We start from the raw sequence: 67,056 nt of genomic DNA on the forward strand, positions 1-67,056 counted from the left end.
ACAGGTGTCTACAGATCCGTGTATCCACAGATCATCTCTGAATTACAAGAGGTTTTTAGTATAGATGCGAGATGTTCAGTGATCGCAAAGTTCTCTGAGACCCCCACGATGTCAGCAATGCATCTCCGTACCCTCAGCGCAGGATGGAGCACATTACCTGGTACACCTGCTAAGTGCCTGGTGCTTAACAATCCTCCTGAAATAATTTGTGGCTGTTAAAGAGAAGCAGAACTGCAAAAAGGAGAAGAAGAATGAGAATAAGAAAGCAATCCAGAGAAACCAGAAGGCCATCACCAAAAATCCTTTGAGTGGAAGAAGCTGGAGAATAAGACAGGGCAACCTCACTTAGGATGGTTTGTCTATGATTTTTGGCTTTACAATGGTGACAACTTGGAAACTTTTAAAAGAAACTATGTTTGGAACATTAAAGTTTGATTTTTCCCTAGCCCGGGGTAGGTGACACAATCCTGTCCAGAGGGATCAGGCAGGGAGCCACAGCCCCCAGTCAGCCCTGTGAGCACAAGGGAGCTGTGTGGACTGCTGTGATGTTCAGTAGATTAGGTGTCTGAAATGTGTTTTGACCTGCAGAATTTTCAAATTAAAAAAGGTTCATCAGGATGTAACCCTACCTTAAGAAGAGGAGCATTTGCACATGTCAAGGCCATTGTGGTGCAAGTTGTAAGGACAGAGCCAGACCTGCTTACCTTAGAGGAGCCCCCTCCCTTTCTCCATACTGAACCAGGCCCTTCCACTGAGGTACATCCCCATCCCTTTTATTTTTTATTTTGAGATAGGGTCTTGCTAAGTTGCCAAATTTCAGGGTTTTAGCTCAGTGGCACCACACCTGCCTTGCAAGAGCAAGGTTCTGAGTTCAAGTTCCAGAACCTAAATAAATAAATAAATAAATAAATAAATAAAAATAAATAAATTTGCAATCCTTCCCCAGCTTCTCAGAGTGCTGGGATTATAGGCATGCACCACCATGGCTAGCTAAAGTTTTATGACAAGGATTTAAGGAAGACACGGAGTAATCTTGGTATGGTTAATCCCTGATGATCTGATTTCCTGTTCATTTATTCAACAAAAGTTAACCAGTGTTTATTCTAAATGAAACCAAGGAGAGGTATGCTTGAATTGAAGGAAGCATCTTCAAAGGGATGAAGCTATGGACAAAGCCAGTACAAGTGTTTGGGAATTGCTAGAGCAAAGAAATATTATAAACTGGTGCCTACTGAAGGGTGGTATTTGGCTGGAACAGTGTTTGGCTTTATGTTTACATTTATATTAATTGTTAATGATACAATTGAATTTTACACAAAAATACCTGTTCTACTTATCAACTACTGTGGAAAATCACCCCAGAAATTAGTGCTTCAAGATTTAAGCCTTATTCCATAATCTCTGGGAATTGTCTTGGAGCAGCCAAAATCAATTCATTCAGAGTCTGCCACGAGTTACCTTCAGAGAAGTCATCTTGAACATTTCTCACCCATGTTATCTGGGGCTGGAGGAGAATGAAGCAGGGTCATCAGCCAGAGCTACACATGACCTTTCCATGTGGCCAGGTGGCCCCACAGCAAGACTTCAATGTCTGAAAGCAAGTGTTGCAGAGACAGAAAGTGGGATTTCTTTACTTCTTAAAGCTTGGGCCTGGAAATTAACACTTCTTTTGGTCAAAAAGTATAATGGGCTGAACTGTCCCCCCCTCAAAATTCATGTGTTGAAGCCCTAAAGCCCAAAAGGCCATTATATACCTCAGAATGTGAGTACAGTGGTACTTCGGTTCAAGAAATTAATTTGTTCTATGATTTTGGAAAAGATGGGCACATTTGTGTTTGTGCGGGAAAGATGACCAGTCATATTTGTCACCTGACGCAGAGTTTGCAAACAGAAATAAAAACTTGCCAAATGTTTCTGTTTGCCAATCAAATTGTTTGCAAACAAAAGTGTTCGTGAGGGCTGGGGATTTAGCTCAGTGGTTCCACTGCCTGCCTCAGAAGTGCAAGGTCTCGAGTTCAATCCCCGGTGCCCAAAAAAAGTTTGTGAACCAAGGCACCACTGTATATATGGAGGTTAGGTCTTGTAAGAGGTAAAAGTTAAAATGACCTCATTAGGGTGGGCCCCAAATCAATATGACTGGTATCTTTATAAGAAGGGGAGATTAGGACACAGAAAATGCTAGTGATGCCTACACAGGTGGTGGCCATCTGCCCGCCTAGGAGATGGATTTCAGAAGAAACCAAGGCTACAAATCCCTTGACCTTGGATTTGTAACCTCCAGAACTGTGGGAATATACATTTCTGCTGCTTAAACCTCACAGTCTGTGTTTTTTTTATGTCAGCCCTAGCAATCTCATACAAACAGTCATGGAACCCACAGATTTAAGAGAGAAGGGAACATGGACCTTACCTCTTCATATTTTGGGGTCATGTTTTTATTGTTTTTCTGTTTGTTTGTTTTGGTACTGGGGATAGAACTCAGGACCTTACTCTTGTGAGGCAGGTGTCAGCACTATTGAGCTAAATCTCCAGCCCTGGGGTCATGTTTTTAAACTACTACAATATCACTTTAAAAAAAAATCAGAAGATGTAGCAATGTGGGAAAAGCAAGATGGTGTGTACACATGCATGGAGGCTTTGGAATCTGATGGGGCTGTAAGGTTGAGGTGAAGCAGGTTGAAGCCATGCAAGCATGCTTGGATATATCTCAAGAGTTGTGGGTATTCATTGGTTGTGGACTGAATGCTTGTGTCTCCTTTGTGTCTACGTTCATATATTGAAGGCTTAATTCCCAGTGTGGCTATGTTTAGGGTGGGCCTCTAAGAAAATAATTTGTATTAAACGAGGTCATCAGGGTCAGGCCCTGGGATGTGCTCACACAGAGCAAAGGTCATGTGGGAACATAGGTGTATTCTACAAGCCAGGAAAAGAGCCCTCGACAGAAACCTAAGTGACCAGAAGGTTTATTTATTTCTTTTTTTTTTTAGCTCTATTATGTTATCTCTCTTGAAAAAACATTAATATTATTTTTAATAATAAACCATAATTAGATATATTTATGGGGTATAATGTGATATGATATATCTATATGTGTACACATACATACAGTGTGGAATGATAAAATCTAGCTAATTAAAATATTCATAACCTCACTTACTCAAAATTTTTTGTTTTTTGGGGCTGGGTATTGAACCCAGGGCCTGTGCATTTTACTACTGAGCCACACTCCAGCATAGCTGTCATTACTTTTGGTTGTGAAACACTTGAAATACACTTTTAGCAGTTTTGTTACATGCAATACATTATTTGTTCCTCCTAACTGCAACTTTATGTCCTTTGGCCAACATCTTCCCATTTTCTCCCCTGAAGGCTGGAATCTTGATTTTGCACTTGGGAAGAGGGTCAAGAATTGGAGGGGAGCGTAAGGAAGGGAATGAAGAAACAATTAAGACATGTTATATGTATGTACCACAAGGAATGTAAACATTATGTGCTGTAAACATGTTCTAATGAAAGTTAACATGATATAATACATTCATATATTATACAATAAATTACACACTTCTGTTGCTTAGCCACCCATTTGGTGGTCTGTCCCCACCCTCTAGGTGTCCTGGCTGACCTTGTTCTCAGGAGATCCTGTTAATAAGGCATGACAAAGCAGGTATGATAGTTAAACCACATGTGCGAAAAAAATATTTGACCAAGGAAAATGGATTAGGTTGGAATTTGTGATCATTCCCAACAGGAGCTAAGTTGATGTTTATTTTAGAAATACCGGCGGGGGGGGGGGATGGGGGAAAATAACCAAATGAGTACAATAGATAAGATTTCAAGGTTTACCTCTTTAAGGAAAGGAGGTGTTTTCAAGGGTTTAGTCATTAGCATATAAATAAAGCCTTTGGGGACCGAGGCCAGCAAGACTCTAAGCAGACATCTGAGTTAATTATAAGTCATTTTTCTTCTGTAGAAGAAGGCAGAGTGTCTTACTACATTACTCCTGTCTTGATACTGCCTGAACTTGAAATTAAGAAAATCATATTTCCCCATTCATAGACACCATTTTGGACTTTCTTAATTTAATCAAGTCTTCTTCAATTACTGGAATACAAGTTAGGAAGGAGAAAAAATGGATTAAAAGAATTGATGAAACTTTAAGTGCAAGTGAATTTTTTTTTTTTCTCTCTGAATTATATAATTTTTCTTTTCTTTATTCTTTTGTTTTCAGTAGTGCCGATTGAACCCAGTCCCCTCAAAGTAAGCTGCATTCCCAGTAAGGCCCCCTTTTGGAAATTTTTTTTTCTTCCCCCATTAACTTTATTGGTACATTTTAGGTATAAAATACAGTTACATTCATCATTGAGATCTTGTACCATTACATGAGTCTCTTGGTTCTTATTTTTTTTCCCCATCCCTTGCCCTCCCTTCACCCCCTCCACCCTTCCCTATTTGCAAAGACCTTGTTTCAATTTTTTTCCTCTTCTCATATTTTTTCCTTTCCCTTTTTTCCCTTCCCCTACCCCTCCCAATTCCCCTGCTGTTTTAGACCTTTTCTTCCTGTTACACAATATCAGTTATACATTTTTAAAATTTCAATATTAAGATCTAGGAGACATTACCACAGATTTTACAGAATTTAAAAGGCTATAGAAAGCATATTACGACAATCTTTTTTGAAATAAATTTGACAACTTCTAAGAAGTAACTTAGAAGACAAATTAATGAAACTAACTCTGGAGGAAATATAAAATTTGAATAGCACCTATTAAAGAAAGTATATTCCTAGCTTGAAAACCTACCTATATGAAAACAGCAGGCTCATAAACATTTTAACTGATAAATTATATCAAACATTTAAAGCAGAAAAAAGAAGGAACACTTCTCCCCTCATTTTAGGAAATGAACATTGTGCTAATCCTAAAACTGGATAAAGATAATAGAAGAAAAAAGTATAAACATAGATAGAAATTTGTTTAACAAAACAAACTCTTAGAAGTCAGATCTGGCAGTGTGTAGAAAGTGGTTTTATTATAGGGATGGCAGTGTTGGTTCAGCATTGGAAGATCCACCCCCAAAAGTAATCATTTTAACAGAGGAAAGAAGAAAGCCATATGATCCAGTCATTAGTTGGAGAAAGAGTATCGGACTAAATTCTACAGCTGTTCATGGTAAAAGCTATCAGGAGACTAGAAATAGAACAGAAACTTCTCAACAGATGAAAGACATGTACTCCATACTTCCAACAAAAACTCCTTCTATGAATGGAGACGATACAATGCTTTCTCCCTAAAGTGGGGAACAGGGGCATATATGCCTACTCTTCATCTGTCCATTAGACTTTGAAACATAGGTCTAGACCAAAATAGTCTGGCAATAAAATGACACAACTAGGATAGGATTGGCACGGCAGAAGCCAAATCTTTCTATGTAGATGAAATGATCATCTACAGAGAAAATACTAAGAAATCTCTAGGAGCCCCTAGAACTTGTACTTGAATTTAGCAGGATTAGAAAACACAAGGTATATATAAAAATTCAGGTCTGTGTATACTTACTATAAATGAAGAACTGGATATTGAAATTTAGAAGTTATGTAGGGGTACAAAGGACCCAGAAAAGCCCAAAACAAAAACAAAAACAAAAACAGTATTGGAAGATGTTTAGCACCCAATTTTAAGATTTCTTCTAAAGCTACAGTAATCAAAGCAGTGTTGGTGTAAGGAAAGACATTTGAATAAAACAGAGAATCTAGAAATAGAACCACACATATATGGTCCACTGAGCTTTGAAAGATTATTTAACATTACCATTTTATAGAATATAAACTCGGTTCAAGAGGCGAGGAAGAGATAGTGTCTTCAGCAAACGGCACTAGAACACCTGGTATCCGTATATAAAAAATTAACCTCAACCCTTTTTTTCCATACATGAAAATAACTTGAAGGGATCTATGAACCTAAATAAGAAAGCCTAAAAGTATAAAACTTTAAGAAGAAATTATAAGGGAAAATATTTATGAATTCAAGGTAGGCAAGAACTACCTAGGATACAAAAAACTTCATGTATAAAAGAAAAAAAATTGATAAATGAGATTCCATCAAAATTTAGAACTTTAAATGACATCATTAAAATGAAAAGTAGTCCTTAAACAGACCATATTTACAATGTATATAACCTATAAGCAGAAAATATAAAGAATTCTTAGAGCTCATTAGTAGACAACCCAATTAAAATGTAGACATAAGATGATAAATAGCCAGTATAGCACAAGGAATGGTGTGCAATTCTAGAATCAGAAAAATACTAATCAGTACAATAACAAGATTGAATTATACACTCATTAGGGAGATGAAGTCAAAAGTTTTAAAAGCCTTGTCATGACTTTTTGTTGGATTCTCCCCCTTTGCATTTAATTTGTCACGCCCAATGGATTCATTCTTCTGGGTTTCCTGGGGTTGTGATCCTCATTGTCTTTTCCTAGGGTATTGTCTAAAATTTTTTGGAGTGCTGGTTTGGTATTCATGAAGTTCCTGAGGTGCTCTTTATCATGAAAGTATCTTATTTCTCCATCAATTTTGAAAGATAGTTTTGCAGGGCACATCAGTCTGGGTTGGAGGCTGTTTTCCTTTAGGGCTTGAAATACATCACTCCAAGCTCTTCTTGCCTTGAGGGTTTGCACTGAGAAGTCTGCTGTGATTCTGATGGGCTTTGCTTTGTATGTGATTTGTTTCTTTTCTCTCACTGCTTGTAGAATTGTATTCTTCTGTTGGATTTCTGAAATCCTAACTATTATATGCCTATGTGTAGATTTTTTTTTGATGAAGGCTAGCTGGAGTCCTGTATGCCTCATACTTATCTATATGTCAAGTTCTTTTCCCCTCCTTGGGAAGTTTTCTGCCATCACTTCTGTGAAGAGTTTTTTTTATGTCATCTGCACTCTTTCCTCTTTCTTCATTGACTCCAATCAGTCTTATGTTATTCTTCTTTGCATCATCTAGCAGCTGCTGGATTGATTTCTCATGTTCCCTTACAATTTTAAAGCAATTTTTCTTTTCCTCCTCAATAATTGCAATCTTATCTTCTATATGTGAAATTCTATCCTCACATTGGTTCATTCTGCTTTGCAGACTTTCGATGGAGTTTTTAATCTCTTGGAAATCTGTATCTGTTTTATGGATTCCATTTGTTTCCTATGTTGGGATTCCATCATGTTCCTCAGAGCCTCTATTTTTTTAATCTGTGTCCTCTCTAGATTTATTAATCATGTCTTGCACCATGAGCAAAATCTTTGCTGTTATCTGAGTAATTTTTTCTGATTTCATTTTTCCCAGACCCTCTTTTGTTGCCAGTTCAGAGAGTCCAGGTGGTTGAGTATCAGTGTTCCATCTCGTTTCCCTTTGGGGTTGCTGTAGGTGATCTGGAAGTCTGTTTTTGAGGCTTGTTTATGTGTCTTCTCATTTCCACTGTTGGAGGGGGGGTGCTTCTGGTACCCATGTGACTCACCTTCTCTGCCCTAGGAGCTTGGGATGGCAGTAGGGGAGCTTCCTTCCGGGTGCTGGGGCTGGCTGAGCTTCACTGCCCTAGGAGCCTGGGATGGAGGCGGGGGAGCTCGCAAGTGAATATTTTTAACCTGTTTGCACCACTGTCTTCTCCTCCCTTTATTTCTACTTGCTGCTTAACAGCCTGCCCTGGGGTCTGTGTCATGGGCTTCTAGGACCACATTCCCAGCCAGCCAGGGAACAGTCTTCTTCCCACACTGGATTGCTGGCAATCTGCAAATCCAGTCTTACGAAGCAACTGTGTAGGGAAAGTTTCTCCTTGTAAGATGCCATGGGTTTAATCTCCAGTACAAAAAATAAGAGATAGGTGAGATATATGTTTTATTTTGATTAAAAGGCAAGGAAAGGCCTAAATACTTTCACTTAGGGTTTAAACGTCTCCCACTCGTGCTAGGCACATCTACAATTCCCCTGCTGTTTCTTCCCTTGACATTTAGATTCCTGGCCTGGCACCTCCAGTCTAGGTTTGGAATGTGAACATAGGACTTTTTGAATCACTATTCTTGGCACAAGCAGCCCTCAAGCTTTCTCCAAGTGTTTGCTCCTTCTTCCTGTATCTGTTTAAACATTTCATCTCAGCGTGCAATGTCTCTGAAGATGACTGTGATGTAATTACTTACAGTGACACCTCTCAGGAAGTCTGTAATTCCCTCTTGATTAAGATGGCAATATTGATTTGGCTGGGATTGCATGGAAATAAACCATGGCATCAGAAAACGTAGTTTTTCAGTGTGCTAGTGTGTCTGTGACTTCAGCTTAGTAGTCAAGCTTCCTCTACCCATCTAGTTTTAATACAGCACTTATATAGATGAATAACTGTCTAATAAGCTCTGATGGAAACTAGGCCTATCAGAGTTCTCATCTGCAGCCTCTGTTTGGTAGTCTCTATCAGCCCCAGACATCTCCCTCTCACAGTTATCAAAGTAATTGAAAAGCAATGAGCTCATTAAGCTGTACCAGCTGCCAAAGGTCATAGTCCTTCAGAAGGAGACAGGTAGAGGAAGGGTTGAGAAAATGTTTGAAGCCAATGGAGTGATTTGGTAATTGACCATCATGGAAGAGTGTGTATTGCATTCTTCACTCATGCATTGAACAATATAGATTCTTAAAATAATTGGTACCAGTTCAGACTCATTTGGAACAAAATTTACAGCTATAGATCCTTTTAAGAATAAGGAAAAAAGGTGCTTTGGGGGGACATAACTATATCCACTACCATAACTGACTTTGCCACCTGGAGTTCCAATGTGAGAGGGATCAGGCAGCATGAGTACCACTGAGGGCAAATCTGGGGGCAGTCAGTCGGCAGGGATTCCTCATAGCATTCATTTGGAAAGTGTGTAATTCAAATGAAACTGTTTTCTGAATTAAAAAGAATGCTTTTTTTTTTTTTTTGGTGGGAATGTTATAAATTAAAGGAGAACAAAGACGACAGTGAAATGCAATACCTGATCCTAGGGTGGGTCATATTTGTGGAGGAAAATACCAAAATATTATTAGGTCAACTGACAAAGTTTGAATATGAACAATAGTTAGATAAATTGTTACATCATTTTAAAAATTGCTGAAGTTGAAAACTTTAGTGTGGTTATGCAAGAGAGCATTTACAAATACACAGGATGAATACCAGTTTATTCTTAAGTGATTTAAAAATTATATATATATCAATGAATGAAAATGACAGAAAACAAATGATAGAGTAAACAATAGAATGCTAATAGTAGGAGAGTCTAGGTAAAATGTATATGGGAATAGTGTTTTCTAAGCTTAGTCTTGCAATTTTTATGTTGAAATTATTTCCAAATAAAATGTCAAAAGGCAAGGTGAGGATGCCTTTAAAGGTCTGACACAAAGCTTGTCTGACACAAAGCTCTTTTATCATGTGGCAAGTAAAAATTCTATTTTTTGGTATAGTTGAAACAATTATTCATGTGCTACTTTCTTCCCGTTTTTGTCTTTCCTGTAGACAGTTAATGGGGAGAAGATGTCAAACTTCATTTGTTGATGAAATAGATGTTGAATTACTTTGGAGGCAAGAGCAGATATATTTTCCTAAACTCAGACTCCTGATGGAGTGAAAGAAGCATAAATCATGTATGTGTATCATGAACATGTTGATTTAGGGAAAACTGTAGAAACCATATGGCTGTTTTCTCTTTCTCCATGTCTGTTACTTTCTTGTTGTTGGAACAAAATATCTGACAAGCACAAGTTAAAGGAATAAAAGTTTATTTGGGTTACAGTTTATAAAGGTTTCACCCCATAATTAGCTGGTTTCAAGGCAGGACAGCATGGCAGGTGGGGATGGCAGAGGAGAAACAGCTCAAGGCATACCAGCAGGAAGCAGAGAGAGAGAGAGAGAGAGAGAGATCAAGGAAAGAGAGAGGGAAATAGACCCTTGTAGGCCATGCCACCGGTGACCTACCTCCTCCAACCAGGCTTCACCTCCTAAATCACATTTAGGTATAAACTCATCATTGGACTAATCCATTGATAAGTGTCACACCCCATAATCTAATCACCTCCCCAAATACCCAAGTATGAGTGCAAGAGACTATAAGAGGACATCTAGATATAAACTATAATGTTCACCCCTGGCCCCCCAAAGGCACATGACCATCCCTTTTTGTAAAATGCAGTTAGTCCATCTCTAAGAGTTGCCAAAGTCCTAACAGTTTCAGCATTGCTGAAAAGTCCATGTCCAGAGTCTCCTCTGAGATTGAAAGGAAACTCTTAGCTGTGAGCCCCTGAATGAAAAGAAAGTTAAACACTTCCAACAAAGGTGCAGGGTAAACATTTCTATTCCAAAAGGGAGAAATAGGGAGATAGAAAAGAATGGGAGCAAAGCTAGACCAAAATCCAGCAGAATAAACAATAATTCCCATAGTTCCACGTCCAGCATCCAGGGCAACTTGTGGCAAGATATTGAGGTGGAAAGAGCTGCCAAACCTAACTTGAAATGGATAATTATTGTGGAATATTTGTTCATGAACTCTGTACCAGCTTTAGTAATGCACTGCTTATATCCTTTGTGTGGGCTTATGTACTACTTTGTGTGTGCTATCCCAAAACCCTGTTTGAAACTTGTCCCTGTTTGAAAACTCTGGGTGGGCCTTTCCCCTCTTGTGGGGCAGCCTGTTCCCAGAGAGATTAGAAACCAGCCTTGAAGTGTGTTTGTCTAAGCTTCCCTTGCCACCTAATGCTGTTTTATCACATCTCTGCCACATTCTGCTATGTAACCACAACTTAAGCTGCCCTGTAAGAGATATAAAAAGGGGAAACTGTCTTAACTGGTGGTCAGCCTAGAAGCACTCATTTCCTGAGGCTGTCCTTGCCTAGCAATAAACTTTTTAAAAATTTTACTCTCTCTCCTGTCTCTGAAAGGTCATTTCGACTCCCTTGCCACAACAATATGAATTCCAAAGAGCTTGGACAGCCCTGTCCCTCCAGCATTGCTGGTGGTTGTTTTAGTCCTCATAGCTTCTCTCTTAGGCTGGCTTTACTCACTCCTTGTGGCTTTCCTCAGACATTCCACATTCTTGGCTTTTCCAACACCCAGGGTTCTCCACTGTACTGGCTTCACTCTCACAGGTTCATGCGCTGCCCTCTCAGAGCACACCGCCTGGCCTCCCACCCTTCTCTAATCTGACCCCACAACCCTTACATTGTGCATGCATAAAACCAGCACCATGTGAGTGGTGCCAAGTTCTGCTACCAGTCTGAGCAATAGCTGAGCCCTTTTGGATCTTGCTGGTATGATAGTTCAGAGGCCTCTGAGTGCCTAGATGGCTGAGCACGGTGAACTGTGTCCTGGGCAATCAATCCCCTAATCTTAGGCTGCTGCTATTCTGGACTCAGTGCCCCAGCTCTCCTCTCAAAGCAAAGTCTTTCACCTTCGCAATTTTGAGCCTGAAAAGGGCACAGCCTTGCGGATTCCTCAAATTCCCTCAAGTTGTTTTTATTATTGTCCCATTCCAATAATAATGGGATTTTTATTATTGTTTTATTATTTATATTTATTATTGTCCAATTCCAAAGTGCTTTCCTCTTTTTTAATGCTAATCTTTTCAGCAACCGAGCACTCCTCTATACCATCTTTGCAGGCCCCACCTTTCCTAGGTTTTCCTTTCTGGCCAAACTCAAAACTTTTAAAATCATTCTGCTGGACTGTTTGCTCTTAATTTTCAGTGTAGAACTGGCTAAAAGCTTCCGACAGTATCCAAGCCACAGCCTGAATATTTGGCTGCCTTGAAATTTCCTCTGTCAGATTAATTAGTCTACCACCCTAATCTCAGTCACCCACAAAGTCTCTGGACATAAGCAAAATGCAGACAGATTTTCTGCCAGAGCATAACACACATGGCCTGGGGTCCAGCTGCCAATGGAGTCCTTCTCAAGGGAAACCTCTTGAGCTTGGTCTTTTTTTTTTTTTAATTTTATTGGTACACTTTAGGTATAAAATATAATGACATTCATCATTGGAAATTTGCACATTTACATAATCTCTCCTGGTTCTTACTTTTCCCCCATTCCTCTGCCCTCCCTTCAACCCCTCCATCCCTCCCCATTTACAAAGACTTTGTTTCCATTTTTCATTTTCTCATATTAATTTCATTCCCTTCTTTCCTTTCTTCTACCCCTCCCACTTCCCCTTCCCCTTTGCCCTTTTCTTCCTATTTCACGTTATCTGTTTTACCTTTTAGTCCTTATTTACACTTTCAATTTCTCACACTAGAGAAACTATTCCATATTTACACGTGTGTCCTGTTTATTTCACTTAAGAGTATTGCCTTGGGCCGGAGATTTAGCTCAGTGGTTTCGCAGCCTGCTGCGCAAGCACAAAGACCCAAATTCGATCCCCAGTACCAAAAAAAAAAAAGTATCACTTTAATGTGCATCCATTTAGCTATAAATGTCTTGGATTTCTCATTTTTTATGGCTGAATAGTACTCCCTTATATAAAAAAACACATGTTCTTTATCAAGTCTCCAGCTGATGGGCATTTGGGCTGCTTCCAAATTTTAGCTATTACAAATTGTGCAGCTATGAACATGGGTGCTCATGTATCACTGTGGTATGATTCTTTTAATTCTTTGAGGAAGATCCCCAGCAGGGGAATAGCTGGGTCAAATGGGACTGCCAGTCCTAGTTCTTTTTCTTTTTTTTCATTGAAAATTCAATTGTTTATTTTCTTCTAGATTTTTACTTTGTAGAGTAGTGAATACAGCATGATTACAAATGGGTATTCTGAATATAATATAGCCTACACACTTGAAATATTCACAGAGACTCTTTCACTGTTCTCCTGTAAGGATTGCTATTGTCTTTCCAGTGCTGTTCCCTGTAAGGTTGGGAAAGTACTTTAACCCATAGATAACTGACTTTTAAAAGAGAAACTATATCTGTCATTAATACAGGCCTTTGACAGTGGTTGCTTATTGTTAAGCAAGATTTTCTTCATATGCTGTCCCATAATTTTGGTTGGCGTGGTCTCTGTACCACATTGCCCTGTGGCACTGTTAATCTTTCATTCCTATGAATTTTCTTAGTGCAGCTGTAGTTTTTTCCAGTTGTTGAATGTTCCATTGCCATTGTCTTCTATTTGACTGAAGCTTATTTACCTGACAATGCAAACGCTTCAGAATTGCATCATATCTCTTATGCTATACCTCTATTTCTTTTCTTAATTTTTCATGTGTCTTTTTTTCTTCTTCCTCAAGAAAACAAGTTGCTTCACTGATAGATTCTTTTACAGTTACAATTTTATTCTTTAGCTTTGAAATGTCTTCCTGTATTTGTGTTATTCTGTTTCCGCCTGGATTTTGGAGGCCTTGCCTAAGTTCCTCTTTCATTGTGTTTAGTGTTTTAATGAGATCTCTTTTTTCATAAAGTTCAGTCATAAATGACCATTTTCTTTCTATTTCCCCCAGACTGTCTTTATGAGCCTTTATTTTTACATAATATGCATTGTATGTTTTCATCTGTTCACCAGAATCTTTTTAAGCTGTTGTTATATCAAATTTAAGCTTTATATTTTCTGTATATAAGGTCTTGATTTGAATTTCCAGGCTTCCATGCTGAAGTTTGGAATTCTCAATGGCAGCATCTTGCTGATAAATTTGCCTCTCTGTTTCTTTAGTTTCAGCACAGACTGCTGCTATTTGCTTTTCAAGTTCATGAAGTTCATTCTGTAAATGGAACACACCCTTTTTGTTTTTTTCTATTTCTGATGTTTGTGATTGTTGTTGCTTTGCAACTTGCTCTAGAGCATCAGTCAATGAAGATATGTCTTTCTTCATTAAGAACTTCATCACCATCACTCTTCCTTTCTTTGTTGCCTGATATTTTCTGTCTATAATCTCCTGTTTTTCCCTTTTTGGTTCACCTTCTTCATTCCTTTAGTTCCCACCTCCCCTCCCCTCTACTCCTGCCCACATTCCCACCGCTGGCTTTCCGGCGACTGCCTGCTTCCTTCTCATGGACCTACCTGGCTCAAGCCAGAGAGCCCTCCACAGCTTCTGCTGCTGTTACCCTTCCTCTGCGGGCCCCAGTCCTAGTTCTTTGAGGTATCTCCATACCGATTTCCACAGTGGTTGCACCAGTCTACACTCCCATCAGCAGTGAAGTGTTCCTCTTTCCCCACAGCCCCGCCAGCATTTGTTATTGGTTGATTTCTTAATAGCAGCCATTCTTTCTCGGGTGAGGTGGAATCTCAGTGTTTTCATCCGCATCTCTTGAATGACCAGTGAGGTTGAACATTTTTTCATGTATTTATTTGCTATTTCTACTTCTTTGCCTGAGAAATGTCTGTTCATTTCAGATGCCCATTTTTGGACTGGGTCTTTAAATTTGGGAGGAATGATCTTTTTAAATTCTTTATAGATTCAAGATAGTAGACTTTTGTCTGAGGAAAAGGAGGTGAAGATTTTTTCCCATATTGTGGGTTGTCTCTTCACACTTTTGGTGGTTTCTCTTGATGTGCAGAAGCTTTTTAATAAGAAAAGATCCCACTTGTTGATTGTTTGTGCTAGTTCATGGGCAACTGAGATTCTGTTCATAAAATCTTTTCCTACACCCATGTCTTCTAGGGTTCTACCTAACCTCTGTTCCAGCCTATTCAGCATTTCTATTTTAATATTTAGATTTTTAATCCATTTTGATTTTAGTTTAGTGCATGGCGAGAGATATAGGTCTGGTTTTAATCTTTGGCAAGTTGAAACTCAGTTTTTCCAGCACCATTTATTAAAGAGGCTATCTTTCCTCCAGTGAGGATGTTTGGCTCCTTTATCAAAGATGAGGTGGCTGAGTGTGTCTGGAGTTGTTTCTGCATCTTTTAATCTGTTAAACTGGTCCTCAGGTCTGTTTCTTTGCCAGTACCATGCTGTTTTTATCATGGTGGCTTTGTAGTATAATTTCACGTTGGGTGTTGTGATACCCCCTACCTTGTCTCTTTTACCTAGAATTGCTTTTGTTATTCTGGACCTCTTCTTGTTCCAAATGAATTTTTGTATTGTTTTCTCAAAGTCCATGAAGTATGCTGGTGGGATTTCAATTGGGATTGCATTGAATCTATATAGCAGTTTTGGAAGTATGGCTATTTTCACTATGTTGCTCCTTCCTACACAGGAGCAGGGAATGTCTTTCCATTTTCTGATATCCTCTTCAGTCTCTCTTTTCAGAGTGCTATAGTTTTCAGGGAAATGTCTCTGATTTCTTTTGTTAGATTGATTCCTAGGTACTTCAGTTATTTGGATGCTATTGTGAAAGGAATTGCATGCCCTATTCCTCTTTTCAGTGAGTCTGTTGTTAATGTAGAGGAAAGCTATTGATTTTTGTGTGTTCACCTTGTATCCAGCTACTCTACTGTACTTGGTTGTTAAATCTATAAAACTTTTGATGGAGTTCTTGGGGTCTTCTGTATACAGTATCATGTCATCTGCAAATAATGACAATTTGACTTCTTCATTTCCTATCTTTATTCCTTTTCTTTCTCTTGTCTAATTGGTGTGGCTAATGTTTCCAAAACTATGTTGAACAAAAATGATGATAGTGGACATCCTTGTCTTGTTCCTGATTTTAGTGTGAAGGATTTCAGTTTTGGACCATTTAGTATGATATTGGCTGTTGGTTTTTCATAGATGGCTTTTATCAGCTTGAGGTAGAGACTGTCTATTCCAATTTTTGTAGGGGTTGTGTCATAAATGCATGTTGGATTTTATCAAATGCTTTTTCTGCATCTATGGAGATAATCATATGATTTTTGTCCTTGGCTCTATTGATGTAGTGTATTACATTGATTGATTTGTGTATCTAAAACCCTCCCTGTATCCCTGGGATGAATCCACTTGGTCAGGGTGTATGTTCTTCTTGATGATCTTCTGCATTCTATTTACCAGTATCTTATTAAGGATTTTTGCACCTATGTTCATTAGTGAGATTGGCCTATAGTTCTCATTTTTGGTTTGTCTTTCTTGGCTTTGGGGTCAAGGTGATCCTTCCTTCCAGGAATGAATTTGGGAGTATTGCTTCCCTTTCAATTTCATTGAAGAGTTTAAACAGAAGTGGCAGCAGTTCCTCTCTAAATGTCTTGTAGAATTCAGCAGTGAAGCCATCAGGACCTGGGCTTTTCTTAGTTGGTAAGTTTTTAAATATGTTTTGAATTTCATTGGTTGATATTGGGTCGTTTAGAATTTTTAGGTCTTCTTTGTTCAACTTTGGTAATTCATACGTAATCTAGGAATCTGTCCATTTCTTCTGTGTTTTCCATCTTATTGGTGTATAGGTTCTGGAAGTAGGTATTGATGTTCCTCTTGATTTCTGCTGGGTCTGTTGTAATTTCACCTTTTTCATTAATAATTGTATGGATTTGGGCCTTTTCTTTCCTTTTCCCGATAAGGGTGGCTAAGGGTTTGTCAGTTTTATTCTTTGGAAGAACCAACCCTTGTCCTCATTGATTTTTTTGTATTGTTCTCTTTGTCTCCATTGCATTGATTTTTCTTTGATCTTTATAATTTCCCTCCCTTGTATGAGCTTTGAGTTTGTCCTGCTCTCCTTTTTCTAGAAGCTTGAGGTTCAGCATCAGGTTGTTTAATTGGGCTGGCTCTCTTTTCCTAATATGAGTATTTACTGCCATCAGTTTCCCTCATGAGACTTTCATTGTGTCCCATAGATTCCAATATGTTGTATTGTCATTGTCATTTAATTCTAGGAACTGTCTAATTTTTTCTTTAATTTCTTCTGTGACTCATTGGTTATTTAGAAGCATGTTGTTTAATTTCCACGTGTTTATGAAATTCTTGGAGTTTCTCTTCTTATTGATCTCCAATTTCATTGCACTATGGTCTGATAATATACAGAGGATAACTTCAATTCCTTTGTACTTACTTTAACATGTTCTATGAGTGAGTATGTTGTCTATTTTAGAGAACAACCCATGTGCAGTTGAAAAGAATGTGTATTCTGATTTTGTGGAGTGGAACACTCTGTAAACATCTGTTAAGTTCATTTGTTCAAGAGTTTGATTGAGTTCTAGTATTTTGTTGCTTATATTTTGTCTAGTTGATCTATCTATTTTTGTGGGCAGGGTATTGAGTTCCCCTAGTATTGTTGTATTAGTGCTTATTTGATTTTTCATGACCGTAGTATTTGTTTTATATAGTTGGGCACACCAGTGTTTGGTACATATATATTTACAATTGTTGTCTCTTCTTCTTTGATTGTTCCCTTTACAAGGATGCTGTGTCCTTCTGTGTCTCTCCTAATCAATGTTGGTTTGAAATCCACTTGATCTTCAAAGAGGATAGCTACTCCTGCTTTTTTTCAAGTTCCTGTCCCATGGAGTATTATTTTCTACCCTTTAACTTTCAGTCTATGAGTTTCAATTTGAATTAAGTGTGTTTCCTTGTTGACCCAGTCTTCCAGTCTATTTTTTTTTTTTGATTGGTGAATTGAGACCATTACATTGATGGTTATAACAGATACATATTGACTTATCTTTGTCATGTCTTTTTCTTTTTGTTTCATTTTTCCCCCTTTGTGTTGAATTTCTTGCTGTACCCATTGGATTCATTCTGCTGGGATTCCTTGGGTTGTGATCCTCAATGTCTTTTCCTAGGATATTGTCTAAACATTTTTGGAGTGCTGGTTTGGTATTCATGAAGTTCCTAAGGTTCCCTTTGTCATGAAAGTATCTTATTTCTCCATCAATTTTGAAAGATAGTTTTGCAGGGCACATCAATCTGGGTTGGAGGCTGTTTTCCTTTAGGGCTTGGAATACGTCACTCCAAACTCTTCTTGCCTTGAGGGTTTGCACTGAGAAATCTGCTGTGATTCTGATGGACTTTCCTTTGTACGTGATTTGTTTCTTTTCTCTAACTGCTTGTAGCACTTTGTTCTTCTGTTGGGTTTCTGGAATCTTAACAATTATATGCCTATGTGTAGATGTTTTTTGATCATAGCTAGTTGGAGTCCCATATGCCTTCCTTATCTGTATGTCAAGTTCTTTTCCCCTGCTTGGGAAGTTTTCTGCCCTCACTTCTGTGAAGAGTTTTTTTATGTCATCTGCACTCTCTCCTGTTTCTTCTTTGACTCCAGTCAGTCATATGTTATTCTTCTGTGCATCATCTAGCAGCTGTTGGATTTATTTCTCTAGATTTCTTACTATTTTAAAGAGATTTTTCTTTTCCTGGTCACTAATGACAATCTTATCTTCTATATCTGAAGTCCTATACTCACTTTGACTCATTCTGATGCATAAACTTTTGATGGAGTTTTTAATCTCCTGGAAATCTGTTTGCATCTGTGTTATGGATTCCATTTGTTTCCTATTTTGGGATTACATCATGTTCTTCAGCTCCTTTATTTTTTTATCTGTGTCCTTTGTAGATATTTTAATCATGTCTGCATGCCAGGTTCTTCGGGTAGAGAAGCTGAGCCACTCCCAGCACATGGAAGGAAGCTCCCCTGCCGCCATTCCACACTCCTAAGGCAGAGAAGGTGAGGCACACAGGCACCAGAAGCACTCCCCTCCCCCACAGAAATGAGAAGACATGTAAACAAGCCTCAAAAAACAGACTTCTGGATCACTTACAGCAACCCCAAAGGGAAACGAGATGGAACAATCTGATACTCAACCATCTGAACTCTCTGAACTGGAAACAAAAGAAGATCTGGGAAAAATGAAATCAGAAATAATTACTCAGATAACAGCAAAAATTGTGCTCATAGGGCAAGACATGATTAATAAATCTAGAGATGACACAGACAAAAAAATAGAGGATCTGAGGAACATGATGGAATCTCAACATAGGAAACAAATGGAATTCATAAAACAGATGCAAGCAGATTTCCAGGCGATTAAAACCTCCATCGAAAGTCTGCACAGCAGGATGTACCAATGTGAGGATAGAATTTCAGCTATAGAAGATAAGATTGTAATTAGTGACCAGGAAAAGAAAAATTCCTTTAAAATTGTAACGGAGGGCTGGAGATTTAGCTCAGTGGTTTCACTGCCTGCTGCGCAAGCTTAAGGACCCGAGTTCGACTCCTGGTACCAAAAAACCAAAACAAACAAATAAATAAAATTGTAAGGGAAAAATCAATCCAGCAGCTGCTAGATGATGCGAAGAAAAATAGTATAAGACTGATTGGAGTCAATGAAGAAAGAGGAGAGAGTGCAGGTGACATAAAAAAACTCTTCACAGAAATATTGGCAGAAAACTTCCCAAGCAGGGGAAAAGAACTTGACATACAGATAAGTGAGGCATATAGGACTCCAGCTATCCTTGATCAAAAAACATCTACACATAGGCATATAATAGTTAGGATTCCAGAAATCCAACAGAAGAACAAAATTCTATAAGCAGTGAGAGAAAAGAAACAAATCACATACAAAGGAAAGCCCATCAGAATCACAGCAGACTTCTGAGTGCAAACCCTCAAGGCAAGAAGAGCTTGGAGTGATGTATTTTAAGCCCTAAAGAAAACAGCCTCCAATCCAGATTAATATACCCTGCAAAACTATCTTTCAAAATTGATGGAGAAATAAGATACTTTCATGATAAAGAGCACCTCAGGAACTTCATGAATACTAAACCAGCACTCCAAAAAATTTTAGACAATACCCTAGGAAAGGACAATGAGGATCACATCCCCAGGAAGCCCAGCAGAATGAATCCACTGGGTGTGACAAATTAAACACTAAGGGGGAGAATCCAACAAAAAGAAAAAGTGATATCAAGGCTTTTAAAACTTTTAACTTCATTTCCCTCATGAGTGTATAATTCAATCTTGTTATTGTACTGATGAGTATTTTTCTGATTCTAGAGTTGCACACCTTTCCTTGTGCTGTACTGGCTCTTTATCATCTTCTTATGTCTACTTTTTAATTGAGTTGTCTATTAATGAGCTGTAAGAGTCCTTTATATATTCTGTTCATAGGTTATATGCATTGTAAATATGTTCTGTTTAAGGTCTACTTTTCATTTTAATGATGTCATTTAAAGTTCTAAATTTTGATGGAATCTCATTTATCAATTTTTTTCTTTTATACATCATGTTTTTTGTATCCTAGGTAGTTCTTGCCTACCCTAAATTCATAAACATTTTCCCTTATAATTTCTTCTTAAAGTTTTATACTTTTAGGCTTTCTTATTTAGGTTCATAGATCCTTTCAAGTTATTTTTTTGCATGGAAATAAAGGGTTGAGGTTAATTTTTTACATATGGATACCTGATGTTCTAGTGCTGTTTGTTGAAAACACTATCTTTTCCTCGGCTCTTGAATTAGGTTTATATTCTATTAAATGCTAATGTTCAATAATCTTTCAAAACTCAGTAGACCATATATGTGTGGTTCTATTTCTAGATTCTCTGTTTTATTCCAATGATCTATATGTCTTTCCTGACACCAATACTGCCTTGATTACTGTAGCTTTAGAGGAAGTCTTAAAATTAGGAAATAAATGTCTTCCAACACTGTTTTTCTGTTTGTTTGTTTTTTACTTTTCTAGGTCCTTCATACTCCTACATAACTTTTAAATTTCAATATCCAATTCTTCATTTATAGTAAGTATACATAGACCTGAATTTATATATATACCTTGTGTTTTCTAATCCTGCTAAATTCAAATACAAGTTCTAGGGGCTCCTAGAGATTTCTTAGTATTTTCTCTGTAGATGGTCATTTCATCTACATATAAAGATTTTACTTCTACCTTGCCAATCCTATCCTAATTGTGTCATTTTATTGCCAGACTATTTTGGTTGGGCCTAGGTTTCAAAGTTTAATGGACAGATAAAGAGTAAGCATATCTGCCCTTGTTCCCCACCTCAAGGAGAAAGCAATGTATCTTCTCTGTTCATATAAGGTGTTCTTGCTTGAAGTATGGAGTACATGTCTTTAATCTGTTGAGAAGGTTCTGTTCTACTTTAGTCTCCTGATTGCTTTTACCATGAACAGCTGTGGAATTTAGTCCAGTACTTTTTCTCCAACTAGTGACAGGATCATATGGCCCTTTTCTTTCTTTTGTTAAAATGATGACTTCGTGGGGTGGATCTTCCAATGCAGAACCAACACTGTCATCCCTATAATAAAACCACTTTCTACATACTGCCAGATCTGACTTCTAATAGTTTGTTTTGTTAAACAAATTTCTCTCTATGTTCATACTTTTTTCTTCTATTATCTTTATCTAGTTTTAGGATTAGCACAATGTTGATTTCCTAAAATGAGGGGAGAAGTCTTCCTTTTTTTTTTCTGCTTTAAATGTTTGATATAATTTATCAGTTAAAATGTATATGAAGCTGTTGTTGTCATATAGGTAGGTTTTCAGGCTAGGAATATACTTTCTTTAATAGGTGCTATTCAAATTTTATATTTCCTCCAGAGTTAGTTTCATTAATTTGTCTTCCAAGGTACTTCTTAGAAGCTGTCCAATTTATTTCAAAACAGATTTTTGAAATATGCCTTCTATATACTTTTAAATTCTGTAAAATCTGTGATAATGTCTCCTAGATCTTGATATTGTAATAAAAAATGTATAATTGATATTGTATAATAGGAAGAAAAAGTCTAGGGGGCCAGGGGAGGTGGGAGGTGGGGAGAGGAAAGAGGAGAAAAAAATATGAGAAATGGAAAAAAATGGAAATGGGATCTTTGCAAGTGTGGAGGGGTGGAGGGGGTGAGGGGAAGGCAGGGCATGGGGGAAAAAAAATAAGAACCAAGATACTCATGTAATGGTACAAGATCCCAATGATGTATGTAAATGTATTTTATACCTAAAATATACCAATGAACTTAATGGGGAAAAAAAAATCATGTCTTGCACTATGGGCACAATCTCTGCTGTTATCTAAGAAATTATTTCTAATTTCAGTTGTTCCACATCCTTAGTTGCCAGTTCAGGGAGTGCAGGTGATTGAAAAGCATATTGTTCCATCTCTTTTCCCTTTGGTTTTGGTTTAGGTGATCTGGGAGTATGTTTTGAGATTTGTTTATGTGTCTTCTCATTTCTAGGGGGGTGGGAGGGGTATGTGCTGCTTGCCCCCTTGAGGTTCCCCTTGTAGTCGATGGGTGAGCTGTGCTCCTTGGAACTGGGGGTCGTGGTTTGGCTGCCTATAAAGCTCACCTCCTCGGTGTTTGGGGTGGCTCTGCTCATCTGTGCTGTGCATGGGGGTATGGCAGCCTGGAGGGCTCCTCCTCATTGCTGGGGGTGGCTCTGCTTCTTGGTGCTGGGGGCCGTGGTATGGCTGCCTGGAAAGCTCCTTTTCTAAACTCTTTTGTTTAATTTTAATTCATATACCAGTGCCAGTAATACTTTATCTCCACAAAGAAAAAGTGCTTGTGTTCCATATCATGCTTTTCCTCTGACTTTGTTAACATTGTTTCTAGGTCATGGATTTCTTCCTTCAATTCAAAACATTCATCTTCGAGTTTCTGCCCCTTGGCAGTCAGCTCAGAATTCATCTCCTCTTTTTTCCTCCACACACTTAGATAGCTCCTTGACTCTGGCCTCCAGCTGAATCTTGGATTTAATCAGTAATGCGCACTGCTCTTCAACATTTTCCAGAATCCCTCCTTGAGCCTGGTCTTCTTTATGGGCAGCATTACTGTCAGTGTTTTAGTTTTCTGAGCTCTGACCAGAATATTCCACCAAGCTTGGCATATAGCATTCTAGGACTGCTTCTCTAGCCAGCAACTCCAAATGTTTCCAAACTCCTCCTGCAAGCCAGTTCCACAGGCTTGTGAACCCTGTGGTAAGATAGCATCACAGCAACAACCCCCCTTCTCTGGTACTGAAATCTGTCTTACTTTGTCATTGTCCTGACAAAATACCCAACACCCACAAGTTAAAGAAAGATAAATTTATTTTGGCTTACAGTTTGTAGAGGTTTCAGTCCATACCTGGCTGGCTCCAAGGCAGGGCAGCATGACAGAGAGGCATAGCAGAGGAGAAACAGCTCACGGTATAGCAACAGGAAGCTAAGAGAGAGCTCAATGAGGAGGAAAAGAAATAGATCCTTCCAGGACCCCAGTGATCCCCCTCCTCCAACGAGGCTTCAGCTCCCAAATCACAGTTAGCTATAAATTCATTGGTGGACCTGTTGACTGATAAGTGTCACACCCCCATGATCTAATCACCTCACCAAAGCCCCAACTATTAGTGTATGAGGCTTTAGGGGGACATCTAGATATAAACCCTAACACTCCATTCTCTCCAGCAGATTCTTTCCTAGCAGTTAGAATTGCCTTTTTCCAACATTGGCTTTCTTGCCTTGTTTCCTTGCTCAGGCACTTAGAATTCCCTCTTTTCCTACTTTATCTCTTCTCATCCTCAAATTCCTATTGTTTGGCAAACTTAATCCCATAATAGAACTTCCCTTCATTTCTGTTGATCAGCTCAACTCAAACTTTGTACACTTCATCCAAAACAAAGCTCTCATTATTTTTATTTTCTTCCTTTTATATAATGTGACTTTCCCTGATAACTTATGAAAATAATGTTTGTCATAGGAAATTTGTAGAATAGAGAGGTACAAATAAAATGAATAAATCACTGATAACCCTACTACTCAGGAGAAACACTGTTAATCTTTTTGGTATAGGTAGTTTATTTTTTTTTTCTAAACAGACATTTGTGCATATGCATAAATATAGGTTATGTATTGCATAAAGTCTTCCTTTGTTTAATTTAACTTTTCACTGCAACTTTATTTTAAAAAATGATTTTAAACAGTTGAATGATCTTCAATTAGATGGAGGAGCCTTGGGTGGTACCCTGCTATTATGCACTGTGATGTCTATATGTAGGGCTATTTAAATCTTCAGATAACTGTTTGCTGCCTCTGTTATGATTAGTTGGTTTATTAGGGTTTTTTGTTGGTATGTTCATTCGAATTGGTTGGTGTGTTGGGTATAATTATAAATTGGTTGGTGCCTATATCATAACAGTTGTTAAATATTCTGAATATCACCTGTGATTATATCATCACAGAATTAACCTCTTCCCAATTGTTGGATATTTAAATTTTATTTAATTCATGTTATTACAGGTAAATGTACAAGAGTTTAAAGCAAAACAGAAAAAAAAAAAGAAAACCAATCTTAATAACTTTTTAAAATGGTGAGTAATTTCTCTAGTTACACTTTTGGCATTTTCTTCCAGACTTTTTTGGTACTGGGGATTGAACTCGGGACCTTGTGCTTTGGAGGCAGGCGGTGGCACCACTGAGCTAAATCCCTGGCCCTTAGTTACACTTTTGGAAATGAAGTAGGTCAGATAAAATAACTTTCATGGCTTTGTTGCACACTGCTCTGAAGAAAGATTGGATTTATTGACAGTGTTCTCTTGTCAGCAGACATGTGTTATACCATACCATGCCAGCCTGAGTATTACATTTTACATTTTGCCAATCTGATAGTTAAAACAGGTCATCTTGCTTGAATTTGCATTTTGGAGTTATCTTTTAAATGTGAACATTTGAATATTTTCTAGAATGCTCTTTGCCATTTCTCTCTGCTCACTTTTCTGCTCTCCATTTCATAAACATCTCCAGGCTCTGTCTTTACTCCTTTTGAGCAAGCGACAGCTGTTCCCACCTGATGTTAGGATCAGCCTGGCGGCTTTCTTGGGCACCTCTTTCTGGTACCACCTCCTCACAGGCCCCGGTGCAGGCCTCCTAAAGCAGTGGAAAAAACTGTTAATTTGTGGATGAGTTATGTTGGAGGATATTTATGCTGCTTTCTGTGGGCATGTTGCTGCTTCACTCAAAGCCTAATTTCTCCAATGGCAAAGCCATTGCTTTTTAATAAAATAAAGTAATTATTTGACATTGCTTTTATTATCTATTGCTGTGTAACAAACCATCCCCAAACTTAGAAGTTTACAACAATTTCTCCCCGCCCCTCCCCCCACCCCCCCTTGTGTCTCTGTGTGTGTGTGTGTTAGCTGGGTTGTTCTTCCTTGAGATCTCTTACACAGTTGTGGTCAGATGGCAGGAAAGTCTACAGTTATCCGAAGGCCTGATGGGCTACGTATCCAAGATGGTACCTTGTGTGAAATAGTTGGAACAGCTAAGCTCTCTTCCTGCCCACCACCCCTTAGCTGGGCTTCCTACAGCATGGAAATCTAAGGGGTATTTGAACTTCTAACTGGTGACTGGTTTCTCCCAGAGCAAGCATTCCAAAGACATCAAGGTAGAAGCTATGTGTTTGTCACAACTCAACTTATGAATGATGCAGCATCATCCAGGCACATTCCGTTAGTCAAAAGAGAGTCACAGATCTCAAAAGTGAAAGCTAGGTTAAAGAGGAGGGGACTGTACAGGGGTACAAATATCAAGAGGCATAGGTGTAGGGACATCTTTGGCAATCAGTTCCATAGACACCTAGCACTTATTGTGTTAGGACCACATTTAACATTCAATACATTCTTATTCAACAAACTGCCTAGAGACTGGAGGTAAATTGTTTTCTGAGAAAGCCATTTGTCCTTCCATTTCCTTTGCTGGTGGAAGGGCCAAGGGAGTGAGCCATGAAAAACAAGACTTTGGCATAGCTGCTCTCTAATCTCAGAAGAGCAAGTAACCTCAATGAAATTCACTTATGGTTGTAAATATATCCTACTGATAACTGGGTGTTTTATTCCAAGACTGTATTATCCTTAGTTATCTCACTAATATTTTCCTATTTATCATCAGTCTCTGCCTCTCAATGGGGAGACAGCTGCAGCAATGCCAAATCTCCTATCATACAAGCTGTTGTTAAATGTTATAAAGTTACTTCAGTGCTGTTTGTGCATTTACAAGTTTAGTGTTGGTTACAGTGACAACTCTTCTTCATTCCAGACACCTAGATCTCAAACTGTGTTTCTGAGTATGGGTTGGGGGCAGGGACAATCATTGTGTTCCCAGTGGACTGAGTCCAGGATGTTTTTGGTCAAGTTGGACTTAGGCTAAAGGGTCAAATCAATCCATTCATTTCCCATGCAATAGCAAACTGATAGCATCCAAACAGAAAACATATGTTGCTTTAAGATTTCATTAATTCAGTTAAAAATTATTGCTCATTTGCTGTACTTAAGATTAAGCCACATTCTTCTCAGAAGTTTATGCAAGAGAGAGAGAAGATAATACACACACACACACACATACACCTATATGTCTTATATACCTAGAAAATAAAACCAGGCAGCCTACCCTGCAGGCCACATAAATGATAGAGACGTGAAATATGACACGGGTACAGGATAGGAAGAAATTACTCAGATTAGGTTGGCGTTTGTTAGCTTGTGAGTAGGGTTTTGATAGTTAGATGAATTTGTCCAAGCTCAGAGTGAAAAACTGTCTAAACACAGACACAACTGGAGAAAGGATAGAGCGCTTTCTTTGGCAGCATTTTCTAACATGCCGTGAGGAACGGAGAGACCAAAGAGGGTCAACCCCTCCTGTGGCCTTCGAACAGGAAGCAGCCACCCAGAGCTGGAGCCTCCAGCGTGGCCCCATGGAAGGCAGCCACTCGTCCTCTCAACCTGTGCCACGATTTGCCACACAGTAGGTGCCATGGTTTCTCTGCAGTAGGTTTGCAGGTCCCTTGGTGGCAGGGCAACCTGGCAAGAAGAAATATCAGCACATATTGGAAGACAGATGTTCAAGTATTCATCCCAGGGCCTTGCATGGCTCTAGTTTTGGCTCTGTAGACCTCAGAGGGTCTCAGCAGGAAGCAGTTAATGGATCACAGTGCATTTTTCAAGTCAAAAGAAACTCACCGCCCCTTCCCCCAGCTGGGCTGGCTTCTCATTGCTTTTAGGGGATTTGGAAGGGATTTGAGGTGGGTATGGTGCTAGTTTCTAGGAAATAAAACAGTCTTTCTCTTTGAACTTTTATGTGATTCAGGTCAGCATCTCCTCGGCAGGAAGCTTTTCCTCTGTGAGGCTGTGGGCATGACTCCTTGGGACTTCAGGGTTAGGCTGCTTCTCCGTCAGCCCCACCCTGAATTCTGAGTGGGAAGCTTGGGGCTGGGAGCTCACCCTCAGACTTGTACTCTTGCATTGCCTGATACTTGGGGAGTTCAAAGCCTAGCTCAAGTCCTGGCTCCTTGATAGCTACTTTGGCTCCATTCCCTGCAGGTGTGAACAGGACCTTCGGTTAGTAAACGGCAAAACTGCAGAGGCTTCAGGAGCAACTTAGAAGTAGTGATTGGGTAGTTGGGGCTGCACGTAGAATTGTTGTTTGACCCAAATTGTGCATGTTGTGGTCTCCAAGGTGAAAAGCAAGAATCAACTAAATTAAGGACAAAAAAATGTGCAAAAACCACACTCACAAACCAGGGATTTATTCATCTGATTGATTTTGAAGAAGTCCTGAATCTGGCTGTGGTAGGTTCTGCTTTGTTGTGAACTGCCTGGTGCCGGTGCCCTCTTTTGGAGTAGAAATCCTATCATACATCGAAAACTGTCTTTCTCCTCTGCTCTGGCATCATAACATGGTTTAGCTGTGTAACATGTAGCTAATGAAGAGGAGCATATTTTTACATGGCATCCAGAATAAAAGTCTAGGCTAAGGTTATCAGCCTTTAAAGTTGGTAAAGACTCAATATAAGAGGAGATAAATTTTCATTATTAAAGAAACACAACTGTTTAAGTCAATGGAATTAAACACACTTAACTAATATCTACATAATTTGAGATAGACAAATCACCCTAAATTATAAAGACATTCATAAATTTTTAAAATTAGTGCATGTTTGAGATACATAACGAATACATCCCTTATGGGGAATCTGTACATATACAAACCATTTTTTGATCCTCTTTACTTCCCTTTCTTCTCCTCTCTCTCTCGTCTCCACGAAGTCTGTCCTCCTATTTCCTATCATCTGTTTTTTATTTTGCTGTTTACTTGTATTTTGAGTTTCTCATAGAGAAATCATACAATATTTAACCAATTGTGTCTGATGTCTCACTTAGCATTATGGACTCAAGGTGGTACATCCATTTTCCCAAAAGTGACTCAAAGTTGTCCTTCTTTCTGACCAAGTAGTACTGCATTATGTATTGATGCCACATTTATAAAAGCTAGTTTTTTTTACCCGACATTAATGTGCAGCAGATAGGTGGGGTGAAAAGTGTCAATACCTACAGTAAAACTTCAAGGGACAGAGGGGCTCCATCGGAATTTGGTAAAGATATGCTTTCCCAGAAATTCTCGTTCAGCAAATTTGTTTTGATGACAAGGAACTGGAGTTTAAACAATAGCAGGTGAACTTTTCAAAAAATAAATAGTTAATATTTTTATAATGTCACTTGGCTTTCATATATGATTTAAATGAAGCACATGGGATATTGGTTTCTGCCTGAGCATCCTGACAACATTTCCTGGAAAGCAGGTGGTTAGGACCAGCCTACCAGGATCTGACAAGCCTCAACCCTCTCCTGCCCCTCCAGAGGTGGCACTCTGCTTCCCAGCCAATCCAAATGTGGCCAAGGGGCTGGAATTGGGAAGCTGTGTATAGTTAAGAACACAGCAGTACACACCAGTCAAAGGACTAAGGCTGTTGCACACTCTGGCCAGATATTTTTGAGAAAAGTTGTGTAAAGAACTAATGGTATTAGTCCTTATTTTGTGACTTTTTCCTTTCTGTTTGTTGCCTTTTTAGTTCATGTCCAAGTGAGGATCTGCTAAGTAGATTAGCTAAAATGCAAGGGAGACAACATTAATATTTGGAGCATTCCAAACAAGCATGGATGGCTTTCTCTCTTTGCTTAGTTAATTTACAATAAAAATTGTATTCAGTAAGCTAACTACAACAAATCAAGTGCAAGTCCATGGTGCTCTTTGCCTCTCTGTTGGAACAGAAATCTTTTTTTAGATTGAGAATTATTTTTTCCTCTCTGGCATTATAATATATTTTGTCTGTGAATATGAGTTAAGTACATCAAATAATATTCCTGGACAGTGTTTTTGTTATTTCATCATGTTTTCACTTCAGTTTTTGCCCAGAGTCCTCTTAGAGTCAGAAGGCAGACATCTCAATCAGATGCTTATTAATAGTTAAACCTGTTTGGATGTTCCAGGAGAAAAAGCCAGTGAAAACACCAATGGAGAGTCCAGTTCTTCTCTGCCTTGACAGATTAACCACATGAGAAAATCCCTATGATTCATGTTTATTCCTTTTTCCGGCATTATTTGTATCCAAGCTTTCCCTGAGCCCAAATTAAATAGATAAATTTTTTTCCTGAATATTGTTATTTACATAACTCTTTGGACCTTGGAGTTTAAGCTTGTAAAAGCCAATGCATAAATATCTTTCTGAAGGCTTTAAAAATTTTAGATGATCTTTGCTACACTAGACATTTGCATTTTGAGAAGTCTATTAAATGTCTACTTTTGCCTGTCAAATATAGCTAAGATTAGATTGTTGCTTGATGATGAAGACTGACTTCTCTGTGGGCAAACTTCTGTTTTTTCAAGCTTCCAACCTATGGCTAACAAGTGTAAATACACATGAGCTCTTTTGGAAAGTCATTCTTGTATGTGGAATTGATTAGTTTTTGTTTGTTAGTCTTGAAGTGAATGCATCTTTTCTTTCTCCTCTTTTTCCTCCTATCTCATTGTCCATCATTTCTGTGGTTCCTAGCTTTAGAAAAACAGGCTCTATTTCTGCCACTAGTTGCAATGGGACTCTGTTTTGACTCTGAGATAAAAACAGTTAAGCTTTGGAGGCCTTTGGTTTGATAGAAAAGCTTTCTTAGGCTTGCAGTACTTTGCATCTTTGAGTTATCTTAGAAATTCCCACATTGGAAATTTTATGGCTTCAATTATTTGAAATAAGTGAAATAGCTTGTGCTGATTTAGGACATTTGCTTTCCAATTAACCACAAAAGTCTGCTTCTTGATCCCTAATACTTTAATCAAGAAAGATTTTCACGATTTGCACAACTAGAGCCATGTAATTTGGGCAAATCGTTTAACCTCTGTGATCTGTTTCTTTATCTGGAATATGAGAGAAATGGCGCCATGACCTCTACTGTTTCTTCAAGGTCTAAGATTGTGAGTCCATAATTTCTTCTTCCCTATGTATATTATCCTTTGTTGAAGTGAAATTGGAGCTCTGCCACGCATGCCACAAGTAAACAAAATCCAGTTTATCCTCACTGCATATTTGCTGGGCTTCTTTATGCATGAAATGGGGGTAGTATTACTTATCTTATAAGATTCACATGAGAATAAAAAAGATGATTTTACAATGTGATTGCAATAATGCTTAATAATGCTTATAAGTTCCCTTCTCTTTGAGAGCTTTATAATTACAGCTTTTTAAAAAAAATTTTCCCCCTTCCCCTGCCCTCCCTTCAACCCCTCCATCTCTCCCTATTTACAAAGACTTTGTTTCCATTTTTTCATTTTCTCATATTAATTTCATTCCCTTCTTTCCTTTCCCCTACCCCTCCTACTTCCTCTTCCCTTCTGCCCCTTTTCTTCCTATTTCACATTGTCTATTATACCTTTTAGTCCTTATTTACACTTCAGTTTTTCATACTAGAGAAACTATTCGGTATTTACACATGTGTGTACTATTTATTTCACTTAAGAGTATCGCCTCAATGTGCATCCATTTAGCAATAAATGTCTCTAATTTCTCGTTTTTTATGGCTGAGTAATACTCCATTTTATAAAAAACCCACATTTTCTTTATCCAGTCTCCAGTTGATGGGCATTTGGGCTGTTTGCAAGTTTTAGCTATTACAAATAGTGGTGCTATGAACATGGGTGCACATATATCACTGTAGTGTGATTCTTTTAATTCTTTTGGGAAGATACCCAGCAGGGGAATAGCAGGGTCAAATGGGACTTCCAGTCCTAGTTCTTTGAGGTATCTCCATACTGATTTCCACAGTGGTTGCACCAGTCTGCACTCCCACCAGCAGTGGAGCAGGGTTCCTCTTTCCCCACAGCCCAGCCAGCATTTGGTTTTTTGTTTTTTTATTTTTACTTAAATTGTTTAATTGGTACATTGTAGGTATACAACACATTTACATTTCTCATTGGGAACTTGTTCCTTTACATAATGCATCTTGGTTCTTATTTTTTCCCCATTCCTAGCCCTCCCTTTACCCCCTCCACCCTTCCCTATTTACAAAGACTTTATTTCCAGTTTTTCCATTTCTCATCATTTTTCCTTTCCCTTCTTTCCTTTCCCCTGCTCCTCCCACTAACCCTACCCCTCAGCATTTGTTATTGGTTGATTTCCTGATAGTAGCCATTCTTTCTGGAGTGAGGTGGAATCTCAGCGTTGTTTTCATTTGCATCTCTCGAATGACCAGTGATGTTGAACATTTTTTCATATGTTTACTTGCTATTTCTCCTTCTTTGTCTGAGAAATGTCTGTTCATTTCAGATGCCCATTTTCAGATTGGGTCTTTGAATTTGGGAGGTCTGATCTTTTTAAATTCTTTATAGATTGGAGATAGTAGACCTTTGTCTGAGGAAGAGCAGGTGAAGATTTTTTCCCACATTGTGGGTTGTCTCTTCACACTGCTGGTCGAGCACCATTTATTAAAGAGGCTATCTTTCCTCCAGTGAGGGTGTTTGGCTCCTTTGTCAAAGATGAGATGGCTGAGTGTGTCTGGAATTATTTCTGCATCTTCTAATCTGTTCCACTGCTCCTCTGGTCTGTTTCTTTGCCAGTACCGTGCTGTTTTTTATCATGGTGGCTTTGTAGTATAGCTTCAAGTTGGGGGTTTTGATACACCCTAGCATGTCTCTGTTACCTGGAATTGCTTTTGCTATTCTGGGTCTCTTCTTCTTCCAAATGAATTTTTGGATTATTTTCTCAAGATCCGTGAAGTATGCTGATGGGGATTTCAATTGGGATTGCATTGAATCTATATAGCAGTTTTGAAAGTATGGCCATATTCACTATGTTGATCCTTCCTACCTAGGAGCAGGGAATGTCTTTCTATTTTCTTTTTCTTTTTCGGTACCGGGGATCAAACTTGGGTCCTTGTGCTTGCGCAGCAGGCGGCGAACCCACTGACCTAAATCCCTGGCTTCTTTCTATTTTCTGATATCCTCTTCAATCTCTCTTTTCAGAGCACTATAGTTTTATAGAGGTCTTTGATTTCTTTTGTTAGGTTTATGCCTAGGTATTTCAGTTTTTTGGATACTATTGTGAAAGGAATTGTTTGCCCTGTTTCTCTCTCAGTGAGTGTGTTGTTCATGTGCAGAAAAGCTTTCATAGATGCCCTGATTTCTCTAAGTTTGTGAATAATTTCTCATCAAATACACATTGGAGAGGCTGTCCCTCTTTATTGAGAGGGATATGGTGAAATTCAGCCCCCGGGTTTATCTTTCGCTGCAGACACAATGTCCTCATTTTTGTCACTAAGAGCTGTGAGCAGCAAAAGCAACTTGGGATTTAACAGAGAAAATGCTATCAGCCAGATTGACTTCTCAAAGGCTCTGTGCCAGTAAACATTGACAAAAAGGGAAGCTTGAGGAGTGTGGCCCCATCCTAAGTAATGTGTGGTGAAGGCAGCATCATGTCCAGTGTTAAGATCTTGCCAGCCTGTTTTCCACTCCACATCAGTTTCCTCCAGTACAGAAGTAATTGAAACCTTGAGTCTAGGAAGGATTTCACAGATAGGGACATTGTCTTGTTTAAACCAAGAAAAGTGGCAACAAAGGAAGAGATTTCCTTCTAAACTAAGACAGACTTCCTTCTACACTGAAAGCCTAAAATCCTTGCCTTTTGCCAAAGATGAATCTGACATTCTTCATGATGGTCAAATACAGCTAAAGTGTATTTTGGCCAGAGAACACTTACTTGCTTAGGCTTTGCTCAGCTGATGGAATCTTAGGACTCTGGGACAGAAAGAGAACTCAGAGATGTTTGGATCTAGAGCAGGCTCAGCTGTGACATTAGTCTAGCAGGTCAGGACTTAAATTAAAGAGTGGTATTTGGGGGCATGCCTAACCCATCATGCTTTTAGGAAAGACAAGATAGCATAGTCACCCACACAGTCAGAAGTGGAAGGAGAGGAGCTGGGATGAAGACAGCAGAGGGGAAGTAGGTAAGAGCTGAAAGAAAGGGGGAGCCCTGGGCCATCACACCAGAGTGGGGACACTTGTGCCTTACTATTGCAGGTGCCTAGAGTGTAGTGGCTCAGGATGCTTGAATATCCAGCAGACAACTGACCCCAACAACCTCATTTGTTAGAAGAGAAAACAACTGCACAGGGAAGTTAGGACATGATGCCAACACTAACACTGCTGGTGGCGGAGTGGACCAGCTGGGGTCTCCAGATTTCTGGTCTATCTTTCTTCCCACGTATCATTATTCTCTCTGATGTTTTGTTCATGGTCCTTCTTTATACTCATAACATTTTGTTTATGACAATGATTCTCTGTATGTTGACATTTCTTGTTCAAAATGAATGGAAGATGCTACTGGGTTCAGGGTAGCCTGCTTTTTAGTTGATAAAGTTACAGTTAAACTGTGTATTATTCTCAGTAGCCTAACTGAAATTCTTTCCCAGCACTGCACTCATGAAGATAGAGTGAGAGTAAATTTAGGACCAAATTGAAGAATAAGATTATCTTTTTCTCAATTTTCTCCTATCTTTTTTCTATAAATTTGAAGGATGGTTTTATTTTGTTTTTGCCTAGTACTTTTCTCGTATCTAGGGTAAGTTATAGAAAGGTATAAAATTTCATTAGAATATTTTCCTTAAGTCATTTGCATTAATATGATTTTAATTAATATCAAATTAAAACTTTACATAATAATGTTACATTATTAATACATAACACTGTGAAATAGTTCAGAGAAGTCTAATTAAAATGGGTAAAATTTATACAGGTATTTATAGTCTAACCCTAACCCTCTAGAAACTTTATTAAAATGGGAGGGATATTAGGAATTTTTAAAAAATGAATAAACCAGGTGAAGCAACATCACCGAGTGAGAGATGTCTATAGTACTTGGAAGACGAAAGCAGATGGATAAACCAAACTGACTTAAGACGGTACAGAACACTGAATCCGGTATGAGCAGAGGGATAACCAACCAGAAGCACCCGATATGGGCTACAGAACCCCAGAAGTCTACAGAATTGGAAGCACCAGTTACCTCTGAAGTTAGAATTGGGGGTACCTCTGAAATCAGAAAACAGTTCAGTTGAATTGCCACCAGATTCATTCCCGACACCTCCTGATTTTAGGAGTTGCTAAATTTCCCTTTGTTAGTGTTTGAAAAGATTCACCTTTATTTTACATAGGTCATCGCTCCACACACAAATTGGGTTTGGGGAAAACTGACTTAAAAATGCTCACTTTAGGATTAGTTTAATCGAGCAGACATCTGGGTGTTGAGTGTGCTGAGTTGATACAGAGATGGCTAAGCCAAAACTCCTTTTCTCTGAGCCTTTGATCTAACTGGGGAGGCAGAGAGCCCAGACAATTATGAACATGACAGAATGTGTTTAGTGCTTGGAGTGAGGTGTGAATGGAGAGAGGAGCCCAGGGTCCAGACTGTGAAGGGCGAATGGCTTCAGAGGGAAGGCGTGTTTGACTGGGTCAGGACCAATGAGCATGTTGTGACTGGGGATGGTGGGGCTTCTAAGAGAAAAAGCTGAGGTCTCAGAGGACATCCCAGGGAACACTGAGCCGGCAGATGCGACCCACGAGCAGCATGAGGCATACCTTAAAAAAGTGCATGTAAGGCTTCCATTGTGAAATAAATACAGGAGTTCACTGCACTGGATTTAGAGTCAAGCAAATGGTTTGATTTCTAGCTTCTCCCTCAGTACATCGTTCTAACAATGTCCAACTGTAAAGCTCCAGAGAAATGTGAGGAATTACATTTTTATTGCAAGTAGGTTGTAGCTATGATCATTTAGTCAGGGGGCTTAAAGGGATCTTCTAGGATGAGGAGGCTGATGGGCACAGGTAACCCTTGCCGAGGGAGTCATCGCAGGGATATCTGGATCTCATCAACGGGATTGTGGGGCACAGGAGCCTTGAGGGAAGTCTCCTGAGGCATGAGTGTGGCACAGTGAGGCTTAGAGAGAGAAGCACATAGGACAATGGATGGGCCATAACTTCAGGGCTCCTTCCCCTGGTGTAGCGGAGAACAGTCAGAAGGCAGCAACAAGGGAGTTCACCATCTATTCAGGTAGCTCCTGCAAATCAAAGGCTGTGGTGCACCAAGCTCACCACCTGCAAGTTGGCTTCCTGACATAAAGGAATGGATAAAACTGTCCTCTTCTCAGAAGTGAGTGATGTTTTTCCCACCTATCAACTTACATAGGTAGCAATTAACTAATTAATTCGACAAATAATTGTTGACTAGCTTCCATGTGCCAGGGGGAGTTGTTCGAGTTCTTTACCTCTTACAAAGCATACCTGCCTCCATGGGTCTCCTGGGATTTGCAAGGATGAGCCTTTTCCTATGCCTTCTTGCTGAAAGGCCCGACTCCTGCATGACACAGACTCCAATCACCATATTGTATTTGCCAGATTTTATGATCTAAAAACTTATGACTTGACTGTTAAGTTCTGAATTTTATTGGCTATTTATAATGATTTATGTTCCACTTATTTACCTAACCATTTGGAGTTATAAGAGTTGTTTTATAAGCATCATAACTTACTGGCTTGGATTAAGTATCCTTTTTTAAAAGTTCCCAGTATTTGCTGCAAATCCAAAACTTAACAAGCACAAGGTTTATTTTGAAATCACAGCAGTGAAATTGTATGGTCTTCAGTGTCCACGAGGGATCAGATTTTTCCCCTACATTCTGGACCACAATTTATTATTGTTTAAATCAATGCATGACTCTTTGCATACCAGCCTATATTTTGGGTCATGCAGACTTAACCTCAGAACAAAATCACTTTGTTCAATGAAAAACAGGGCCCCTCCAGTCCTCTGGACCCCTTTCCCTGTATCCCATAAGAAAAAAGTTTATTTGACTGCGTGATAACCTCAAGCATAATTCCTCATAGAAATAAACCTGACAACTGTCTTACGCACCCTGTCACAGAGGGGCACTTAATGTCGGCTTCAGTATTAACTCCTACAAGGCAGGTAGCTAGGAGTCTAAAAGATAATAGTCTAGGAGGGGGGACTCCAATGCTCAATGAAATAGTAATATAAAAATTCTCATATTTGTGCAGTTCTTTTATTATCCTTTCTATAGTGCCTAGTATTATACTGCAAAAAACATTTTCTAGATTTGTGCAAATAACTTCAATTTTTATTTCCCTAAAAGCAAAGGGCATAGTAGGTGAGTGGAGTTTTGAAAGTTTCTGTCCTGTCTGTGGTTCACCTAATCTTTAAAGAAAGTCATTCATCTAATAGCCCCAATATTTTGATGTCCTGTTAGAGGTGGAGGTGCTTTCTAAGGGTCCACTGCATGAATTTGAGTCTATTTTGGTATATTTTGTCATCTTGCCTGATTGAGGAGGTCTAAGGTATATGAGAGTTTAAATATTTTAACTCTGTAATTGGCAAGCCCAGGGCTCTGTATGTCTGTTTTGGGGGCCTAATAACATCTTGAGCTGGGAAATCTGGATAGGAGTGATGCCACATAGGATTGTAATAAAGTCACTGCTTGCCCACTTCCCATGCTCACCTCTGGTGTGGATTATCAGCTGTCCAAGGAGCCTTCTACCCAGACTCTGTGGTCACTCTGCTGCTGTCTCTATCGTTCAGTAGCTTTTGACTAGGGGACACTCAGTTTGGTTTGTTTCTTTGTCTGAGAATAGTATTCTCTTCCCTGGTAAATTATTTGAAAACTTCTTTTGGTTTTATTTTCACTGTATTGTTCCATGGAAAGCTACCATGATTTTTTATGTGCTGTTCATGTACTGTGGCCTCCATGGCCATAGCTGATTAGCCCAGAGTTGGCATAAACTGGGTCTGGGCCAATCAAAGTCCTTTCTCAGAAATTTTAAAAATATGAGGGGAAAGAGAATTGTCCCACTGCGGAATGCCAGGGATTCATGGCTGCTCAGGAGAGCTGCTGGAGTCTGTGGTTCTGATCAGCAATGGGAGCTGGGGTGGGAAGAAATAGAAGAGAGAGGTGGATCCCTGGTTTGCGTTTCTGGTTCCAAGTGCTCCTAAGAGAAGGTGGATCCTTGTCTTTCCTTCTGTTTGGTTCTCCAACCCTTTGTTGGATTATGTGAATAAATTCATCTCCCCTTCAATTGTGTTAGTTCAAACTGTATTTCGGTTATTTGCAACCCAAAGATCTCTATTTAATGTCCCTTATTTCTCCCTCGAGCATTTGAATGCCTATCATGAAACTGACCTTTTCTGTGCCCCAAACATTAATAATCTAATTTGATTAAATAAGTAGTTACTCATGGTTTAGAGGAAATGTAGGTGAGTTATCAGCAGACTCTGAAGAAACTCTTCTACCCATTATTGACTCTGCAGTGGGGGTTTTCAGGGTGGCAGAGGATTAGTGAAAGGACTGTGAAGCTTCCATCACACACAGGCAGCTTACTGTAGTCTGGCCATACCATACACCACTACCTTGGGACAAGATGGCTTTTAACCTTCTCCTGATTAAAGTGTTGAAGAAACACAAACCTGTTGGGTCCAGGACTTTTCCACTGAGTTACATCTCTGGCCCTTGTACAGTTTTTTATATTGAGACAGGGTCTCGTTAAGTTGCTAAATTGCCTAGGCTGGGCTTGAAGTTCCAATCCTCCTGCCTCAGCCTGCCATAGTTCTGGGATTACAGATGCACACCACCAGGCCCAGCTCTCACTGTAATATGCTCAACTGTGCAGTTTATCATGATACAATTTCTTGTTTATTTGTTTTGGTTTTTGAGATGGATCTCATTTAGTTGCCTAGGCTGGCTTTGAATTTGCAGTTATCCTGCTTCAGCCTCCCAAATAGCTAGGATTATGGATGAGTGTTACCAAGCTTGACTTCCACTACAATTTCTTGACAGTGTTTGGGTCAGACTTAAATGGATAGGTGTTTTCTCTATCTTAATATTATAACTTTTCAGATTGATATAGCTTTCTGGGAGCAAAAACTTCACTATTTTAAATGAAAGAAAGTTTTGGAAGGAGTGAATAGGGTAGGAGGAAGGGAAAATGTAGAAACTGAAAAAGACAAAAAAGAGAAGGAATGAATTGAAGAAGATAAGAAAATGAGCGAAGGATGATAGGCAAGTGAAACGAAGCAGGAAATGGGACAGAAAGAAGACATCAGTGAAACTACAAAGAATTTTAAACTGGGAACTTGAATCCTTTTCATCAGTTTTGAAAGAAATATGGAGCTTCTTATGCTTTGAGAATAGAAAACATCCAAAGTAAAAGTGAAGTTCTGACCCACGGTTTCTTGTCCAGCTGGAATGCGTTTTTAGCTAAGGACGAGACCGAGCAATATTCATCGCACCACGTTGCCCACTCACTTGCAGGCCAGGTGGGTTCTGAGCTGGCTCTGGGCATGATGTTGTGAGCCAAAGCAAGTTCTGTCCAGCTTGGGACTGGATCCTGTTTCACTTGGAGCCTCTGTTTAGGAAGGATGCTGTTGGGAGCAGCTTGACACCCAGGGTCTCATTCCCTGGGCTCTACTGGTGGAAAGGACTGGGGATAGAGGTTCATGTAGCACCCTGGAAATCTTTCCTCCTGAATTAGGTCTCCGGGCATGCATCTGCCCACCTCCATGCCCACAAGCTTCTAATTTAGATTTTGAGGTGAGAGAGCTGAGTACTTATATTTTGAAGGCAATATAACTGTCTTACTGTAATCTCATTTTTCTTCTTTGTTTTCCTTTCTCTGCCATTAGCATTGGTTGGATGAGCTATTTTCTTGCATTTTCATTAGCTGATGCTTCTACCAGCTTGTAAAGCACAAAGAATCAGCCGATTCATCGAGAAAACAGCTCCATGGTCCCTACACACTGTGGATTCAGCAAAAATGTAGCCTAATCCTATCACCTCCCAGACAAAGTCAGCCTTTCAATTTTTTCTTGATGAGAGGGCAAGAACAATATGAGTGTTTCAGTGGTTTCAGAATAGTTAGGAGCAAGAATGTTACAAGTCACGGAATATACAAAAATCTTTGCCAGCCAGTATGTTTGATAAATGATAAAGTGTTTGTAAAGTAAATCCACACTTGGGCAGAGACCCATTATCAACAGCTGCTGAGCTTAAAGAGGATATCCTGTAGGGCTATCATTCACAAACACAAAAACACATAAATAAATACCAGGGTGGTTTCACATGGACTCTGTTCCCACTAAAAATTTACTTTTTGAGATAAAATGTCATGATGCGAGTTTCATAGCTTTAAGAATGACCTCAGCTATGTTATTTATATACTATAGGGCCTTTTCCTCAATATATCACTTTACTGAACTGGAAATCAGAAGGAGCCAAGATGGTGGGGTGGAGTTGTTTGTTTTGTGTTTTGAGGGAGCACCATGAAGATCCTAAAGGCTCAGACAGCTGCATCATGAAAACCCATGCAGATGCAGTGTGGGAGTGTGTGTGGGTCACCAGGAGGCTTGAGAATGAGTTTGTGAATGGAATGGTAAGTCACATAAGACCCTCTATAAATACGGAAAACTAAAATTGCTGCTATGCATTTTTATTAAGAACCCCTGCAGGAAAGTTAGATCCAAGCATTAATGGTGATACCATGGCCAGTCTTCATGGATTCTGTATTTTAGTGACTCTGCATTCCATTTTATGTGACCCTCTAATGCGAAACTTGAGTGAAAGGCTTTCTCTTCCTTTTGCACCCCCATATCCCATCGGTCACCAGGCCGATCAGTTATACTTTCTAAATATCTTGGGGTCCAGTCCCACCTTTTTAATCCCAGTGTCCTTGATTCAGCTTATGTAAGAAATTTTTTCACTAAGATTCCATTCCATTGGAAAACTTTTGTTTCACCCATCCAGCACACCTTCCATGGTGCTCAAAGAATCAGTCACTGTATGGTGTATCTATTTCAAGGCTCCTCACCTCTCTATGCTAGGTGAAGTCCTGCATTCTTGTGTATAGCACATAAAGTCCAACCCGAGTGGCCTCTATTGCCTCAATGATTACAGATTCTAACACATTCATACAGATTTGGTTGCATTTTGTGGAAAAGGTTATGACCTTTTGTTCATTTGTGGCACTGGTTCATGGTGTCCTTCCAGCTATGAATGGGCTCTTTACTTTCATTGCAGCTCCTTTGGCCTGTCTCACTTGTACTCATCCTTCACAATCTGGCTCCCAGTCTCTTCTACTCCTCTATGAAGCATTACTTGATCATCTCTAGGGCATCAGGGGTGGGGTATAAAGAGTGCTTATTAGCTTTGCCACTTGGAATCTGCACAACTTTCTTGGGGACACAGTTTAGAGCACTTTCTTTATCCTCTGCCCCCGTGCTACCCCTCAAACTGACTTCATCCCGGGGTTGGAGGACTAGAGCAGATGACTAGGTTACACTAAGTAAGTCTGTGCAGTCCATTATGTTGGCCACGGTCATTGTTTAACCGAGAACATGTGATCCAAAGTGCAACAGTGGCTTTGCTGCTGCTGTGTGAGCTATTAGGGGAGCAGATTGTCTTTTTGTTAAGCTGGGGATTGTGAAGATAGGATCCTGGATTTGTTAGGAATCTCCTTATGGGGTCATAAATTGGGGCTTATTCAGAGGAAAAATTGCAGGAAAAGAGGAGTCTAGAGAAATCATGACTGAGCCAAGCATTGTGGCACACACCTGTAATTCCAGCATGATGGTAGGCTGAGACAGGAGAATTGCAAGTTTGAATGCAGCCAAGGTAACTTAGTACTTATCTCAAAATAAAAAATAAAATCAAGGGGCTAGGGGTGTAGCTCAGTGTGAAAGTCCAGGGTTCTATCCCCAGAATCCCCCTCACTCCCAAATTGTGACTGAACGAGTCTCCTCCAATGAGCAAGATTCATACTCCTTTTCTTCTCATTTTCTTAAATGAGCTGAGGTTGGGGTTTCTGTCACTTGAAACCCAGAAAAATCTCAGTTATTTTTCTCTGCCCCTTCTCTATCCTTACATTTTGCCCTTGCCCATAGTTGACTAGTGTCTGGTGTTTGGGCAAGGTGAGTAACCCAGGGCTTTTCTTTCTGAGGGAGGCACGAAGGCCAAATACCATTGAGAGTCTTTCTTCAGTGCCAATGATTGAGCAAAGTATGCATCTGCCCTAGAATACATCTGTATGGTGAAGGTAGAAAAGACATAAATGGATAAGGCAAAAGTAGGAGGACATAGGGCAAGGAGAGATGTGGTTTCCATACTAAAAGGGGAAAGATAGAATTATGTCTGTTTTTTGCCTCTATTCAAATATGAAGAAAGGGAAGGAATGGATAGGAAAGGGAAAGAGAATGCAGATTCTTATCTGAACCATGCAGAATACTGAGGGCCAGGAAAACTGTTGGCCTCCAGGGTATGTTTGTAAGGAATATGGAGGTGGTAGACAGATGAATCCAGACTTGACCTTGGTCATGGTTTCCGTGGAAATCTATCATGGACATAAGCATTGTCACAACATTCACAGGAAGAATTATTTGTTTTAGAATTTGAGAGTGAAACCAAGGGAGTATAATTTCCTATGTGGCAACCAGTTAAGAGGGGTTAGTTTAATGGGTCAATTTGGAAACAACTTAGTGATGCTGTTTGAGAGAATCTGATGATCCTCTTCCGAAACTGAGTTTGCCCAGATGCCTCCAGGAGTTTTGTTTAATAATGTTTTAGTGCTTTTCAGACCAAGCCCAGTACTTATGTATCAAGAATTTGTGAATGTGGATGTGACATCGATGGTGGATGCTGGAATGGCACATATAAAGGAAGTATGTTATTTCAAAACTCCTTTGGATTAAAGAACAGGCCAAAGACTGCTAGATTTTAGTGCTAAAATATCCAATTAACTTTCTTTATTCAGGAAGGGATGGGTTCTACAGTCAACAATAAAGACTCTGTAGTGACTACTTAGTCATGCCATGTGGAATCTAGAAATACTTTTAATCCTCTATTTCTTTCTTTTTTTTTTTCCCATGCTGGGGATCGAACTCGGGACCTTATGATTGCGAGGCAGGAGGCGGAACCACTGAGCTAAATCCCTGGCCCTAATCTTCTATTTCTAATGCTTAAACCAAGTGCCATATTCTCTCTCTTTCCAAGTCTTTAGGGTTGTGGAAATTGGAAAATTCAACATATCTCTGAAGTCTTCCCAGGCCTCTGAACTAAAGTTATTATTATTAACACTTGGGACATGTAGGTGGTCAACCTCACAGAAAGCTAAGACTTTTTCACCCCTTCCTGCACCGTCTCTTTGCCTCTTTCTTGGCTCCTCAGTGCTCCACTCCTTTATCCTTCCTTTCCTCCTACTCCTTTCCCTGCTAATCTTGACTCATGTCTTGACTCAGGGGAGCGTTGTCTGTCATCATCTGCTTTGCAGTGGTGGGATGGTGGGATGGTGAGGGTGGTATAGCAGCTAGGGTAAAGTGGGGGCTTTAAGTCTTACATAGGCTCATCACTGGTCCCATCTGTTGAATGGAAGGGTGAAAGAGCAGCATGGAGAACATCAGGAATGTTTATTTGATATTTTCAGTTTGGAGTGTGGAGAAACTTTCTTTTTTCATGTGTGGGACATCTTTATTGACAAAAGCTTTGTTTTTAAGGAAGCAATGATAAAAATAAATATAAAAAGGTGGAATAAGCTGAAAAAACAGTCTGTGTTGACAATGTTTCTAAAAATATGGCCTGTGGACCACCAGCCTTCTCCTGACTGCACGCTGTTGTCCACAGTGTTTTTTCCTTCTCATTCTGTCTGTACCCTCTGCCCCTCTGCTCTTCTCCTGCAATTTATTAAGTTTAACTTGTTCTTCCTTCTAATCAAGGGAATCATGGGACATTGTTTAGTCATAATTTTTAGAGGCGAAATTGAGACTACAAATATAATGAGTTGTCCTCTAATGCCCAATGAACCCCTGGACTCAGGGGTGACTGTTTTCACCCCCTTTTCAAAACATCTTGTTTGCACTTGGGCTGGGTGCCCTCCCTGACCCATTTTGTAGCAGATGGCAGAAAGGTCAGTGAGAATGAAGTGGAGATATATGGGTTTGTTTTCTGAAAACAAATGAAACTCAAGGATTTTTTTTGTGTGTATTTTATTAATATGCCCATTAGGAAAATGAATGTTTATATTACACACACAAACACACACAGATGCATGCACTTGTGCACACACACACACACAGACTGGTTTATCAGAAATACTAGCATTTGTAAACTTTACTCAGAAAATAAACAAATCTAAGATGTATATTTTATGTACTTTTCTTTAAATATACACATTATTTGCTTCCTTTTTTGTTTCTTTTTCATCTCTTCTTGGTGGGCCATAAAATTATTTTGTTTGGCAAATTATGGAATAATTACTTGGCAAGCTCTTGAAAAGAGAAGTTGAAATTGGAAAGGATTAGTTTGCAGACATAGACTTTCCTCTTACTTGCGGTGGAATTAAATCTGATATTTTAAAAAATTCATAATAACCAAAATGTGTCTCATCTTTGGAGTGATTGCCAATAAATATGTCATTATCTAAGGAGAAATTTCTTTTGCTGCCTCCTTCACCCCTCCCCTCTCCTCTGCTCACCTCACCTCTATTTTCCTCTTTTTTTCTTGTCTTTTCAAGAATGCTCCATGTTTTAAGGAAGAACACTAGGGTATTTGGGTGAAGGGATATCTTACCCCTACTCCCTTTGGGAAACCATCTGTGGCCAGGTAGTTTGGCTGCTTAATTCATTCCAAGTGGCACTAAGGCTCCCCTGTGTTCAGTAAGGGAGGTCACTTCAGTCATATCTGAGGAGCGTCCAGAATTCTGCATTTACTGTTTTCAGTGACTGTGGCCATTGACTATACCAAGTGTGGTGTAGAATGCCTTTGGCTGGAGATGGGGTGGCAAGGGGTCAAGAAATGTTTCACTCGAATGTCAGGATGGAGTTAGAACCATGCATTTTCAATCAATCAGTATTTTAAGAAAGAGTTTCAATGACTCAAGAAAGTAGTACCTTAACTCAAAGAGCTCCCAGTTGCGCTCTTTTCTGCTGGTTTTATATTTTCCTGGATCAGAGTTTCAGTAAAGTAAATATACCATTGACCTTCCTCCATGGGTATCTGGAGGAAAACAAAGAAGCCATAAAAGAGTTTTTCTATTCTTGCATGAAAAGTGCTATAATACTACAAAGTGAAGCTCTGTTTTATAGAGAGAACCAGAGTAATAGTCTTTATGATGAGGTTTCTTGGAATTTTTGTAATGCATGTGGATCTGAAGATACAGCTTGGATGTAGGTTATTAAAGATCAAGACCATAGCAATAAAGATGCCACTGTTCTTTTGATAATGTACAGAACTTTGTACTTTTGTGTGTGGGCTTTCATTTTTAAAGATAAATATGTTTTTAAAGCTTTGACAAATGAAGTGGTTTTTTTGACTGCTTGTGAGTTAAGGCAAAAAAGAACAAATGGCATGGAACCCATAATATATTCAGTGTTTGAGTGGACTCTATGCTTATATTGAGAGCAAAGGCTCTTAAGATGCTCCTATTAGGATGTTTTCCCCAGTACTGAAAAAAAGACAATAAGAAAATTTCCATATGCTATATGAAAAGTTTTATATGCATATATTTTTATTTTATTCTTGATACTTTTTCTCTTCAGAGTTTTTGTTACTTTCTGTTTTTGTAATAATGCTTAACAAAAGATGTAACATATATATATTTTGTGATTTTCTTATCTATTACTTTTCTTCTTTAAAGTCAAAATGCATCTGACGATCAAAGGAGTCTCTTTTTTGCAGATTACTCAGGAGTAGAATTTGGGATTTGATCTTAGCAGAATTACATTTAGAACATGTACAAAACTCCCAGCTGGAGTCAGAAAACTCAGTACCTCACAGACATTTTTGTCTGTGGCCAATTGGTGACTTTCCAGCAGGGTCTGTCTTTTGAAATCTGGTTTCCTCTCTCCAAAATTAAATTCCCATTACATCTTCAGTAGAAAAGCTTCCACTATCCTGCCTTTCCTGGTTCTCTATCATCTTTCCACCAAGAAGGAAAGGAAGAACCTTTCTGAAAGTCTTGCAGTAGCCAGTAAGGATATTGTGGTTAAATTCACATTCCTTGTATTCTCTCCTAAAACATTTCCTTAGCTTAACTCTGTGTTGAAACCTCAGTAGCGTCAGAAATCTTCCTTATGAACAAGAAGTCTCAATGAGTGTTCACTGTAACACAATGCAATTTTCACTGAGTGTTCACAAGTGGTTTCTAAGTTTCATAATATTAACCCTACTGATGGTTTGTTTGCTTCATCAAACACTGGCCTAGGGAAATGGTTGAGGATATTCAGTTTTAAAGAAAAGGCAGATAAATATACTGTAGCTAAAAAAAAGCAATCAATATATCTGTATCATGTATATTTTCTTAGCTATCCATATGACAGAAGCCACAGGGGACAAAGCAGGCCTGTTATCTGGAAAGAGATTTGGAGGTGCAAAGGCATAGCATGTTCTGGAAGCAGAGGCCCCAGCTGCAGGCACACTAACAGGAAAGAAAAGGAAGGCAAGAGTCAACTCCAAGATGTCAGAAGGTATTCATACTTGTAAAACATTAGTCTTTTTTAGCACAACATTCTTGCAATTATATTTTTAGAAATTAACAGCACTGCATTAGGGTTTTCAAATGGTGGTGGCTTTCTTTTGGCACTGTGAAGAGATGATTCCCTTATACCTAATCCCCCCATGCCCAGAATCCTTAGAAAGCATCTCGGTAATTACTGCCCTCCTCACTGGGTAGATCTGTTCTGCTGTAGTGCAGGTGGGGAGAGTGGAGACCACTGTTACCAGAAATAATTAGCAATTTAGCCAAAAGGGAAGGCTTAGTGGACTCACTGAGGGTTTCACCCATCCAGGTGGAAGCAGGGAACCAACAAGTTTGTCCTTTGCGTCTTTTGGCTAAGGGTTTTCCCTCCTGGTGAAAATCTTTGAAAAGTCACCAGGGTTCCACCTGAAAGAAGCATATCTGACCTTGGAGGAATAAGAATATTTGCTTCCTTCTGTGATGTCCTACCATTTCTGCTGCTGTCCCTAGTTTGCTGACTTGACTGCTCCACAGAGAGGTAGAGGGAGCCCCAGGGCTGTACAGCCATCCCTGCAAGAAGAGAACAACAGAGATGGCATCAGACAGCCTGGGGATAGCTGGTGGGGAAGACATGCCATGTTGTCAAATCTCCAAAGAGAAAATGAAGAGTGGGCTCACAAAGGAAACCCAAACTGAGAGATATAAGGTAGATACACTGAAATATAGCAATTCATGAAGGATAAAGCTCACTGGATACTTTTATGTAGGATGCTCCAGAGTACCAGTGAGTACCTGCACATATGCTCTTATTTAATGGACATTAATCATTTTTTAAATGGGAGGTGTCTAGTAGACATAATGTGTACCTGTGCATATTTAAAAATTTCTAATAGACACTGAAAAGATGTTAAATGAATTTTAATGATGGATTTTATTTAACCCTACATATTATCCTTTTAACACACAATCAATATAAAATCAATTAGTGGGATGTTTTACATCACACTCCACCCCATGTACTAGGTCTTCAATGTTCAGTGAGGATTCTGTATTCCCAGTGTATCGGTTGGTCTCATCACGTTTCAAATGCTCAATAGCTGCTTGTGACAAGAGGCTTTTGTATTCCATAGTGGGACTGGATGGCATGGCTTAGAAGGCCAATTGGTCTTCTCTGTGAATGAAATAAAATGTTTTATTTTTAAAACTATAATCACAGAGGGCTGGGGATTTAGCTCAGTGGCACCGCACCTGCCTTGTAAGCACAAGGTCCTGAGTTCGATGCCCGGTACAAAAAAACAACAACACAAAAACTATAATCACAGAAGCTATTCTTTCACTCCTACGGGAAAGAGAAACCAACCAACCATATAAAATTAATAAGGGCAGCTGGCTACTGGGTTTCTTGTACATTTGAATTCATTCCAACAGAGCCCAGAGGTGAGTCTTGGTGAGGTGGGTAAGTCTTCTCTACAGAAGCTGTAGTAAAGATTTGTGACCAGTCTCACCAGCTCAGTTCTGTAAGGCACCCTGCAGGGTAACAAGAACACTGTGTTACTTTCTCACTGGTTAAAGGTTTTGGTGAGTGAGGGTGGGATACCCAGGCAGCCACATAATCCTGCATATTGAGAATGTCCAGAGGGAGAACTAAATCAAATTACTGTCTTTTCTGGCCTGCACTGAGATTCAAGCCAGATGGTGTGGTCTGGCGACTGGGCTCTGCATGTCCCCCTGCCTTGGCTGGAGAGTGGTCTTTGTTGGGATCCCTGGGTGGTTAGAAATGGTCAGAGGGTTTGGAACAAGGGAGGTTGCAGTGAATGAGAACTGATTGTTGGCCTGTTATTCTAATTATTCTCAATACTTAAACACTCAGTATTTTAAAATTCATTTTAAAAGTAGTTGGAGGAAAGAGGAGCCTGACTGGATGGGGTGTTGATGGCACTCACTTAACCCGCACCATCCTCCCTTCAGAAAGCACAGACAATGCAAAACCCGATTTGTTCTTCGTATTGTTGCTGGGCAGAAGTTTGATTTGCAACAAAAAGTGTACTTCACTTACAAGTAACTTTTTATTTTTCCTATTTTATAAGTAACCACAGAAAACTAGAAAACCTTGACACGTATAAAGAAAAATATGTTAGTGCTCATTTTACCATGTAGGGTTTTACCAACGTGCTATTAACAGTTACTATTTTCTAGAGTCCTTTTTTTTCTCTGCAAATGCAAATATATTTAAGAGTTGGACTTAAAAATAATTTTGTGTTCTTTTTCATTTGCTATAACATGAATATTTTATTATGCTTTAAATGATAAATAAACCTTTATAAACTCCACAATTATACAATCTACTATACTACAGTGTTTCTATTTTTTCCCCGTTGTTTGACTTTAAAGGTTTTTCAAATATTTCCTAAGAGGCATGCAGAAAATTTACAATTTTACTTGATTTAAATCTTAAATATCTTGGTATAAATATTGCTATTTGACCTTTATAGTAAGATAATAAGCTACAAGGGGAAGATGAAATATTTTTTATTTCATGGATCCTTGCTGGTATTCAGGAGATTTTCACTGGAGTTGTGCTGGCCTAAGAGTAAAGTAATTACTGGTTGTGAGCTAACTGATGTAACCTTTTCTTTCTGATCATGAGCTTTCTGAATTATTAAGACACAGAAGTAATGGGCAATGTAAGGCAAGAGAAAGTCACGCCCTGTGCACTCCAAGTCATGACACCTTGTACCTCATACTCAGAAGATAGCTGTTTGGTGGCACTTATTTTTACAGTGGCATTTGGTTCTTAAATACACTTTTTAATTTTTTTGTACCAGGGATCGAACTCAGGACCTTGTGCTTGCCAGGCAGGCATGGCGCCACTGAGCTAAATCCCTGTTCCCCAAATACACTTTTTCTGCAAGTTTTTCACAAAAAGTTCTACCAGAAGTACCGAGGACATTGACTAAATAGCAAGAGACATATTTAATTATTTTTAGACTTTTACTAGCAGAATTTCAAATAGTTACAACATAAACAGAATAGTATAATGACACTCAGGTACTCATTACGCAACTTCAACCATTATCCATATTCAGCCATTCTTGCTTCATTTGTACTCTTATCTATTCCCTTTACTTCTGTTTGATACATCTTTATAACTCACTCCCTAGTCATGAAATCCCTCCATATCTCTTCTTAAGCAATTCTCTAACCAGTGGCTCTCTCTTAAGAGGCAACCACCATTCTGATATTTTTCATATTAAATTTGCTTTGCTTATGCTAGAATTTCATGTAAATGATATCATTCAGGATGTATTTGTTTGCATCTGCCTTTCTGTGAGATTCATCCCTGTGATTGCATTTATTGGTAGTTGGTCTATTGTTATTGCCAAGTAGTATAGTAGTAATATAGTACATGGAAAATTTATTTGTCCATTCAACTACTAAGTAGTATTTGGTTTATTCCCAGCTTGGGACTATGAATGTTCTGTATAAGTCTTTGTGTGAACATATGTTTTTAAATTCTCTTAAGTAAATAGGTAGGAATAGAATTGTTGGGCCAAAGAGTAGGTATATTTTAACTTTTAAGAGAACTGCCAAGATGCTTTCCATCTCTGCCAACCATATATGAGAGTTCCGGTTGTCCTACATACTTGTCAACATTTGCTTTTGTCAGTCTAATTTTAGCCATGCTAGTGGGTGTGTAGTGATATCTTTGTGATCTTATTTTGCACTGCTCTGATGACTAGCAATGTCAAGTATTTTTTCTTGTATTTATTGTCTACTTAACCTTCCTGTGTAATGTCCCTGTTCAAGGATACTTATTTTTTTTAGGATATGCTGAACTAAGCTTGTATCTTAGGCACTCTTTCTTTGGTTATGCTGAGTATAGTCTAGTAGTATATTCCTTAAAGTAGGGAACATAGGAAACAATCTTCAGGTTCACAGCTTGCTTCTGTGCTTTGTTATAGATTTCTGCTCCACTGACGGCCCCTCTGTATGAGTCATTTCCTAAAGCTTGCTCTCTGAATGTCTCCCTGGGTGGGGTTTGCAATTCCCCGTGCTTTTGTTGTCTGCTCAGACTGGGTTCACAGGGAAGAAACCATTAATGAGCTTCCTAGTGCTATGTGGCCTTAACTCATAGTACTCAGCATCTCAAAGGCTCCTTTGAGAACTTTTTAGGATCCCATTCTAACCCAGAGTCATGAGAACTAAAAATACCTCAAATAACTATTTTAAAACATTGGAATTGAGTCAAGAAGTAATATATTTTGGGATTGCCAAGTGACACCAACATTATTCATAAAAATTAAAAGCATTTGAGAGAGGCTGTGATTTATATCTAAATCACTGTGCTTATGCTCTAAGCTAAATAATGTTCCTTTAACTATGATAAAGGCAGACAATTAATAATTTTTAAGGTGGCTGCAGTCCACAGGCCACTCTTTGAGCAGGCTTGATTTAGAGCGCCGACTCAGGAGCCAGACTGCCTGGGTTTGAATCCAGACTCCATCACTTGCTAAGTGGAAGGTCTTAAGTAACTTTTTTGGTTTCACTTTTCTCATCTATAAAGATGAGATGATGATGATAACAATAATACCTATTGCATAGGATTGTGGTAAAGATTAAGTGAGTGGAAATACAGAGGGCACTTGTAACAGTGCCTGGCATATTGCAAGAGCATTGTAAAGATTAGCTGTTATCATTGTCATCCCACAAATCATATACCAGCTCAGATACTTTCAGCTGTGACTAACAGAAACCCAAGTTTCGAGTTCACTTACACAGAAAAGGAGTATGTTGGGTGTTTGTATCTGAGTGCTCAGGATGTGTAGTTGAGAACTCCACTTCTTTCTCCTGTGTTGGCTATGTTCCCAGAGGGGCTGTCCCTGTCAGTGACAAAAGACCACCAGCTTCCCCAGCTTACATCTTACAGCTTAGCAACCTAGTGGAATGAGAGTCTCAACTTCCTACTTTCCCCAATTTTTTATTATTATTTTCACTGGCTTAACTTGGTTCAGGTCAGGAGTACATCAGAACCATAAGAACTAAAAATTCAGAAGAAGTAATCCTCTGAAGAAAAGTGCAAGGCTATACAAAAGTAAGAGAAAATGGCTATTTCTGTTAAATGGTTGAAGAAACAGGTTAATGTCTTCTAGGTAATGTGGTGAGTACTGGTTTTGATGGATGGTGGAGCTTTTAGGAAAAGATGTCCCAGAAGAGGAGAATACCACTTCTTCCTTGGGAGAAATTTTCATCCCAAGGAGAGATGGTTATATAGGTAGTGACCAAATGAAAATCATAATTTGGGTCTTTTAAAATATGATCTTCTTACAACAGGCTATAGTATGTTGGAAGTTGTCTTGGTGTGTTTTCTGCTACAATAACAGAAGACTGAGATTGAGAAATTTATAAAGAATCAAATTTTTTTACAAAACATACTTCTGGAGTCTTAGAATTCTTAAGATCAAGGCATTAGCCTCTGGCAAGGACCTTCTTGCTGTCCTCCCATGGGAAAAGGTAGAAGGGCAAGAGAGACAGCAAAAGAAACTCCTTTCCACTGTCAGACCTCTGTGACAGCATTAATGTATTCATGAGCCTGCAGCCCTCAGCTGAACTTTCCATTAGCCCCCACCTCCCTGCCTCCCAACACTGTTGCAGTGGGGTTAAGTTTCCAACACAGGAGATTCTGGGGGCACATTCAAACCATAGAGGAAACATATAGCAAAAATTCCTTTATAAAATTAGAGAACATATATATAGAGTCAGTGGGAATGTAAACTTGTACAGCCACTATGGAAATCAGTATGGAGAGTTCTCAAAAAAATAAAACTAAGCCAGTGTAATGGTGCACACTGGTAATCCCAGCACTTGGCAGGCTGAGGTAGGAGGATCCTCATGAGTTCCAGACCAGCCTTAACTGCATAGCAAGACCCTGTCTCAAAACAAACAAAAACAAAAAATAAAACTAGAAATTCCATTTGACCCAGCTATACCTCTTCTGAGTATCTTCCTGAAAGAGACATCATAATACAATGATACATGCATACCTGTGTTTACAGCAGCACAATTTATAGATCTCGGTAAATTATGGGAGTGGCCAATATGTCCATCAACAGATGAATGGATAAAGAAAATGTATATATACACACCCACGTAGTGGGGTACTAATAAGCCACAAAGAAGGACAGATTTGAGTCATTTGTAGGAAAATGGATGGATCTTGAGACCATAATACTAAGTGAAATAAATTAGACAAAACAGTTAAATGTCACATGGTTTCTCTAATATGAGAAATTGAAAATATAAATAAAGTAAAGAGCCAAAAATGAAAACAAAGAAAGATGATAGGAAACAGGGAGGTAGACTCTAGAGAAAGGAAAGACATCCGAAGAAGGAGGGAGAGGAGAGGGTGGGGAAAGGGGGAATGAAAATGATCAGTACACAATATGTATATGTAGCAGTTTCCCAAGGTGAGTGCAGTTATTGTGCATTGCAAACATATACTAATAAAAAAGAAACTAGGCAATGTAAGCCAGAGGAAGCTAATGTCTTACCATTAAGAAGCCTAAGTAGTCTCATTGTGGAAAGGTGAGTGTAGTGGTCACAGACAGACACCTACAATGTGAGGGAATGGAAGACACAGCCACTTTGTCCCAGCCAGATGGAAAGTGAGTGTGTCCTTTTCCATTGGCTCATTTGTGGGGAAGCTCAGTGCTGAGAGGTACATAGGGTCTTTGTATAATGTGACGGAAACAATCAGGGTTGTGAATGTTCTCATTTGTGTCCTTAATGTTTGCCAGGTTGGGAGATTGGGAAGAACATGGTTAATGCAGGGTGTGGAAACTTGGTTTATTTTCTCTGCAAGCAGATGGGTAAGTCATGGAAACTTGTTGGAAGATGGGATATATTGAGCTGCTTTCTTTTATCAAGGGCTTTTTTGGGATCAGGGGACTTTCAGAAACCAAATTTATTGGATCCTAGAGACTTACAAAATTGTTCTTCCTTACTGATGAGAGATGACATCTGAACATATTCATTTTGAAACTGTGAAGGAAGAAACTCAAGATTTGGTGATATGGTTAAGAGAGTGTAGGTATTCACACTCACACATCACGTGTAACTAGATACTTCTTATATCCCATTGTTGAATGGTTCTGGGCTCTCCAGAATCACAAGATCAGACATGGCCATTTACTAGGAAAAAAAGCCCCATTGGCAGAGAAATCTCACAAGTTTTGTGAAAACAATATGACTCCTCAAAATTTCTGCAGCTATCCATTGCAGTATAAAGTGCAGGGGATGTCTGAATTATCAAATATCTCCTTGCAGGATACCTTAATTCAAAGAGGAAGTGCTTGAGTTGAATTCCATTTTTATCTATCAAGATGAAAATATTCCCAGAATTTTGGAGATAAACTTATAAATTTCAAATAATCTATAAATGTGGCCAAATTTTAGTTAATGTTTGCATTAACTTGCCATTGTAATACAAACTGGAGTTATGAAATTAAATTTGTACCACACTACAAGCATTGAAATCGAGGTGAGCCCAGGCTAAAAATATTGATTTCCAAACATAGCTCAAAACTCCTTACTACTCACACTGTGCTCCAGAGACCAAAATCATAGGCATAAACTAGGAGCTTGTTAGAAATGTGTACTCTCAGGGCTGTGGATTTAGCTCAGTAGTTCCACCACCTGCCTCGAAAGTGTAAGGTTCTGAGTTAGATCCCCAGTACAAAAAAAAAAAAAAGAAATGTGGAATCTCAGCTTATCCTTCTTCTCTCCAAACTACAGAATTTAAACAAGATACCCAGATAATCCTAGTGCATAATAAAGTTTTAGAAACAATGACATGTTTTTTTCCTTTATCAGATACCTGGGATGACAATTATAACTAGATTTTTGTGTCCTACTCCAAATTTTCTGAAGTAGTGTCTCTAACAGATTGGGATTCTGAATTCTCTGAAAATCCTCAAGGGATTCTGCCAAATGGTCTGACTTGACTGTTCTCACTGGGGTCTCAAGTTAGTGTTTTAAATGTGAATTCTCATTGACTTGGTTAAAATTTGTTAATGATTAGCTCTAGATCTCTGTTTGCTTTTCTTTAGGTAAAGTTGATGGAGCTGCTTTATATTTTACTCCCAAGATTTTGGATATTAATGGTTAACAAGTAATATTTTGCTAATGGTATCAGTAAAAACCCATGCAGCTTCCCTTAGCTGCCTCTCTCTCCCAAGGGATTTCTGACATTGTAATCACCAAAGGCATAAAATAAAACTGGCTATTTTGGACACCATGAAACTTCTTTTAGCATAACTGTTTAGATACATGTATTATCCTTGCTTCTAGGTTCTAACATACACATATTTTATTTCATTTTATTTTGGTACCAGGGATCGAACTCAGGATCTTGCACTTGCAAGGCAAGCAGTGGAATCACTGAGCTAAATCCTCTGCCCTACATTTTATTAAAAGTTATAAATTGGGGCCAAGATGTAGTGCAATGGCACTGCACTTGCCTCGAAAGTGCAAGGTTCTGAGTTAGATCTCTGGGGCCCGCCCCCCAAAAAGTTATAAGTAACTTGAGGAAGAAACTATTAAAAGTACTTAAGAGTAAATTATAGAGATTCCAAGGTGAGAAAAGAGTGATCGCATTGAATGTGCGTATGTGTCAGGAACATCTTTGTTGAGATTTGCGATTAGCATGGAACTGAGTGGGATGTTGAGAACATTTCAGAGAGAGGTACCATGAGCACAGACTCAAAAGAGGAGAAATGAGGTGGATGTCCATGGCTGGGGCAGTCTAGTTGGTGGCTGTATAACAAAGCATAACTAAGTAGATGTGGGGCTTAAGGCTTGTAAAATAAGTTGAGGGCACTGTTTGGAGAGCATGAAACAATAGGATAGGGAATTTGGAATTCATGGTTGGACAATCAGGACTGGAAGTTTTAGGGAAGGACATGACCAGACCTCTGACTCTGGGAGATATATGTGGTAAAAGGACTTTGGAAGGGAGGGAGACTGAAGGAAATAAGACACGAGAGCATGAGTGAGGCAGTGGCTGTGGGAATGGGAACAAGGACACAGATTAAAGGATCACCAAGGATTTGAACTTTGATGGTGGCAATTGGAATAAACAGGAGGAAGAAGATAAAAATGGTGCTAAAATTGAATTTTTAGGACTTGATGTTTTCAAGGATATTAAGAGCTAAGGATTTTGAGACGACACAAATTAACTCTGGATGAATGGGTAAACAGTGATGGCGTTAATAGAAATTGTAAAATCAGAGAAAGACATAGTTGGTTTTAGGCTATATTACTTAGAAAATGTTTAGTTGCCAGATGGAAATGTGAGTCTAGACCCAAGAAGTTATCTTCCCAAGTGTGATAACTGGAACCACCGTAGGGAGGAACGTGTCAGAAGAGGGAGTGTTAAGGAAATGAAACCAAGCAAGGATGAGAGTTAGGTGCCACCTACATAGTGAGAGGAAAGAGCGGATCTTGGAGGAAACCAGGCAAAGATCAGAAAGGTGGAAAAAGAATGAGGCCCTGCTGTGTTTCAGAAGTCAGTTGGAGCCTTGCAAGATGAAGCAGCTCAGCAAGTTTTAGAGTCCAGCAAAATCAAGAAGCATCAGGTATGAGAAAAGGCTGCTGGAGAAAGAAGACAAGTGGTGGCTGATGACCATGCAGGGACACAGTTTGAGGAGAGCACCAGGAGCTCAGCCAGTAACTTACTTAGTCAGTCAATAAGTGCTTTAGTTGTAAGTCAGGGAGCAAAGACTGGTGGTGAAGGAATGGAGAAAAGAAAGAGGAAGGAGCTGAGAAGTAAGTACTACAGTATCGATTTAAGTTTTTAGGGTATTTTAAATTAGATGACTAGAGTTTATTAGAAGACAGAGAAGATGCATGAAACGATGGGGAAAACAGAATCACATTGGAATAATGTATGGAAACAGGTCTTGGGAGGCTAAGAGGAGGTAGGAGAGAAATATAACTATTTCTCCTCCAGAGACTGGCTGGTCTCAAGGACAGTTACTCCTGCTCTCATGGATTCCCGGCTGGTAAAAGCAATCTGAGTTCCACTGAGTAGCAGTGTTGCAGAAGGTCCTGTTGCACACCACACACATACCACCACTCTACTTTGTGTTCCTAAAGATCCTCTTCTTTTTCCCTTTGCATCCAAAATCATGAGTACAGTACCCCAAAAAAGAAGGTTGTTCTTTTCTGAGTTGTGTGTGCTTTTTAAAAATAATCACTAAGGCAGAAGTTCACTTCTATCTCTGGAACTTGAGTGTGTGCTTTCATTTTGTCCTGTGTTTTGTCAGCTTGTGTTATAATAGAAATCTGAGCTGACAGAGGGAATAATGAGTTGAATCTTACTTATTCAAATTGGCATTTGTCTTGAGAAAGTGAATCAACTTACCTTAGCCTTGGTTCTGCTCCTCTATAAAACTGAGGGTGGCCACTACTTTAAAAGGTAGAGAGCAAATGATATAAAGTCCCTGGAGCATAAACTCCTATCAATGGGTACTCAATAAATGCTCTTTGAAAGGAGATCCATTAATCTCCAAGAGAGCAAAGACTCTCTGTCATCCCCTGGGCTTGCCTCCTGAGGTGAGGGGCTGATATCTTCCTTAAAGATGTTTTTCTTGAAAGTTTACTCTATTAGATTAGTTTCCAATAGGATCGATTTCACCTTCAGCTGCCTCTTGTCTCTCTTCCTTTTTGGTGTCCTGATCTTTGTGTATTGACTACTCTTGTTATGGCTTGTGTCTAGATATCCTCCCAAAACCTCATGCTTTTTCCGAGTTGACTGAATCCACAGTGTGCGATTGATTCTTGGTGGAGCTAGGCCCAAGGGCACTAGGATTAAGGGTATGATTGCTACCTACCCTAAGTAGTCTGTATAAGAAAAAAGGGGCAAGAAAAGGCTGTTAAGGTCCCTTGTTGCTTTTGCTACTGTGTGGGCACCATGAAATGTTTCTCCTCTGCAGTGCCCCTCTGCCATGTGCCACTCTGTGTTGGAACCAGCTGATTGTGGACTAAAACATCTACAAACTGTGAGCTAAATAAACCATTTCCCATTTAACTTTGGGTGTTGGTATTTTGTCTCAGCAACAAGAGAAAAGTAACTAAGACAGCTCTTGAGCAGCACATGCTGCAGTTGTCACCAACTGCATGCTAAGAACTTGTTGACCTTTCAGGGAGTATTTTAACTTCAGGAGAGAGTGGTAGGAAGAAGGCAATGCTCACCACTCAGGACCTAAACACTCACAGTAGGCAGAATTTTTCACATCAGACTCTTAATTACATACAAGTATTGCCAGTGATATAAACAGGGAAAATTTGCAAATGTGGTCCACAGAAATGTCTCTTCAGCATGCCTGTTGGAGGGCACACCTACAGTTCTGGGTTCTTGGAATCCTGAACAAAGAATTGAGCAGGACACACAGAAGCAGGAGTGAAAGCATAGATTTATTAGTAAAGTTTGGTACACACCACAGGGTAGGAGCAGGTGAGAAGAGCTCATGTTCCTGAAGAAGCCAGGTGTCAGAGTCCACACATGGCTTAACAGGGAGGGGCCAAGTCTTGGGATTGATGTGGAAGTCACTGCAATCAGGGGCAGTCCTCCTCCTGTCTGTTGGAGGGAGTTTGTCTGCATGTGGACCTCTGAGGACCTGTCATGGATCCCAAAGCCCATGGGGCATCAAAATCACGATGCAAAAGAGATTATAATAGTTAAATTGGAGTTATTTTTGGATGTTCAAAGTATTCTATATGGCATATGTATTCAAGTATGTCTAGTTTTTAGAGCCAGATTCTCTTTGTGGTTTTTAGAGAGCTGTCTTGGAACCTTCAAAAGCCTATGTATCCCTCCCCCGCCCCTTTTTTTTTAACCAGGTAGGATCTAGCTGTTTGGATTGGACCAGACATTCTCCCTGATTTTGGAGAACTAGCTTCCTCTTTTGTTTTCACTGTGTGGCCCTTTGCTCCTCAAGCTTTCTCCAGAGATTTCTTCCCTCTGCTTCCTGCCTCAGCATCCCCTGGTGCTTTGTCAGTGTGCAGATTCTCAGGTCCCCTTCAGTATCTTTTGAGTCAGAGCCTAATGTTAGCAAGATCCCTAGGTAATTTACATACATATTAAAATTGGGAAAGTACTATTTTAGTTTTGTTTGTTTGTTTGTTTTTGTTTTTTTGGTACTGGGGATCGAACTCTAGACCTTGTGCTTGTGAGGCAGTCACCAGAACCACTGAGCTAAATCCCTGGCCCAGTACTATTTTAGGGAAACAACTCTTTAATAAGGAGGTTGTGAGGATTCAGTGAGAAAACACACAGAGCACCAGGTACATGCAGTGGTATAACTAGATGCTCAATAAATACACATGGCAAATCACACAAGAGAAGAAAAAGTCCCCTCTCCAGGGCCAAAGATGTGTGATGCAGATAAAGAGAAAGAACAAATAAGATAGCACTCTGCAGAGTTCTAACAGGGAGGATTTCGGGGGTTTTTGTGTGTGTGTATATGTGTGTGCGCATGTGCAAGTGTGTTTTGTTTTGCCAGAGGAAAGAAAAACAGTAAATCAGAGGAAGGAATGAAAATAGCTGGCACATAAGAGCGAGAAAATGGAATGGAAAAACAAGGTACTTAGGAATGAAATACTTTGAGGTGGTGAAAGAAGAAATAAACAAGGAGTAAAGGGCTTTTAAAATGTACAATGCTGAAAATCTGGAGGCTGGAAATGAGATTTCTCCAGATTGGTGGGGAGGTGTGGGTGTACAATAGTGTGGAGAGAGGCAGCCAAACCCAAGTGTTCTAGCATAAGCCTGGCTTAAAATGTTTCATGGCCCTGTTGTAACATGGTGAGCTTGTGTTTTGAATTTTCACTCAAGGGCATCTTTGTTCAGAAGAGCAGCAGGGTTTGGTTTTGTGCCCGAGTGATGGGCACAGTTGGGAGGCAGGTGGCCAGAACAGAGATGGTGGGGTTGCATTTGTGTCAGTAAGCAGGCAGAAGTGCTGGCCTTCGACAACAGACCCTCTTTGGGGTCCAGATGATGAGATGGCTTTTCTATTAATCACAGTCATACAAATAGATGGGTGCCAAGGCCTAGCCCCTTGTCCTACATCATGTGGCTGGATGGCTGCCAGCATGTGGGCTGAGTTAGGGACATGTGGGCCTTCTGGGAAGCCTCTCGACAGCAGACAGTGAGGGATGGCAGTCAGCATTTGGAAAAGGTGGACACAGACCTTCTAGGTCTCCTCCGTCCCGCCGCAGCCAATGTCAGTGAAGCTTCCTGGCAGGAGGAAGAGGAGGAGGGTCTGGCAGTTCAGGAGAAGAAAGACAGACAGACACAGACATTTGTCTTTGGCTCTGTGATCAAGTGCTCTGTAAGGCATCTAAATTTTCTGAGTGTCTAGTTTTCATCTGCAAAATGGGTTGTGCCTCACAAAGATGTCACAAGCTGGACTGAAAAATCTGTCTTAGATCAGAATGGAAGCTTAGAATCTCACAGAACCCACCCTACCTTCTATAGACAGAGAATGGAAGCTAGGGCAGGCAAACAACTTGCCTAGGAACACAGCTCTTCACCCAGATCTGGGAGTAGAGCCCAAGTCTCCTGATTCCCAGCCTAAGCCTTAAAACATTTGGATGCTTAGGCTATTAAATTCTGAGATAAAGGTACTTTTACTTTAATTTCTGGATTATTGACTTCGTTGACCTTTAGAGCTAAGACAAGGGTATTTGTGCTTAACAATAAGCATTTTAACAGTTGGTGATCTGATTTGCATTTCACTAAAGAGACAGACTAACCTGTACATTTTGCTCACATTTTTTTGGAAAGAGCACAAATGCCCTTTGAAGTTGCAGAAACCTGATTTAAGCTGTCCCTGCCACTTATACAGTAACTCTGGGCAAGCTCCTTTATTGCTCAGAGCTAGTTTTCTTCATAACACATTCTACTTATCTTTTGGGATTGTTTGATAATTAAAAATAATATTTAAATTAGGCATGGTGGCACAAGCCTGTATTCCTAGCTATTCAGGAGGCTGAGGCAGGAGGATTACAAATTCAAGGTCAGTGTGGGCAAAAATAAAGGAAAATAAAAAGGGTGGAGGATGTAGCTTAGCCCTCCTTGGGTTCAATCCCCAGCAATAAAATAGGGCTGGGAATGTAGCTCATTGTGACGGCTGTAGGTCCAATTCCACTAACTCCTGCAGCACCAGTAAAGGGCAGCTCAAAGTGCCTCTGGGGAGTGACCAGTTCACTTAGGCCTTGGCTGTCAAACTGCTTCCCAGGGGCTTAAACTGGCCCACGAATACAGACCAGAGAGCAAGCAAGAGAAGAAGCAGAGACTGTTGGCCAGAGATAAGAATGCTACCAGCAAAGTGGACATCCCCTCTAAGAGACCACCTGTCTCTGGAGCAGGGGTTAATCCTGTCACCACCTCAGTGGAGAACAAGAAGGCTTAGCTAGTGGTGACTGCACAGGGCATGGGCCCATCTGCCTGGCTGTCCTGCCTGACTTGTTTGCTAAGATGGAGCTCCTTACTGTATCATCAAGGGCAGGACCAGACTGGGATGTCACTTGGTTCGCAGGAAGATGTGCACCACCGGTGCCTTTGCCCAGATTGATCTGGAAGACAAAGGAGCTCTGGCTGAGCTGGTGGAAGCTCGCAGGACTGATTCCAATGATATAAGTAAGGCGTTCTGCCATCAGTGTGCAGGTAAGGTCCTGGGTCTAAAATCTGTGCCACATGTTGCCAAATGGAAAAGGCAGAGAGTAAAGAATTTGCCACTAAACTGGGTTAAATAACACTGTTGAGTTTTCTGTACATAAAAATAATAAAAATCATCTTTAAAAATAGTCTATCATCTGAACCCATCCAAAACCAGGTTGACTCTCTGACTGCAGGTAGCTTTTAAAATACTCAGAGAAATATTTCCTGCAGTGCCTTCACCACGGTTTTCCCCATGGGTTGACTTGGTCACCCAGGGGTCACAGCAGCATGGCTCACCCCTCCGACCCAAGCTGTGACACTTTTCTAGGAGGAGGGGAGGGCGATCTCCTTCATGGGTCATTCATCGCTGAGCTGCCTTTCTGCAGAGGCATTCCCAGGGGGTTTAAAGTTCAGCTTCTTTTTTCCACATGAGGTTTCTCAGTTTGTCCTGATGTGAGTAGGTTGGCAGTAAATTTAAGGAGATAGGGTAAATATACAGAAAGACCTGTTTGCACACAGGGAGTAAAAGTGGTGCAATTAGCTGCTTTTATTTTTCAAACAAAGGACAATTCCCTTTTGCTATTTTGCATAAAGTGGGTAGTTTGGGCTTCATCCATATTGATAAGTGGTAAAAGACTATTCATGTGAAACAACTGGGAAATGACTTTTGTGACCACAGTAGGAAGAGACCCAGTAATGCGATACTGAGCAGAGAGTCTGGACTTTCATTTTTTCCTGTGGCTGGTCTTTCTGTCCAGGGAGACACACAAATGAGCTCTAGAATACTGATGAACAGTAGCATTAGTATTCAGAGGAAAACCTTGTTCTGTTGGCCTTGGAATAATGATGTGAAGAGGGATATAGAGGAAATAATTAGAATGTAATCTAATACCAGCAGCTATGGTCTGACTTCCTGTGTGGTGGATTTAGGGATGCTTCCATTCTTAATACCTCCAACAAGCAACTGCAGTAGACACACATCAGGCACTGGGTCACAGCTGGTATGCTACTAGGCGTATTTTCAGGAAAGGAAATAAAGGATTTACAGGGAGCAGAAATAAATAAGTCACATTTCCCTCTTGTCTGTGCTGTCCCAGATTGGGAGATGTATTTTTATACAGTAATCCATTTCTGAGTGTCTTAACATGCACAGAGGAAATGCTGTCCATTCCCTTTCAGATTTTATTCCATTCCTTCAAAACTTAGGATGAAAGGCCCTTTAACCCTCTGAGGCTGAACAAATACCCCTCTAACTCTAGGGGGTTAATGTATCAATAATAATAGATTCTCCTCTGCTAATCTCAGGCCAACAGACCCAATTTGGGGTTATTTTACCTATCGCCGAAGCTTGATTTTCACAGATATTTGAGAAATAGATGCTTAAGTTTCAGAAGCAATTCCACTTCCTATCCTTCATGACATTTAAGGCTTAAGGGAATAAGTGAAATTGCTTATGAACGACAGCAAACAAAAGAAGGAGGCGGTGACTGTCTGCACACTCAGGAGGATGGCAGTGAGGCCCAGGGTTTTGCCTTCCTTGCACCACAGCGCCGGGCAGCTGGCACACTTGTGTACCAGACACTGCAGGCTGAGCTGTGCCCAGCCTCCAGTGTGACTGGTTCACATATAAGTGAAGCAACAAAAACCCTGGAATCATGAGGCAAATCAGCAGGTCTTAAAAAATAGCTCTCAGACGTTCTGTGTCAGAAAATATCATCAGTACTGCGCAGTTTTCTTCTCAGCTATTGCATTGATTGTACCAGTCTACTGTATGTAGGAAAACTTGTTGATCCATTATCCAAGCAGGTCTCGCCTGGCTGCGATTCACTGTACTTTTCCAGTCCTACTCCACTGTGACTTGCTGAGGGAGACTTTGAAAAGCTTACTTGATGAGTGGAGAACAATCAAAACTTCAAGCCACCAGTCTTTGCTTTCAGAAGGCTAAAGATACTTTCTGATTATTTTTTCTTCAATGGTCAGATTTTGGCAGAGATAAACCTGAGGACAGCTCTTTTTGATGTCATCCTAAGCTGATTTGGCACCTTCTTGGAGTCAGGTGTGTGACAGCAAACTGAGTGGAGCTAGCCAGGGTCTTGATTTTTGGTTTTGATGGGATATACCATCAAAATGGAGGAGTCTATTTATGGCTTAGTGTCTGTATGTCCAGGAGGGCACTGGAGTGATCATTTTCCTGGCAAGAAATAGTGGTTTATACAAGAGCAGAACAAATAAAAGGAGCCCCAATGTAAATATCTAATGGCCTCCTATCAGGACAACCAAAATGCCTCCCTGGCTTTTCCTCCCTGGAGCAGGGTTATTGGTTTTGGCTAAGAACGGGTGGGGCTGTCGCATGGTGGGTGAACTGAGTATCTTTGGGGAAGAGGGGTTTTGAGGGGTAAGGTGAGAATACAGGGGAGCGTGGGTGTGAGGGAGGAGATGAGGGAGGGAGAGGACAGGGCCTGGTGCCATCTCGAGAGGCAGAGACAGGACCACATGGTGATCTCACTGCTGGCCTGCCTGGAGCAGAGGCCCCCCAGCCAGGGGCAAAACTTCTCACCCTTGCCACTGGTAAGAGTTCTCACCAAGACCATTGGCCATTGACTCCCCATTTGTTCCCAGGGCATTGCTGTGACTTCAATACTGGATTTATGCAAGGTTCAGACAAAGTGAAGACAGCTCTCTCAGAAATGTGGAATATGGGCAGTTTCTGAGGCACCTGTCTCGGTGAAGTCTCTTGTTTGGGAGTTATCATCTTATTGGAATTCTCTTTCCAACAAGATTTTACTTTTCCTTGAGTGATTTGACAATCCTTAATAAAATCGAATTCTTTCTTTTTAACTAGTCCCTCCATTCACCTGTAGGGTGTTCATGAATTCACTGACTTTCAGGGCAGGGGTGGACAGGGAGTTCTGGGGAACAGAGCTGGAGGACATGGGGCTGGCCAGCCCTTCTTGGAGGAGGTGCATCCTCCCCGCCCCTGGTGTGCGCAGGAATTGGCTCACCCTGCCCTTTCTTTGTACTAGCCAGGCCAACTGCAAGGCGACTCTCTTTGGATCTTGGGTAGCCACAGCAGGTTAGAGGGCAGATATACAAACCAATTTTATTTGCTATGACAAGTAAAAAGACTGATGTTTATTGTGCCATCAGATTCTATCCAATTTGCTTAAACATTACCCAAGACCAACAAAATAAACACGATCATGACAAAGAATGATCGATTCTCCACTCTGCCATGTTGGAGGCTGACAAAGCTGTCATTGACAAAATTGCACCAAATCAGAAACTGTGAGCTGTTGGGACTTTATTCCCACTCTCTGTGGGAATATTATCCCGAATGGTGTCTTGATTTTATTGTGAAGAATGAGTTCAGAGCATACCAAGGAGGGGGTCAGTGGGGAAGCCATCTAGAGAGGGTTTAACCTTCCCTCCTACTGCTATAAATATGTCATTGTTAGATTTAGACCCAACGCAAAGGCTTAGTGAATACTATGGAGCAATTGCTTGTTTATTTATTAGATATATTATCATTATTGGCCTATGCATTATCTTTTAAAAAATTGATTCCATGAACTCTTGTGAAATTATGCCAAAATTTGAATCTAATCAACATCTTACATCAAGACCCAAATATTCCTTCTCCTTATTCTGTCTCTTTTTTCTCGCCCCACCCCTGGAAGCATTAATTGTTTTCTTTCTTTTTTGATTTCTAATAATGTATTATTTACTCATATTCACTTTAAAACTTTACATAAAGGTTATCAGACTATAAAAGAATTTTGGGAACTTGTTTCTGTCAACACTATGGTATTAAATTTTTTTCTGTCTTGTTGAATGTAGCTGTAGGTCTGTATTTTCACTGCTGGACAGTACTTCATTACATTGATATATTATTATTTATTTATTCATCCTACTGTTGATAGATATTTGGTTGTTTTCAGCTTTTCAGTATTATACTGTTCAATGCTATGAATATTCTTCTATTTCTCTCCTGATGTATAAAAAGCATTTTACTCCAGTTCCTAACACTTCCTATATTCTGCACTTCCTTAATTGTTCTTTTCACTTTTGCCTCATAGAAGCAATATCCAGATCACTAACATCTTTTGTTCCAAAACATTATTCATAAACTGGTTGTTGAGAACTAAAAATATATTTCCCACAGAATGTTAAAATGTTAAAAATAGCAGTTAGAATCTCAGCAGACTCTGAATACAGCAAAAGTCATGTTAATAATAATATATAATTATTTCTTCAGGGAAACAAGTTCTTCATTCCAGTTCTAAGTTGAGTCTCCACTTCATCAGTCATCTCCTCCAGGGTCTTGAATTAGGAATAATCACAGATGGGAAATGGAGCATGGTAATGGGGAAAGCCCAGTGAAATTAGGGACTTACATTGGAAAGAAAAAGACAGACTTGGGATAGCTCTGCATTTAGGCTACCTCACATGAAGATTTTGGGATTTAAGGAGAGATGTCCAGTAAATATTTCTGAATTAATGAAAGATGTTTTAATTATGTTATATTTTGGCTCCTAGGCTTCTTTCCCTCTGATGTTTATTTTATCTCACCCACTTTTCTTCTGTTTCTCTTATCCCAGGTTTCTGCAGCCTTCTAGTTACTTCCTCTTCCTCCTAGTTTAGTAAGACTCCTCCCCATATTCCTGTAGAAGGGAGCAGGAGAATCTCAAAGATTCTTAATTAGATCCAGGTGTTTTCTGGAACTCTTGCTAAGGAGGCTGTAATGCATCCCATCTCCACTTTCTGGCCCTTCATTCCTGTTATAGGCCTTCTCCTTCCCCGGGATTACAGGTGTGTACCACCATGCCACGATTTTAGTTGAACAAAGCTCAGGCTAGAAATTGGTTGGTATGTATCATTGTTATTTTGACTCTGGTCATGAAATAGTAGTGAAGAATATGTAGAGAACTCTAGGATGATCTTTTCCAGGCATTATCATGTCCTTCTATGCCCCTGTTCAGGGTCTTTCTGCCCTATTCTGTCTTTCTGGCTCTGATGCTAGGGATTTTGTATTTACCGCTGCCGCTTACCCTCTCCCAGCCATGGACTCTACCAATATGAAGTGTTACAAACTTTGTCATGGGGTTAGATTGAATAATTAATCATTACAGAATCTAATTCATGATTGATTCATTTGAAAAAGTCAGTTTTTCTTATTTCACTGTTTAATATTTTGCTTTTGTCTGATTATTTTAGTTGTGGTCTTGAGCACTGTAAAAACTATTGGTGGGAGCTTAAGTAGACAGAGGTCACTTACTCTATACACGTGGTGAACATACTTTCAATATCCCATATTGGGACATTTGACCTTACAATACATAAATATTTGGAAGGATTAGAATAAAAGATTAAAAATGAGATAGTTTATCTCTATATTAGATATGTTGTACTTATATTGTTATCAAAATAATCTCCAGGAACCCTCTAACAGTCTTTGAATTACCACCCTGAGAGATTCCTTTGTTTCCTTTAGGTCAGAGTCCAGTTAAAATGTAGAAACATATATAGTAAAGTCTTATTGTTCATTCAGTCCTGAGTGTGAATTACAGTAGTTTTCAGATCCTTTGAGCTATTAGACAAACAGGCTCCAAAGAGTTGCTGTCAGCCAAAGGAATCCTAAAACAATATGAATTCTTTGAGGCTCTGATTGTTAGGTCTGGGTTTGGGGGCCTGCATTATAAACTCCTCATGCAATTCGGATACCAGTTGAAGCTCTGCAGCCACTGGTGACAGCGTAGTGGCTTTTCTCAGCAGAGAGTCATTGTGTGAGCTCTTTGAAGGGGAGGCCTGTGTCTGCAGTGATGGCCAAGCCTGGGTGGGATTTGGCCACAGGGGCTCATTTTGAAATGGGGCTCTGTTAAAATGGGAGCAATCTTTATAGAAATTTGGGCTTCTCACTTGAAAGATAATTTCTTCTGCCAGTAGAAAGAGGGGGCGATTTCTTTCCACTTAGCGGTCTCCTTCGGTAGGCCAAATTGAGTGTATTTAGGCCCTGTGCTGTGCAGAGCAGCTAGGTCGAGGAGGAGCTGCAGCTATAAGTTAGCCTGGAAATTCACATGTGTGTGTAAGTGCACTGGAATTCACAGCGCAACAACTTTGATGCTTTTGTGACACCTTCTCCCTGTGAAATTTCTACCCACTGGCTATCATGCACACAGCTTCTACGTAGCTCTTCTTCAAGGCTTGTGTCCTCAGAATTTCTCCAGCATAGAGATAGATTTCCCCAGAGTATAAATATTTGGAGGAAGAACATCTTTGCAAAATTATTCTGTAATCTCCCTGGTAATGGGCTTTTGCATAGCCTTTCTTCTTTTACTTCCCTCCTGATATCCATATAACAAAATCAAGAGCAAAAACAATCCTCTTTCTGTATCACTATGATTTGCAGGGTTTGGAGATTTGCACAGGTGGGGTGTACATGGAGGAAAGGAATCATGACTCATGACAGATGTGCTATTCTCACATCACCTGACCTGGTACCAAAGGGAGACTTTTGAATCATTGAAGTCCTGAAAGTGTACATCTGAGGGTCTGTTTCCTTGACAACCACCTTCCTTCCTCTTCCTCCCCCTTCTCCAGACTACATTCAGGAGAAAGGCAATTGTAATCCCTGCTAAGGGAGAGCTCCCTTAGGGAA

The 67,056-nt window shown here is 39.7% G+C and overlaps 2 pseudogenes; one reads left to right on the forward strand and one right to left on the reverse strand.

Moving 5' to 3' along the window:
* Positions 1 to 13,063: 13,063 nt before the first annotated feature.
* LOC101714290 (coiled-coil domain-containing protein 122-like) lies at positions 13,064 to 17,395 on the reverse strand (annotated as a pseudogene).
* Positions 17,396 to 58,851: 41,456 nt separating this feature from the next.
* Positions 58,852 to 60,492, forward strand: LOC101714639 (large ribosomal subunit protein eL8 pseudogene; annotated as a pseudogene).
* The last annotated feature ends 6,564 nt before the right edge of the window (positions 60,493 to 67,056 follow it).

This window comes from Heterocephalus glaber, unplaced genomic scaffold (assembly GCF_053883595.1).
Source record: "Heterocephalus glaber isolate CG9 unplaced genomic scaffold, H.glaber_assembly_v1.0 deba00001118, whole genome shotgun sequence".
Lineage (NCBI taxonomy): Eukaryota > Metazoa > Chordata > Mammalia > Rodentia > Bathyergidae > Heterocephalus > Heterocephalus glaber.